Source organism: Perca flavescens, chromosome 13 (genome assembly GCF_004354835.1).
Source record: "Perca flavescens isolate YP-PL-M2 chromosome 13, PFLA_1.0, whole genome shotgun sequence".
Classification (NCBI taxonomy): Eukaryota; Metazoa; Chordata; class Actinopteri; order Perciformes; family Percidae; genus Perca; species Perca flavescens.
This window is the reverse complement of record NC_041343.1, coordinates 301,629-373,717: the sequence shown is the minus strand read 5'-3', so window position 1 is coordinate 373,717 and position 72,089 is coordinate 301,629. Positions and strand designations below refer to the sequence as shown.

At 41.7% G+C, this 72,089-nt stretch overlaps 1 protein-coding gene across 1 annotated transcript; it reads left to right on the top strand.

The window, feature by feature from the left end:
• Positions 1-11,935: 11,935 nt before the first annotated feature.
• On the top strand, positions 11,936-58,645 carry LOC114567133 (dapper homolog 3). Its single transcript, XM_028596077.1, has 3 exons — positions 11,936-12,353; positions 42,818-42,947; positions 54,614-58,645. The coding sequence occupies exons 1-3, from the start codon at positions 12,063-12,065 to the stop codon at positions 56,248-56,250; spliced, it is 2,058 nt and encodes a 685-aa protein (XP_028451878.1). The 5' UTR covers positions 11,936-12,062; the 3' UTR covers positions 56,251-58,645.
• The last annotated feature ends 13,444 nt before the right edge of the window (positions 58,646-72,089 follow it).

Here is a 72,089-nt window from a genome sequence, read left to right as displayed (position 1 = left end):
ATTGAAGTGAATGAGAGCAGGCTTCAAAGCCTTCAAATCCTCTTCTGCTTCAAAATGTATCTCCTCCTACATTCTTCCACCTACAGACGTGATTCAAACTTTAAACTGTTCACAAAATATTCAGCTATCCGGGGTCTGCTTTTCAGGTTGATATATTTTACAGTTTTTGAGAAAAAGCTGTTTAAGTTTAGTGATCTTTTCAGGAAATTTTATCGATTAAACAGAATGTGTATTGCGCTGCTTAGAGTGGTGATGTCATCGCTCAGAGGGTGAAGCTTCAAAAAAATAATCTTTGTCTCTTCTCTAAAACCTGCTCTCACGCCCACAATATCTACTTGTCATACACACTTTATACATCAAAACGTAGGTATTTTTGTCTAGTTTCAGGAAAGGGTTAGGGTTTTTTGACACATCTTATACCTTTGGCTCAGCAAGCTTCCAAATGACCAGAGTTTGAAATCTTTCTGCATTGGCTCCCATATTAAAAATTCACCTCAATTCCCAGCGAAACGCACAGCGAACCACTTTTTTAGATCGCTGATATGCCCACATTTTTAAGTTTATCAACATAAATTTTATACCAATACGTTCACAAAGGCCTTGTGGTGCTCAGGATAACATCATTTGAGTGATATCTGTTATAGTTTGGGCAGCCTGAGCCTCTGTTTGAGAGCTCACTCTCAGGGACTCTGAATAGCTGAAGCACAGCACAGCTGACAGATTCAGCAGGTGACAGGCTCGTTAACTTGATTACAGACATCAAAGCATGTTTGTAAACATGGCCATTCGTTACCATGACAACACTTTCACAGACACACCCAGATACTACAGGCAGTAATATGAACAGTAGTCTAGATCTGTTGCCTTCCACTTCTGTCTTCCTCCCTCAGTCTCCCTTCCTCCCTCTGTCTCCTTTCCTCCCTCTGTATGTATCCCTCCCTCACTCCTTCTTTTTCTTTTCTGTCTCCCTCACTCCCTCTCTATCTCCTTCCCTCCCTCTCTGTCTCTCTCCCTCCCTCCATCTCTCTCTTTCCCTCTCTCTCTCTCTTTTTTCTTTATCTCTGCCTCTCTCTCTCTCTCTCTCTTTCTCTCTCCCTGTCTCTCTCTCTTTTTCTCTCTCTCTCCTTCTCTCTTCATCCCTCCTTCTCCTTCCCTCTCTTCCCCACTCTCTTCCTTTCTCTCTCCATCACTTTCTTTCTCTCTCTCTCTCTCTCTCTCTCTCTCTCTCTCTCTCTCCCATCTCTCTCTCTCCCTCTCTCTTTCCTTCTCTTTCTCTCTCTTTGTCTCTCCCTCTCAGACCTCACAATGTTCTACATATTTTGTCATTTTTCAACTTTTGAAGCCAACAGTTCAGTTTAGCATCAACTTTTAGCTTTTTAATGAAATTCATACTTCTTAAAACGATTTCCACTTTTCTACTACTCTCACTACTTCAACTACTACAAACATTCACTGGCCAGTCGTTACCATGACAACAGATACACACCCAGATACTACAGGCAGGAATATGAACTTTAGTCTGCCTTCTCTCTTCTATTCTCTTGTTCTGGTCTGTCTGTCTGTCTTCTCTCGCTCCCCCTCTCTATCTCTCTTTTTCCATCTGCCTCTCTCTCCATCTCTATCCGTCTCTCTCTCTTTCTCTCTCTATCCCTCTCTCTCTCTTTTTCTTTCACTCTCTCCATCCCTCCTTCTCCCTCCCTGTCTCTACCTCCCCCTCTCTTCCTTTCTCTCTCTCTATCACTCTCTTTCCCTCTCTCTCTCTTTCTTTCCCTTTGCCTCTCTCTCTCCCTCTCTATCCTCTTTCTCTCTCTATCCCTCTCTCTCTTTCCCTCTATCTCTCTCCTCTTTCTCTCTCTTTGTCTCTCCCTCTCTCTCCTTCTCTTTCTCTCTCTTTGTCTTTCCCTCTCTCTCTCTCATCCCCCTCTCTCTCCCCCTTTCTCTCTTCCTCTCTCTCTCCTTCTCTCTCCATCCCTCCTTCTCCCCCCCTCTCTCCCTCCCTCCCCTCTCTCTATTTCTCTATCTTTCTTTCCCTCTCTCTCTCCTTTCCTCTCTATCCCTCTCTTTCTCTCGTTTGTTCTATGCAATGGATATGGCTGATAATAAGTCTTTTTAGTCAATTTATTGAAACTTCCACTTTTGACTACAGTTTAGCTTACCGCTTTTCTACAAATGTATTTCAAGAAATTATTTTATTATTATATATTATATTATATTTTATTAGTGGTGTTCTTCAACTTTTCAATGAAATTCATATTTATTGAACCAATTTCCACTTTTTCAACTATTCTTCAGCTTCAGCTAAAGACCTCAGAATGTTCTACATATTTTGTCATTTTTCAACTTTTATAGCCAACAATTCAGTTTAGCGTCAACTTTGAACTTTTTAACGACTTTTTCAACTATTCTCACTACTTCAACTTCTTCTTACGGATTTGAGCTATTCATCCAGTTTAGCTTTAGCAATTCAGCTATTCAGCATTCCCACGCATTTTCTGCAGGAAATGCATTTTCTAGTTTAATACATGTTAATTAATTTGAATTGCATTGGTTTAGTTTGTACATCAGCAAGCCTGAAATACAATGTGATGTAAGAGCCAGTCCCCTGAGTTTATACAAGATGTTTCCACATTAAAATGCAAAATAGTAAATTATTATTTTTAATCAACTCTAATATCTGATCGTTTGTCTCCTTCCTTAGAGCATTTATGTACATATTAAAGTTAGTTTTGTTTGTGATTTAAAAGTGTAGCTTTATCATCATGTGCAGTAACAAACAAAACAAAGAGACTAATTAATGTGTTAATACAAAGAATATTTATTATAATCAGTTCACAGATCTGAGTCCAAACAGAAATTTCACCCTTCTGAACTAAGAGGTTCTGCTTCAAAGTGAAGTTTAAGCAGATGGACTCTGCTGCCGCTTTAGCTTCTCTCCGTCCGCCGGCCGCCGGCAAACGCAGTGGAACTTCCAGCCGAAATCTATGTGGTGATCGATCCTGCCGATCACCACTCTGTCTTTGGCCGGTCCAATCTGGATCGGCGGGGACCGGCGCAGCAGCGAGGCGAAGCGGTGTTCCTGCCCGGGGAAAGACGCTGCCGCCGGGCCACGGAACCACCTCCCGCTGTCGCCGGAGCTCAGATTGCTGGTCCAAGGTGGCATATATATCATAAAACATATTCTCACCTGTGAACTGTTATCCCTTGCTGTTTGTTTTTTTCATTTCTTTCATTCCAACATCCATAAACAGCACAACAGTCTGGCATCTTTAGTACTAATCCTGCGCCACTGAACTCTATCTATCGATCTGCGCTTGATTGCTCTTCCGTCATCCTCCAACTACCCGGATGTCTGTCACAGTAACTTGAAATTGAATTTTGAGAACTGAATCTGAATTGTGATAACTGAATGTGAAGATATATAGAGAGTTGAATTTTCAGTGAGGATCAAATTTTATTGGACTTCAGTTACAAATGAATAAATTCAATTTCAAATTATACTATTCAGATTCAGTTTTTCAATGCAATGATTCAAATTAAACAATACAATTTCAAATTATATGATTAAAATTCAGTTTTTCAATGCAATAATTCAAGTTTAGCAATTCAAATTCAGTTTCTGGTGTCACATATTTCAGCCCATAATTTTCCCCTTCCTTCTGGTTGGTAGTGTTAAATGTGTGCCTGTCCATTATTACGTTTTTCAATGGTAAACATATGGCGTTTTATTATCAATACCTCCGGATCTTCTTTGTCCTCCCCCTCTTCAAATGTGAGTGAGTCATATTTATCCACAGTGTCAGGGCCGGCCAGGTTGAGAAAAGTATACGCCTGGATCTTCTTCGTGCTGGACGAGAGGCACGCCATGCAGTAAACTTGCCATTCTTTTTTAAACTTGATCCAGTTTTCCGCTACGTTTTCATCAAAGATTAAGGGGTCAATGCGTCTGAGTCCTTGCGCCATTCTGACACCATGTAAATGTGCGCATATTAACTCAACAGACCACAGGCTAGGTTGAAATCAAGAAGCCATTCTTTACTTCCACGTGTTCACTGTACAGCCTGCTGGTACACACTTGTGGTCTGCTATTCCTACACCCACCACCAGGAACGCCCGCAAAACAGTTGCTACGCAACCATGACAACACACTCTACAGCACTGTTCTCTTTTGCACTACCACCATTGCACACAGTCTACCTTATTAGCACCTTTAACTCTTTACATTTCTGTGACTGATTTTTATGTATGGAGATATATGTGTATATGTGTTTGTTGTGTTATGGTTGTCTATGCCTAAAATTTCCCTCCGGATGAATAAAGTATCTATCTATCTATAACGTCTGTTGCAGACTGCAGCAACGGATGCATTTCTTACGTTGTTTACGAGTTCATGGTGTCGATAAAAAATGTATGTTCTGGAGAGCCTGGTCAGGTATTACAGCTTGGTTTGGCAGCTGAAAACTAAAATGTTCCGATTGAGTCATACTGCATGCAAAACCCTCGGTGTTAAAGAGCACTTATCCATGCAGAGTATTTACGAACAGGCTTCTTTGAGACAAGCCAATAGAATTGTTAGTGACACGTCTCATGTTATGCACCCAGGGTGTGAGCCACTGCCCTCCGGCAGGAGGTTTGGAGTTCCCTGCTGAAGACTAAACCGATTTAATAACTAATTTATTCCCTTGTGGGACAAGAAAGTTGATCTTCATAAATCCTTTGCCTCAGGTAAGTGGGCTATGTACTGTGTATGAATGTAAAGTATGTACGTATAGAATATCTACAGTATGTTCTGTATCCCATTAAACATACAGATACCAGCCTGTGCCTCTGATGTGTCCTCGTTAGTCTATAGAGCCAGTGGCGGAAACTGACACCTCACCAAAAAAATATATTTTTTATACTTAAATTAACTTAATTACTCAGAATGAATCACAGTGAAGAAAATAAAATTAATTAAAATCTCAGTAATACTGGTTATACTGGTAACTCACCACAAACATGCCACTGCGTATGCCAGTACTACATATTATGTCCTAAGATATATCTATATCATGGGGGTAGGTTACGTTTTTAAGTTTTTGTTATATTTATTCTTTTTATTTAGTTGAGCGTAGCATTCCTTTGTAGAAATTGTATGACACTAAAGTGGCCTCAGACGATTGTGGGTGTCTGACAGAGCTGATAAAAGGCTGCATGCCTTCACAGGCTCCAACAACAGCTGTTCAAGTGAGACTACAGTCTGGGACCAAGGGGAAGTTAGTTTGAAGTTGGGTATTTTACAGACAGAGCCGGAGCAGCCATTGTAAGTGGACTACACTGTTGTGAAGATGTATACGTGCACTGGTGTTTCTGAGTCCTTCTAGTGTAGATGTGTGTGTGTGTGTGTGTGTGTGTGTGTGTGTGTGTGTGTGTGTGTGTGTGTGCGCGTGTCACTCTGTTTGTCCTTCCATCGGCCTCTTTCTCTGTGTGCTGTAGACACAGCTGAGAAGTCAATGTAGCCAAAATCACCATAAAACCTTGGTGTTTTATTTTGAAATTTGGTTTATTTTGTCAAGTATCCGGCTGCAATGTGGCCTTCCTGTATGTGATTACCTGGCCGGACAGATTGAATAACATGGAAAATGGCTGGCTTTACGGCTATTTGCGGTGCTTAGGCGTTCGGTGTGTTTCTGGCGTTAGCTTCCCTTCCAGCCCTCAGTTTAACTGCTGTCAGTGTTTTACTGTTTAAATAACACAGAACCAATGTTTTTTCAATACTTAATGCTAACTTGCCAATATGTCAATAAAGTCAGCGGGAGTGAGACACAAGATTCAATATTACTTTATTTGTCATTTTTATGCAGCAGCACCATATGAAAACAAAATTGTGTTTCAAACATCCACTAGCCAATAAAGAAGTCAACAGAGGGTATTTTTATATCTTAGGGCACAGAGCTAATTTAACGGTAGAAAGATTGAGTAACGTTAGTAGTACTGTTTTAACATGAATTTAAAATTGACATCCACCAAGTCAAAATTCTTCTGTTGTCATTAATTAGCTCATTCTTGTTTCCTAACTGCGTCGAGGCTTAACGTTAACATTATCGGACCTCAGCTGGGAGCTTCATGTAACGTTAGACAGCTAACGTTAATGTTAATCCAGCTGTCAGAATCCGCATCGACTTCATATATTAACATCTGTATTCTCATTAACGGCTTTCTTTGGCCTCCTAGAGAACATTTAATCACAGCGGCGGCTCGCCCATAGAGGGCGCTGGGGCGCCGACCTCCCGCCAATCTGCCTGGCTGTTATTCATTTATTTTTTTTATTTTTTTTTATAATGTCTCATTTTGAAAAAATAATCTGTGTCAATTACATGCTAATAATGTTTTTTTTTTAAATGTTTGAAAATGTGTTTAGAATTCTCCAGAATGATATTTGCATTCACTTCCACGTAACGTGAACGTGGTGGTGTTAAACGTGAATCACATCATTTTGGTGTAGTAGCCAATAGGCTATCTTCCCTGGGCTCCAGTTCGCTCAGCACTACCAGACTGGAATTTAAGCCAATGGTTGCCCGGTTGCTACACAAAAAAAGTACATATTTCGCCAATCATCGTCGTCGAATTTTATGGTTTGGGGGCTCTGAAAATATCGGCCATAGATTATAACACGGCATGACGGGACATTTATCTCAGAGAGGAGTGCGACAAGACGACGTCGAGTAACACTGTCGTGGGAGTTCAGCTAGCCCCAAACTCCGTAAAATCATTACACGTGTATCCCTTCGAAAGAAGAACATTAGCGTAAAAACTCATCGTAAAAGGACTCGGACCAGACAAGCCAGAAGTGAATATAACCCAACAGGCAAGAGAAAAGGATAAAACCTACAAGAGAAGCTTTTCCCGAGGTTGGTTCGATAGACAGGCTTGGCTAACTAGCTGTGCGTATGCAAAATGCAATCTTTTGCTTCCCTTGCTTATTGTTTAAAACAAGTTCTTGTGATAGTTTGTGGACCCAGCCAGGGGTGACAGACCTGAAACATATGTCAGAACGCATAAAGAAAGAGTGCATATGGACAGCTCTGTGAAGCTAGCCATGCTAGGCCGAATTAGCATAGCCACACAGCTAGATGAGGGACACCGCATTGCCGTAAGAAGACACAACGAGGAAGTGGACAGGAATCGTCATATTTTGTCAAAGATCATTGATGCCGTGAAATTTTGTGGTGCCTTTGAACTTGCTTTACGTGGTCATGATGAGAGTGACCTATCAGAAAACCCTGGCATTTTCCTGGGTCTCATTGATCTCATGGCCTCAATCGACCGTGAGTCAGAGGTGCACCTGGAGAACGCCGCTGTTTTTAAAGGCACTTCAAAGACCGTGCAAAATGTAGACTGCATGTTGTCGGTTCTCAGAGGCCGCATTCTGGAAGAGGTGAAACAGTCGGACTATATTGCCATTCAGGCAGACGAGACAACCGACATCTGCACTCATTGTCAGCTTGTGCTTGTGCTACGGTACATAGATGGCCACAACCACATCCAAGAGCGCTTTTTGGAGTTTATCGCGCTTCCAAATGCGATTTAAACAATGGGTTCATTTTCTTTTAGTTGCGTGCTGTTTTATTTGCGGGTGTTTTCTTTTAGTTGCGTGCTGTGGCCTCTCAGGGCAACCGTACTAAACAATAAAAACATAAATCGACATGGCTGAACACAATATCACATCATAAATATCACAATTATGCAATCTAGGCCTAACAACAATAGCACATATTTTAATACAGTTTTGGATTTATTTTATATCACATATCTATATCTGAGGTGTACTAAAGAGTCAATTGTTGTAGTGATGTAATGTAGAGTCAATGTACAGTTAATGAAAGTTGGGGATTAGTTAGTGATGTAGATGTGTAGATAGTAATAACACAGTGAACACAAATACACAGTCTATATAAATGCTGAGTATAGTAAAGAGTCAATATACAGTTAGTGTAAAATAGTGGTGTAGGTAGTGATGTAGCTCAGAAAATAAACACAATATACATGAATAGACAGTCTACATAAATGCTGAGATTAATTAAGGAGTCAATATACAGTAAGTGCAGTGTGGTCTGGATAGTGAGGTAGGTCAGTAATAACACAATATCCATGAATAGACAGTCTATATAAATGAGCTCAGACAGACGTACTTTAAAGGCAGTTAGTGGGATAAGGGTTTTGAGTTTTTTTTGTAGTTCATTCCAGTCATTTGCAGCTGAGAACTGGGAGGAGTGGGGGCCAAAGGAGGTGTGGGCTTTTGGGTTGGCCAAGGAGATGTAACTGTAACTTAACGCAGGTTAAGGTAAAGCTATAGGGACCAGTGAGCGTAGGTACAGCGGGGCTTTGCCTAGCAAGGATTTGTAAATGAGTTGGTACCAGTGAGTTAATAGACGAGTGTGTAACGAGGGCCAGCCAACTAATGCATAGAGGTTACAGTGGTGGGTGTTATAGGGAGCTCTGATCACAAAATGTATGGCATACATACATGGGATACATGTTGTATCCCATCATCTCATACAAAGCATACATTCTATATTTGTACTACTGAAGTTTGTACTAGTGAAGGCTTTGTAAATTTAACAAGAAATTTCATATAACTGAAATATTTCTTGAATGAACATGCTGTTATTTTATTTCTTATTAACAAAAGTAAAATAATATTTTTCTGGTTTTAATGGTGGCACAAGAGATCAGATGGGAAATGTGACTTGTGCAGACTAATACAAACATAGTATAATTCTGAAAACACTTATAGACTGCCTCTTTGAATTTTTCTTTCAAGTGAAGTTTTTCTTGATGACATCACAAGAGGAGAAGTGGCCTTATAAACCAGAGGCACACTACTAAATTTGAACAATTAATTATAATTAAGATGAGGAAAATTAAGCATCCAAAGAGACAGGAGGTGAGGAAGTTAAATAGATAAGATGAACTGGTTGTTGTGGAAATATGTCTTTGAACTAGAGCTGCACGATATTAGAGAAAAGAAAAGATATAATTGCGATTATTTTTGACTGCTATTGCGATGATTTTTTCTTTAGTCTGTAGGATAGGATTTGTAGGCCGGGACGTCTCTGCAACACCACAGTACTTTATGTTGGAATGGTTCGACACATATTTTGCCTTTAAAGGGGTGATAGAATGATTATATAGAGTATTTCACACTGTTCCTTATGGTCTTCTAATGGGGTATGTAACATTAGTTGGGCTGAAAATGGCCTGGTTGATATTTTATTGGCCCTTATGCATCCCTGTGTTTTGGCCCTATTTGTAACAAGAGCTTTTCTTCCAAATATGGTATGCTCGTGAATATTTAGATGAGCTGCGCGCTGATTGGTTGAGCGAATTGCCATACGCAGACATTAGAGATGTTTCATTACCAAATTCACTTCTGAGACTTTTTTATGTGAGAAATCAACTATATAAAGCTCAAATATGGGCCGTTTTACCAAAATTGATGGCTAATTGCAAATATGGTAAGACGTATGGTAAGTGTCAGACTTCAGCTGCAGTGCTGCTGCCTCGCTGCCCGACCTGCCTTCCTTCACGCAAAATTACGAATCCCACTATGGCCACGCCAAGACCCGCCCTACGAAGCAGCTCGATTGGTTGGGGTTAGGCATTTCACATCGAGTGGTTAAGGTTAGGGTTAGGAGATTGGTCAGGGGCTAGGACCTGTACATGTAAGCATGGACGCCTGGCCAATAGTAGTGTGTGAACGCTATTGAAGGGCGGGTCTTGGCGTGGCCATAGTGGGATTCGTAATATCGCTTCCTTCACAGACCCCGGCCTGCTGTGAGCTCCGTTAGGCTGGCCGCCCTGACAGAGCTCCAGGGCCTGTAACTCCCCTCTTCCTGCTAGCTAAATGGCCCGTTGTGTGAGAGTGAGAGCGCGGTCAGCGAGCTTGTTACACCAGCAATCTCTTACCACATGTTACACACAATGTCACGCCACTTAGCTATACAACATATACCTAAATGTCTTATAAAGCTTACAACGGTGTCCGATTTCAAGTTAATGAATATTTGTGAATTCCAGAGGAGCTATAGCTCCATCCATCCGCAGGCTCTATCAATGAGACTCACGGACGAGAGGCGTGTATTTCCCCAATCGTTTGTTTAAATAACTCAACACATTATAATTACACACATTAAAAGATTAACTGAAACCAACACAGGCAGCACCGGCGCTGAACTCCAACACATTTTGCAATTAGCCATACATTTTCGTAAAACGGCCCATATTTGAGCTTTACATAGTTGATTTCTCGCATAAAAAAGTTTCAGAAGTGAATTTTGTAATGGGATAGCAGAGATCTGCGCGACCTAGATTCGGAAGACTACCTGATCTCAGGTCAGTTGTGTAGCCTATGTAAATGTTGGGGCGTGACCGTTCTCTTAATACACCCATGGGCTGACAAAGGTTCCGGTTTTTGGGAGGTTGACGTCAACTTCCAGCTTTGTTGAGATTCGCCTGTTTTCAGCGTCAGTTTCAAAATATGAGATTTTCATAGTAAAGGGGTGTCAGTGGGACTTTGAGCTTCTATGTATGTAACTGTCGTTATTCAACTATGACAGGATAAAAATCGGTTTTGCATTCTATCACCCCTTTAACAAATATTGCGCCCCCCTGCGATTTGGATATTGCACTAGTTCATATTGCGATTTTAATAAAATTGCTATTAATTTTTCAGCCCTACTGTGAACATGTATTTGAGTGACTTTTAGAAGGCTTGGCAGTTGTTGATTTGACATATGTGCCTCATTCACTCAACAGTTACCTCTAAATCATGTGTCTCACATTTTAAACAGGTATCTGAACAGACTTCTTCTGGCTTTTAAATTTCAGACTAAATGAAGTCTTTACACTCACTCAGAAGAACAAGGTTAATTTCTGACTCACTCTTGAACTTTTGTCTTTAACGTTAAGCCCAAAGTCAAGTCTGATTGTATTGCAGTTTGTGTTGTGTGCTTTCCGGATGTGAACTTGTTTCTTTGGTATTCATACTCACTAAACCTGTTTAGTTTGATCTGTCTGGAGGCTGCTCCATATTTCAATGCTTTTAATCAGCACCAGCCCCAATTAACTCCTAGCTAAATCTGGTATTATTGAAGAGATACACAGCACACTACATTTAGGATTAGACTCTATTTGCTCAGAGTATCTCAGCAGGCTCTGGTATCAAAAAAAACAATTTTTGTAGAAACAGATGGCATAGGTGAATGCTTGCTAATGTATCTGCCACCTGCTATCTCAATTCAATAAGCTTTATTGGCTGTCTCAGTCACTCACTCATACACTCACTCACTCAGTCACTCACTCATACACTCACACACACACACACACACACACACACAAACACACACACACACACCATGTTCCACACACATTTGCCATAAAAATGGTGATCTCAATAGGAACATAACTGTATGTAACTGTATGTTTGCCTTGCTTTTTTGTTGTTTCTAAGTTCTGAGCTGGATTACTGTGTTTCATACTAGTTAAAATGTTCAAATCATCTTTCTTCTCATACTTGGTGTTCACTTCAAGAATGTTTTCTTTGAGAGTCTTCTCTCTCTCTAGTATCAACACAGACTGTTATCCATTATCCAATTGTCAATTTGTCTACAGTGAACTGTAAAGATATGTAGTCTACAGCATGGGATTGATTAAAGAACTAGATTGTTGTATTCCCTATTATAATTTATTGTTATGCTTTTGCACTTTGTATCTGGACACAGAGCATAATAAACATGCAACCTGTTCATTATCATTACCTGTGAAACTGTTGATTTTCTACATGGCAGGTACATACAGGGAGTGCGTGAGAAGAGCCCGCTGGGCCGGAGGGAAGGTCTGTCCAACTTCAAACTGACTTCACCGCAGTACAGAGGCGCTCAGGCGAGAGGAGGGGAACGGGTCTGGGTCCGACAGCGGTGAGTCCAGCAGTTGAAACCACTGGGGCTAACAGTGAATCAAGACTTCAGTGTTTTTTTTAGCCTCCCTTTGTTGGGAAACAGTACAGAGGAAAACGGGAAGCTAGGATGTCTTTACAAAAGCTCCCAGGCTCTTTTGGAGCCATGTTCCCAGCGTTCTCTCTGCCCATTAAAGCGGAGCGCAGTCGGAATAAGGAGCGGCTGGAGGCCAGCCTGGCCGGCCTGTGTGAGCTGGAGCTGCTCAAACAGAGGCAGGAATGCCGGGTGCTGAGCGCTCTCTGCCTGGGGGACTCTCCGGCTCCCCGCCGTCCGCCGTGGGGAGCTCTACGCTCGGCACGCTGCGCCCTGGACGCATCAAACGGCGACGCGTCGGATGTCTACAGCCTCAGGCTCCAAACTGTAAGTTACCGGATGATGTTTTTCTTTTGGATTGATTGAGAGCAGTATAATGGATTGATGTAAAGAACAGGCAGTAGTGCAGCCTTATAAATGTGATGTTGACTAAAGTGTAGTGGGATCCGTTTCGAATACTTAGCAGATGAAGTAAGTGTGTGTGCAGTGGGATCCTTCAGTGATTTCAGAGCAACAACTTGATAAGGTCCGGTCTTATCAGACTGCTTTTTGTTGTCAGAGGTGACTGGCCCATGAGTCTGCTGCAGATGAGTGCACAGTGGGGGGTCATTTTATACATTTATGCTGACTTTGAAGGATGAAATGTGCCATGGGTTTGAATCATTTTCCTGTTCTGAATCTCTTCTTGGAACTCTGAAGGTCCCTGGACCCTTCCTGGAAACTGGGTCAGATTACTGAGCACTGAGTGTGAAAATGAAAAGAACCTCAGTGTGCAGATATGGAAACGTAATGTCAGGAGGGCCCCTGAAGTCACACGTTACCATTTAAGGGCACATTTTGGGGAGCTTCATTACTTTAACCATTTCATGCTAAAGTCAATTGTTTACCCAGACATTAATTCATGACTCATTTCTCAAATAAGATAAATAATCACATTCATGAAGACTGTTCTTACTCTTCCAGATTGGGTCTGGATTGCATCAAACTTTTTGGAACTCTGTGAAATAGCCTACATTCCCAAACCAACCAGCATTCTCAGCTACGCTGGATAGGGCCTGTTCCGCTTAAAATACAAGACAGCAGTTTGGATTATCAGGCAAATGCCAAATATATAGCTTTAACAACGCACTGTTTCCAAAATTGCAACATAATATCGTATATAGTATAATTCACACTGTACCGGTTTGAGACAGACATAAAGCATGGATGCACTGCAGCGGATAAGAAGATGCACTGAGGAATGTAAGACTGTCCACAAGAATCTTTTTGGGGGCTTTTCCCTTTATTATGTAGTGACAGTGGACAGACAGGAAAGGGGGAGAGAGATGGGGGATGACACGCAGCAAAGGGCAGCAGGTCGGATTCGAACCCGGGCTGCTGCAAAGGCCTCAGCCTACATGGGGCACATGGTCCTACTGGGTGAGCTAGAGGACACCCTGAGACAAGATAGATTTTGTCTGACTCTTGACAAAGAAACATTTTAGGTATCATATTTTAGGTGTTTATTTTTTTGTTTTTATTACTTAATGAGATTTGGATGTGACCCAGCTCTCTGATTGGTCAGTAGACGCCAAAGACTTCCAAAAACACAGACACTATAGAAACAACAAGATAGAAGAAAAAACAAGGAGGCTGACTCAGTTTAGGACTTTTTATCTGTCTACAGAATTTAGAAACATTCCCAAGCATAAAGTGCAGAGGAGCGATATATAATATAATAATATATATAATATAATGTTGCTCCCTGGATGCTGTACGTATAGCTGTCCAGTACATTTTACTGTGTGTATGTTACAAATTATGAATAAAAGTTTAGTTAAAAAAAAAAGAAAAAAGTTTAGTTATAAAGAACTATAGCAGTAACGGTGAGCAGCTGGAACAATGACAGGACGTCATTACTTGCGACGTCATGGCAACCAAATAAACAACAGAGCGGGTCTCAGAGGGACAAACGGAGACGAAAGCCTTGACAGCTAACTTACCATGAAAACAGCGCTCACGCCGTTCCCGTGAAATATGACGAGTTATGGACACTGGATTTGATGAATGTACTGTTTATCAGACCCGAGGTGGGACAAGAAGCTAACGTTAGCGGATCCTGCGGTTGCTCTGACTCTCCGCTGCAGGAGATATTGTATCCCCCCGACGCTTCATCTTCCACGACCGCAGAAACTGGCATATTAGGAAAGTGTGGTGATCTTATTGTTTTAAATTTGGATTGAATAATTTCCATGCAATTGCGCAAGTCAGGACCCACGAACAGGGTGGTAGGAGAAGACTCATGAATATGCCTGCTCTGGTTGGGTTGGTTAGGTTTAGGCAAGAGGAGTGGGATTGGTTATGGTTAGGGTAAAAATGTCAGGGCGATAATATTCCAAAAAGGTGTAATACATGAGTAGTATGGATAACTGTGTATACATATATGCCAAGGTACTGTAAATGCACAGGTGTGCAAATAGCATACATTGATATTTGTACCAGATAGGGTATTAATAGAACACATTGCTGTGTGCACCGGCGGGGTACTAATAGGATTCATTTCTAATTGTACCAGGGTACGAATAGCACTTCTAATTGCACCAGGGTACAAATAGCATGCACTGCTAATTGTACCAGGGGTGAAAATAGCATACACTGCTAATTGCACCAGGGTATAAATAGCATACACTGCTAATTGTACCAGGGGTGCAAATAGCCTCACCCTTAACTTTACTGTTCAAAAAAACCTTTTCCAGGTTAGTGCGAATGCATGCAACCAACATGAAAAAAATGTTTCCTCAGCATTTGTTTTTGCTAAACTGTGTGTAAAATGAGTGGTGACATTAAATCACCCATTTCACTAATCCTAAGGTGTCGTGTATTTGCTGGATTTTCCCTTAGCGGTTGAGAACTTGAAAGCCCACTGACGAAACGTTATTGATCGTATTTTGGCACAATTATGTTATGTTAGTGATGACAGCAGTGGTCATAGGAAGTGAAAAAAGGATCTGAGATGCACATTGCAAAATGTGTTATGTAACGTTATCTGGAATTGTTCATTAGCTGTGTGTGATATCAAAAACTGAATAGACTCAAACTGATTTTATTCTTATTCAAAGACTATCTGTGGACACTAGGGCTGGGCGATATGGAGAAATTCAGATATTGCGATATTTTTGACCAAATACCTCGATATCGATACCACAACGATATTGTAGCGTTGACTGTTGGTGCTTTCACAAAATATTTACACAATGAGATTTTTGATAAATAATCATCATAAATAATCTGTAATGTGGATTTAATAACTAAGTGGGTAAAGGCAAATAATAGAACAGTTACAACAGTCTGGTAAGTTCAGAAAATGACATCACTTTACTGTAATGCACCCTGTAAAACCAGGAAAAAACAACACTTATGTCATATCACGATATTACGATATCCAAAATTTAAGATGATATCTAGTCTCGTATCACAATATCAATATACTATCGATATATTGCCCAGCTCTAGTGGACACTATATACTATAAGACATTATATGGACACCATATCCTGGAATGTAATTATGAGACATTATGCTTTTAAGAAATGACTGCAAATAAAGCCTGCTGCTGGAAAAAATCCTAACGGAAACACTGTGAACGTGCTGTGATATTGTTCGAGGAAAACGGTGCTAGTGAGTAATCTACCCGCTCAATTTTTCCCTCCCTTATATGTAGACTATTGTTTAATCCCTTAACCATGACACAAAATCTCTGGTGTGCACAGCTGCAGGCTTGTTAACTGACGACTGATGCATACTTGAAATGGCAGGAATTCCTTCTGTGAGGACTTGACTCCGCCAGTGTTTGGACCATAAATGAACTCTAATCTGATTAAGAAAATTTCATTGGCCGCACATTTCTTGGACATTCTGAAAAACAACTAACTAATCTAAAAGGCATAAGCATATAACAACTGAAGCACAGGACTGCCCTCTAATCATCACCAGCTGAACATTTGTTTAGAGAGAATGATTTAAAACCAAGGTTACAATATTGTAACCCTACAGATGACATGCTATTAACGTTATTAACGTTTGACTTTTCCTGAACCCTTCAGTAATGAAACCCTAGATTGTGAAGTCAGTAACAACGCTACCTACCAACTGAATGCTCTTCCTTCTTTCCTCAATTATTTATCAATGAATAAATCAAAGATGTAATATGTTTACTAGCAATCACGTGCAGTGAATGGTTAATATGCTTATACGTCTGTTTTGGTGAGCCCAGAGGGAAGATATGGCATTTTAAAAGTAGCCTACATTTACGGTAGCTAGCTAACGGTAGACTACAGAGAAAGGGTGATATTTTTACGTCCGTTTCGGAGAGACAGAGGGAAAATATTTCAGTCGACACATTAAATGGAACCGAAATGAAAATCTGAAATTTGCGTTCTAATCCAGTCCGATTCCTACCGGTTGCATAGGAACCTGTTCCATAGTGGAACCGGGTTTCGGTACCCAACCCTATACACGATGGCCCACCACATCATTTAAATATACCACTATACCCGTACTGAAGATGGTTAGGCTTAGGGCTGGGACGATTCTTCGACGTAGTCAACGTCATGGATTATGGAAATGCGTTGACACAAATAATTTTGCATCGCCGTGTCTTTAACTGTCTATGCGCGTCACACTTAGAAATCTATAAATACTAAATAACTGGGCTGTGTCTCCCCCATCTGTAGCACTGTCTTCCATAACTGCGCAACCAGGCCAGATTGTTTCAGATATCTCACGAGTCTTTTTATAAGGTCGGTTATAACGGCCCACGTATTAAAAAAATTGTCAGGTTTAAATCGGGCTCGGGCTCATAATTCCCTTAGAAAGGAGAGAGAAAAATTGCACTTTTTATTTTTAAGTTTTTTATTTGTCTATTCCTCCTGAAAGTGACTTGAAATGTGAATGTGTTTTATTTTTGGATTTATTTGATACATCCAATTTCATCTGTTGCTAAAATTGCACCTTTTTCTTTAGTTTAATATTAAAGGGACAAGAGCTTATTCATTATTTTACCTACTACTGTTAAAAAAAGCAAATACTGGCTACTCTTATTGCACTTGCTCTGTTTACTATAAGTTTTTATTTTTGTATTCCTCCTGAAAGTGACTGTATTTTGTGTTTGGATTGATAGCCTACATCTGGCTTCAGGTTGCACTACAAATTTATTTTACTTGAACAGTGCAGTGTTAAACTATTTTAACAAATAGAGACTTGAACCTTATTGAAATTTGTTTTGTGTAAATTAATCGTTAGAAAATAGGGTCCAAGTTGAAAAAAACGGTAGTTACCCTTTAAAACTGCTCCAGGCTACAGTGTACAGTACTACAGTACTTCACCTTTTACCAGGCAACAACAAGTAATCCCTTGTGTATACATCTACTGTATGAATACCATAAAGGCTTATAGACTCCCAAATTTAATTTGTAAACTTATACAAATACTAACATAATAGGAACAGTTTGGTGCGTATGGAACTAATGCCAGGCGGTGCTAGTTTAGCAAGACAAATGTAATGTAAACTGAAATGTAAAAGGACCGTTGGCTGGGCCCAATAACTTTCACCGGTGGAGACTGCAGGAAGTCACTGCACTCTGATAGAATCATTCTACATCTAGTAATAAAGGCTCTGAGTGTCCACAGTCAGACTGTGTGAAAAAGATGTGGTTTTCTCCCTCTGAGGCCATCTGTGGCCTCCAAGGCCATGGCTGCACGTCCTAAATCATTTCATTTCCGAGGCCAGTTGGTGTTTTAGATGCTTATGCTCTCTGTTTCTCAGCTCATGCTAATCTCACAGCGTCTTCACCATATTCTCCCTCTGCCATTGTTGCAGGTCACCAGTGGACCTGTTTGAATGTTGGGTTTCCAGTAGTGACACACTTTCATCCCCTCTTGTTCATTGTTTGTTTCTGAGGAAAGTAGCTAAATTACAAAGCACTGTCAATTCCTAATTTTATTTTATTTTCAGGAGCACCATATTTTATAATCTCTTCTGTCAGAGTTGCTTTCTCCCTCTATCAACATACTTAATGTCAGCCCAATGTCAACAATTCCCTTCCCATAATCCTGAAGGACCACAATTAGTTTTCATCACTGTTGTACTAAGGCTTCCATAAGATCTCCATCATCATAGGATTATGCTCAAGTGTAAATAACCTGATTCTTTTAAAGCAGATTTTGGTCTGTGTGTGTATATATACAGTGTATGAGCTGTATACAAAGCTGGTTTTGTCCCCTTGTTGATAATGCTGCAAATGGCATATGCTTCCAATTGCCTGTCTGAGGGTTTCATGTGACTTATTACTCAGGAACCTTGGAGACCAGTTGAAATGTGTAACTTCTAAAGGTTCATTACAATAAAGTACTATATTCTTTATTGAGGGCCAGTTCATCTCAGCCTGTGTATGTTCATTCCTGTGTGTGGATGAGTCCTGAGTGTGTAATGCAGCAGACATAGAGTCCTGCAGAGAAGGAATGCATGTTTGTTTGAGTCTATGAGAGAGAGTGTGTTTATGTATTCCTCAGCTGACCGCCATGTGACAGCTGATAGCAGCTGGGGAGGCGTGGGGGGAAGGGGGGGTGGGGTTCTGCATGGTCAACTAACAACATCATCAAAAACTCAGACCATGGAGTAATGTTGATGAGGAATGTTATTCAGCCCCAGGTAAAAACTGAAATCTTAAAGGCATAATACGCAGTATTTTACAAAAAAGCAACTGTAGACTAATTCAAAAGTAATCTCTCAATCATCAGGGTGCTGGTGTCTGTATCTGCAGAGACCCTGTCCTCTACCTGCATTTTTTCTTTTCTTCTAATATTTCTTAATGTGGGACGTTTATGGGTGTCAGCTAAGCCCCACGTGGGTGTGTAACTCCCAGCCAATAACATCGTGCAGGGTGTGTAGCCCGTTATCATTACCAGTTGCTGCTGCTTTGGTGGCAGCAAGGTTAGCACTTCTGCCTCACAGCAAGAAGGTTCTGGGTTCAAACCCACGTCATCCCGGGCCTTTCTGTGTGGAGTTTGCATGTCCTCCCTGTGCTCCGGTTTCTTCCCACCATAAAGACATGCATGCTAGGCAACTAGGACTACAGTTGAAAATTAGCCGACTGGCTAACACTGGCGCATTTACAGAAATGTTGATTAATGTGCATTGTCCTAATCAAACAAATAAGCTTTGTCCCACCCCAAGCGTCTACAGACAAACAAGTTTAACCAACACAGACAGAATGAAGCTCTGCTTTCACTCAGAATCCAAAAATACTGCACCTTCCATACAAGGTGTGTGTTTCTTTGTGCTTTAAAACATAACCACTGTGAAACACTCTCTAGCTTGCTCGACCACCACGTTCTAACTCTCTCTTTCTGGCTGTTGAGGAGGGGCCAATTTTAAACGCAGTGGCCCTCATTTATCAACCTAACGTAGAAACCAGCGCAGATATGAGCGCAGAAATCATCTTATGACAGGCTTCACGTGGGATTCATGAAACGTTTGTATCACACCAATCCGAGCGTAAGAATGGTCGTACATTGATAAATGCGGCGGCTGGAAACGATCGTCATTTAAATATCACGCCCCAATATATTCTCGGTTTTGAGGCCTCGCCCCTACAATTTACGACATGGCGAGACGTAATCCGGCTGAGAAGCGGAACTTTTCAGAGGTGGAGATTGAAACCCTGATATCTCCGGTTCATTTGCACTAACGTGTGTACTATTTGGCAGCCTGAAAACTGGTATTAAAGGCTGTAGAAAGAATGCGGGATGAAAAGAGATCACTGATGCGGTCAACAATGTTGCCGTAGTAAATCGGACTCCAGCTGAAGTTTATTTAATTTATACATGCTTGACATATGTATTCTATAGTCCTAATAGTAATATACAGGCTTCTATTGCAATCTCTTAGGCCTACATGTAGGTGTACCTATATTTAAATAAACACACCGTAGCGGTCCGGAGTTTATGCAGTGTCTTTTATTTTACTCAAGTTTTTTTTCATGAGTCGGAACGAGGCAACAGCTGAGGGAGAGCGCGTGTCCTCCGCCCCCCCGTGCTGGACCACCACCACGACCCTGTCTCCTGACAGCAGAGGGGCTGGAAAAACAAGCCGAAATAACTCGGTCAGTGGCAGAAATTCATTCGCTTCAAATCACTCACTTGAAAGAAAAATAACAACCTGAAGAATAAATAAAATTGTTGTGCATCGTCTTGTTTCCTATATTGAATATCATTGCCAAACTAAACACTATAGGCTACCTTTTAAAAGCAAGGAATAATAATATCCTGTCTCCTTGGTATAGCCCCCAGTTGGGGCTGTGCTGGACACTGCTCTCTGGGCATCGGGTCATCTGGCTCCATCGCTACATTTATGGCACCGTGTTTTCCTGTGCCATGTTGGGCCGAACCCCCCAGGCTAAAACAATGTTGCAGACCGGCGCATAGAGGTCTTCTAAAAGAGCCAGATCTGCCATTGCTGATAAGAGATCAACTGATGACTTCTCCTTCTCCTGTTAAACTGATTATATGCTGCACCGCAAGTCCACACTGACTCCAAAACTTGCGTACACGAGTTCAGACCAGACGTGAGATGTTTTTCGCAGCCTACGCTCATGTTCACATTGATAAATGCCGAGCTTTGTGTAGGAATCGGCGTACGCCCGTCCTACGCCTGTTTTAGTGGCGTAGGACGGTGTGTGTACATACACTTAGCGATACTCGCTACATATTCTACCTTTAAAGGAATTCCAATGAATGATGCGTTTGCTGATAGTGATGTGATAACTAGGGTTGGATACCGAAACTCGGTGCCAATAGGGCACCGGTGCCGACGTAAACGGTAGTAACGAGACAGAATAAGAACGGTGCCTCATTTCGGTGCCTGACTTTACACTACACCTGACAGCAGATATACCTTTAGCTAGCAGCTGGATTAAACAGGGTTAAAATGCTGACAGCTAACGTTAAACAGTGTAAAGTGTGACTATATTTCATTGTAGAGGATTCCAACAGCGGGACGCAACAGTCTGCTCTGCAGCGAGCAGCTGCCATTGTCAGAATTAAACAATACAGACGTTCACTTGAAACAGGTAGCCTCGTGGTGCATTCAAAGTTGTTGTAAAATACCCTTTTCCCATCTGGTGGTCGTTTTTGTCATTCAACAGCAATTTACTGGTGAAATACGTTATTGTTATGTTATAGTTATTACATTATTAAATCTTTAATTTTGACCATATGGCCTTAGCAATAAACAAGCCGTTCTTCAATGTCGCCGACTGTCTTTTTTTACTTTATTAAAAAGTAACGGTTTAGGTACTGGTACTGTTTCGCTTTAGAATCGGTATTGGAAAAAACCCAAACGATACCCAACCCTAGTGATAACGGAGGCAGGATTAGTGCAGCAGAGTTTCTTCATTAAACAGCAGAGCAGCTGACAAAACATAAGAGTAAGCAGGAACCCTCTCCCTTAAACAACAGCTGCTGGTGAATTGCCCTTGAGCAAGGCACCAATCCATCAACTGCTCCAATAGCCAACAGTTGTGTGAACACTGTGGCTTTCCTAAAATTAGTGCATATATACATTTAGTTTGGTGGTGGTGTGTGTGTGTGTGTGTGTGTGTGTCCAGTGGAGACCTTTGCAGCTGTGTGACCAACTTGTCACTAAGGACAACACAAACATCATCCACTGTAATGGATATGTTTTGCTTCAGTTTGACACCTCCCTGTGTTGGCAAACACAGAAGCATGGCTGTAGCTGTTTGAGGTCCTGGTGGGGTACAGAAATGGGACTAAGGGGTCTTCATTGAAGGGGCTGCTCACTTGTGAGGTCTCCAAAAGAAAAAAACTACCATTTGGTTAGTCACAGCTGTGCAGCTTCAGTTGTGTCATGGAAAAGAGCACGAGTGCAAACCAGGACACAATCGCCACAGTGCCTATCCTATGTGTCACAATTACCACCTAAACAGTTCTTTAATAAAACAGAAATGTTGCAAGCTTTCATGACGAACCATTCTCATATTACTGTTGGAGGTTAAGATGGTAATCATGCAGTCACACAATATACAATTCAAACCGTTAAGATTAAAAATGTAACACCCCAACCCCCATATAATGCCCAAGTTGCAATAATTGACTTTAGACTGGAATGATGAGGTGTTTGGGTTTGTTTCCTTAAGGTAGCTACCACGAAGGTTTACCTATTTTGGGTTAGTATATACCACACTACTGTTACCCTGCAGTCTATTGTACTGTATTAAAATAACTGACCCCAGACAACTCTTTAACAAACAAAAACTGTATTCTTTACTGGACGATAACTTAAAAGTACAAACAATATTCTGCAGTTAAATTGAATAACAAAAAAAATATAACACAAATCACATACTTACAGCTGTTTCAATGTCTAGCTAACTTAGTCAAACCCTACTAAACTAGGGTGGTACTACACACACACACACACACTGAGAGGGAGAGAAAAAAACGAACACGTGGCAGGCCTGATAGTAGCTGGCGTTGCGTCCGTCAGAACGTGATCTTCGGTGAAACAAGCACACCAGCGACCAGCGCAAGAACCACCGCTCCAACACAAGAAGGAAAAACCAGCCACCAGCAGCAGCAGAGTCCTCCTCAGCAGGAAACACACAGTCATCCTCTGAATCAGCACTCCCCACCGTTAGCTCCAGCTTCAGCCATGAACACTCGCACAAAGTTTGCTTCACAAACTGTTTCCAAAAAAGGAAAGTTTTCTTTTACTTCTCTCAATTTGCGATTCTCTCTCCCTTCTTTCCCTCGTGTGTCAGCTTTGTCCTCGTGTTACGTTCAAAAACCCCTCCCTCACTCATTCACTTCCTCACTTACCACCATTCACCACATACGACATTGACTGACAACAAAACTGACCAATCAATATAATACACTTCAAAATAAAGGCACAATACTTGTAAATATTATTCGGTTTACACCACTGTTAATCTTCAATACCATTTAGAACGTGTATATTATCATTTAACGTCTTACAATACTTACAGTAATGTTTAATTTAGAACTAAAGTGTTTTAAGCTCTCAGTTAACAACTTTTTATTTCTCTTTTAAACTAAAGTACTTTCAGTTAAATTGCATTACTAACATTTTTGTTTCCTACACATACTTTATGTAGAAACTAGCCACTTTTAATCCCTTAGATTTACACTAAGGGCTACAAAAACAATTTGCTTATTTCCACAGTGGTCCTCATCGAAAATGACAAATTTTGAAGTCAGGAGTAATGTACTGTTCTTCTCCTTGCTATGGTTGGCGGGTGGCGCTAAGAGGAATGTAAAGAAATTATAGGACAACAGATCATTCAAACTGAAACATGGCATACAGCCCAGTATTTGGGATTCCGGTTCTAAATGAGTGAAAACTGGAGAATTGATTCTTGTATCGGTACTTAAAGGACAATTCCAGCGCAAAACAAACCTAGGAGTTATTACCTGATGTGTACCTACTCTGTCACTCTCTGGGACATGTTGCTCAGTTTTGTTCCAGTAAGTTATGCACCATAATAACGTTTAAAAAAATCAGCTGAAGACTCCGGAAGTGATAGGAATAGGATAGGATACAGAATATTTGTAATATTGATGTTTTTGTCTAACGTATTTGAGGATTTAAACAATAAAGATAACAATAACAATAAAATACAGTTTCATGTATTTGTCTCATGTACTGTTTGCTCAGTTGGCCGGCGGGCGGCAGCAATCTGAAATGGAATGAAGCCCATTCACGGCAGACAGCAGGTGGTGTTTAGGGCCAAGCACTATCACTTCAGTTTTGTCTGAGTTTAACATCAGAACATTGTAGGTCATCCATGCTTTTATATCTTTGATGCATGCTTGGAGTTTAGTTAACTGACTGGTTTCGTTTGGCTTAATTGATAGGTATAATTGGGTGTCATCCGCATAACAATGAAAGTTAATTGAATGTTTCCTAATAATATTGCCATGGGGATGCATATACAAGGTGAATGTGAGTGCTCTCATCAATAAATGTATTCCACAATCGGCTATATATCATGATTCATTCAGAGAATCAAAGCAATTCTGTAAAATTGTAATTCAAAAATCAGACATTTGGCACCTGCTTCTTGTTTCATCACCACGTTTTCAACTATCCGGGCTCACTTCTATCAGCCACCTATCAGGCACCGGCACAGTTTTAAAAGTAGCGTTTTAGCATGGGTATTGTAAAAATAAAAAAATAAAAACCCTAATGATGAGTAGGCTGCAATACCAACACTTCAATGTTGTAATTCTTGTAACTATAATTAGTGGCAGCTGTTTTCTCAAAAGGGCAAAACTATAGGAAGTAAAATTAACTGGCCCTGCAGTTGCATATGTTCCCTGTGACTATTCAGCTTTGAGATTGGCAGTAGTCAGGTTCCTTAGATCAAATTAGGGTCACCCCTACGCTACAGGGGGTAAGTGTCTGGGAACAATGCTTTAGAGTCTGACCCCTGTAGAAGCGCTGAAAGCTCACAGCGTCAATAGTACGGAAGTCTGTACATGTGTGCATGCACAAGTGTGTGCATTCATGCATGACAGCGTGTCGGTCTGTGCAGAGACATGAGCATGTGTGTGTAAGCGTGCACTCACATGAGGGAAACAAGCAGCCGTTGAGCAAGCGTGGTCACCAATAAGGAGCTGGAATGTGTTGGAGTCTTGTGATGCACAGAAGTTAGTTAACAGTTTGAATCTTCAGGACAGGGGGGCATGTTTTCCGGTTTGCAGTTACTATTCTTTACGTGAAATCTGAAAGACAAAAACAGCTTTATTACATTTATTAGATTCCTATAACTTAAGGCATCTTATGATAAGTGGGTGGAATTTACGTAGATGCTGAAGATTTTGGAGTTTTTTTTTTAGCAGTTCAAGTCCAATGAATAGCTTGAAATGGTACAAAGGTAAGTGGTGAACTGCCTGAGGTTAAAAAAAAGTAAGGTTACCCAAAACTGAAAAATAATTCAAAAAAAGGCCTTTTTCAGGGAACATGAAATGGGTTAACAACATAAAGCTGTTCTGCCGCAATGGAGGTTGATCAAGCTTGGAAAAGTTGGTGCTACCAATTCCCACAGGTGTTCACACTGGTCTGGATTACTTACAACCCCCTCTGTCTGTATAAAAGTATTGTTGGAACACACTGTGGTACCATACCCTCGTGAGCATTATTTGAACAGTATTGTACTGCAGAAAGTAGTGTGTTGCTATAAAAATGGCGGGAAAAAGGCAATTAACAATGGAAGAGAGACAGACCATCATAACACTTAAGAATGTTGGTCTTTCCTACAGAGAAATAAATGAGGTGAATAAAGTCAAGGTGTCAGTGAGTACAGTATTCTTCACCATCAAAAGGCACTTAGAAACTGGGGGAAACTCTGACAGGAAGAGGTCTGGCAGACCCAAAGCCACAACAGAATCAGAAGACAAGTTTCTGAGAGTCAACAGCTTGCGTGATAGGCGGCTCACAGGACAACAGCTTAAAGCACAGCTTAATAGTGGTCGTAATAAGAAGTCTCAGTTTCAACTGGAAAGAGAAGACTTGGAGCTGCAGGTTTGATAGGTCGAGTTGCAGCAAGAAAGCCATTGGTAAGACGTCAGAATAAGAAAAAGAGGCTTGCCTGGGCCAAGAAACATCATCAATGGACTACTGAAGACTGGAAGAAGGTGTTATGGACTGATGAATCAAAATTTGAAATCTTCGGTTCATCATGCAGGATTTTTGTACGCCGTCGAGTAGGCGAAAGGATGGTTCCTCAGTGTGTGACATCAACTGTCAAACATGGAGGAGGAAGCGTGATGGTCTGGGGCTGTTTTGCTGGATCCAGGGTCGGTGATTTGTACAGAGTGAAAGGCACCCTGAACCAAAACGGCTACCACAGCATTTTGCAGCGCCATGCAGTATCCTTTGTTGCTAACTGCAACAAAGGATACTGATTTCCGCTATGCATTACGCTAAGCATGCATGCATGTGAAACAAAAGTTAAAGTTAACACTAAAGGATACTCCCAGAAAATAAAAATAAAAAATCAATGCTGAATCTATTGAATCTATAATTTAATTTTGTTTATTTTGAGTTTTTCATGGAGTGAAGGATAACACAAAATTCAAAAGTGGAGGTCGGCTAACTCTAGCTGGCAGATATGGACGTGTTAGGTGACAATGTAAGTGTATGTTTATTTGTGTTAGATACATTCACAGTTACGGATGTGTATGTGTGGTTGTTTGTCTGTGTGTGTTTTATAGTTATGTGTATAATTGTGGATTAGGGAGAGCTCCGATGCAGTCAGTATTAGATAAACAGGAAGATAACAATTACTGCTTGAAACAATGGAATTTCTGGAATATTAATGTTGTGTATTAATCAATTGCATATTTTAGATGTGTCAGAAACACATCAGAATTCTACATTTGAGGATGCCTATTTGAATATGCAGGGATAATGTATTGTAAGGAGGGATAGAAATGCATTTGGTATTTTTTATTAGAAATGTTTTAATGCCAATGGAGGTGGAAGCACTATGGCTATGAATACAACTGCCACATTTGAAGCCTATGCTGATTGGTTGTTGTTATAAACCACCAAGTGCAAATAGTGAATATTTAAATAAAATATGTGAAATGCTAGAAGATGGGTGTGATAGCAGTTATGAAATCTATTTTATGGGAGAACTGAATATAGATTGGAATGCATTAGGTTCAATGAAAAAAAGTCTTCAAAATGTTACAGATTTGTGTGGTTTGTCACAGGTAATTAACGAACCAACTAGAATATTTACTAAGAGTGATGGCACAATTACTTCCACGTGTATTGATCATATTTTTACTAAAGCAGTTGAGCTATGCTCAAAGGCATTATCTATACCTATTGGCTGTAGCGATCCCAATTTAGTTGCTGTTGTTAAAGAGCAAAAGTGCCGAAGCCTGGACCTAAAGTAATACAAAAGAGATGATGAGAGATCCTGATGAAGCACTGAAAAATGTTGTTGATATTTTTATGCCTATAGTTGAAAAGCATGCTCCAGTAAAGAAGTTTACGGACAGAAGCGCCAGTACACCAGGGTTTGATAAGGAGTTAAAGGAACATATGGTGGAACGCGATTTAGCAAAATTAACAGCAATAAGATCTGGTTAATAATCAGACTGGCAAATCTACCATAAACTAAGAAACTTTCTAACTAATTTAAATAGAAAGAAAAAGAAAATGTATTACAAAGCCAGGATTAATGATAGTAAAAAATGATGGAATACGTTTAACAGCTTAATGGGAAAAAGCACTAAACAAACTCCATCTTTTTTGGAGATTCATGTAAATTTCCTTACCAAACCAGCGGAGATTGCAAACCACTGTAATAATTATTTTATAGATAAAATAAATGATTTAATAAATAATATGACAGAAATAGAGAATGAGATATCTTATTTATTAATAAAAGAAAAAATCATGAGAGGCAAAGATTGTAATTTTAAATTTGCTAAGAGTAAATAATAAAAAAGAGTAAAATGTTGAAATCTTGTAAAGATAAACCACCAGGTGTGGACGGCCTTGATGGTAAACTTCTTAAATTGGTTGCAGACCTAATTGCCCCTGTTATCTGTCATTTCATAAACCAAAGTTTAAGTGAATGGAAAATTGCTAAAATAATTCCACTGTCTAAAAATGTACGGTTACCATTCTTGGGGTCAAATAGTCGTCCGATAAGTTTATTGCCTGTTTTGAGTAAAATTATGGAGAGTATAGTATGTGAGCAGATTATAGAATATTTTTCTTTGAATGACTTAACAACTGATTGTCAACATGCTTATAGAAAGGGACACTCAACAGCTACCACTCTAACTCATATGACTGGCTGGCTGAGAGATATTGAACAAAAGAAACTAGTAGGTGCTATTATGCGTGATTTTACAGCAGCATTTGATATCCTTGATCATAATTTATTATTGAAAAAACTTGATTGTTATGGTTTCTCTCAGTCAACAATGTTGTGGATGAAGAGTTATTTAACAAACAGGCAACAACTAGTCTTTTTTTAATGGTAGCTACTCGGATGTTGGAGCGGTTAGCTGAGGGGGTTCCCCAGGGGAGTTGTCTTGGGCCACTGTTATATACTATTTCCACAAATGATTTATCACTTGTTTTAAATAAGGTCAGTATATTGATGTATGCAGAGGATTCTACTATTTTATGGCTTCCTCTACAATTCATGAGTTAAACAGTATCCTATCACAAGAGCGCCAATTGGTGGTTGAATGGATAAAGAAAAATAAGCTAGTTCTTAAAGTGATGGTTCGGAGTAATTTACACTAGGGCATTATTAGTGGGGTCATTTAAGAGATACAAACGTGGGTCCATTAGCCCTTGCGCTAAGCTATTCAGCGGCTAACGCTACTCTACGTTAACTTGCCCAATGTTAGACCCAGGTGAAAAAAGCTTCTGGGGGGGTGTTTGGCTCGAGGTCATGGTGCAAAGGACCCTAGGGTAAATTACTCCGAACCATCACTTTAATATTTCAAAGATGAAAAGCATGATGTTCGGTTCACATTATACTCATCAAAATCAACCTGAGTTGAAGCTTTGCATAAATTATGTATCTGTTGAACAGGTCCATGAGACCAAACTTTTAGGAGTTATTTTAGAGAGCAAATTATCATGGACTAAACATATAAATAACATGGTTGTTAAGATGGGAAGTGGTGTTTTAGTTGTTAATAGGGCTGTCAAAACAAAACGATTATTTTTTAAACGATTAATCTAGCGATTATTTTTTCGATTAGCGATTATTTACCCATTACTCAATTATTAACAATTTACACAAAACAAATTTCAATAAGGTTCAAAGGTTCAAGGTTCTATTTATTAAAATAGTTTAACACTGCACTGTTCAAGTAAAATGAATTTGAAGTGCAACCTAAAGCCAGATGTAGGCTATCAATCCAACCACAAAATACAGTCACTTTCAGGAGGAATACAAAAATAAAAACTTATAATAAACAGAGCAAGTGCAATAAGAGTAGCCTGTATTTGCTTTTTTTTAACAGTAGTAGGTAACATAATGAATAAGCTCTTGTTTAACATCCAAGCTCTTCTCCCTTTAATTTAACTTTAATTATTTGTATCTAAAGGCTGGTTAGGCACTGTAGGGAGGAGAAGTTGGACAGTTTTTTTTGTCTCGTTCCAGTGATTGGCACATCTGGGTGATGCCGTCGGATAGCAGGTTAGATGTATTTCCACTCACATACCCAACAACTGCTGAACAACGCCGACACACAGTCCTCATCTTATCCACCACTCTCTCGCCTGTAGCCTACTACTGGAACTGATCTGAAGACCGAAGTTTTCACGGCGGGGACGGTATTAGACAAGAGGACGTGACACGAGAAGCAATCTTAAAGAGGCCGGTGGGGAACTCTTCCGGGTCGCAACCACTCGCCATACTCGTCTTTTCATGCTGCTATCTCTGACTCACTCACTGGACCATCATGTAGGTGGAGGAGCTCGGCTAGCTTCAGAGCTAAGGCAGAGCTACAGATTAGGTGCCCCTAGAACCTGCGTATCTAACAGTAGTTCCACATTACATTAGTTCCGCATTACATGAATTAATTTGCACGTGAGTTTTATTTATTTATTTTATTTAGTGACGCATCGACGCAAATTATTTGTGTCGACGCATTTACGTAGTCGATGACATCAACTACGTTGACGAATAGTCCCAGCCCTAGTTGTTAAAAGATGTGCACCATATTTGTCACAAAGTTCTATCAAAGTAGTAGCTAAAGATTTAATATTGTCTATTCTTGACTATTGTTCAGTAGTATGGTCTAATGCAACTCAAGAAAAAATAATTAAATTGCAAATGGTGCAAAATAGAGCCGCGCATATAGCGTTTAGGTGTGGATATTGGACAAATGTTGTTAAAATGCACAAATGTTTAGGTTGGTTATTTGTAAGAAATAGATTATTCTATTCATTATGTGTTTGTTTTTTTAGGAATATTCTTGTTACAAAGAAACAATCTATCTATTTTGTATAATAAATTACCTTTCAGTTTAGATATACACGACTATGCGACTAGACATGCCACAAGAGGTAACTTTACTTAAGACTAATACTGTTAAACGCATGGTCATGTATGGAGCAATGCAAGAATGGAATGTGTTACCTGAACAAATAACACAAGAAAGCAGTAAAAGGAGATTTAAAAGTTTAGTTAAACATATCTATTGTTTAAAGAAGTTGAATAGACAAAGAAACAACATACAGTACAGGCCAAAAGTTTGGACACACCTTCTCATTCAAATGCGTTTCCTTTTATTTTTATGACTATTTACATTGTAGATTCTCACTGAAGGCATCAAAACTATGAATGAACACATATGGAATTATGTACTTAACAAAAAAGTGTGAAATAACTGAAAACATGTCAAATTGTCTGCCCTTTCAAACTCATACCTAGGTGTGTACAGACCTCTTGTACATTATCTGAGAGAGTTTTAGAAGAAGAAAGTAGAAAGTGCTGCTTCGTTCCATTACAATCTAGCGTTAGCCTAGTGCTAAATATTAAGTAATATATAATAATATAAAACCCAAGGTTTATTTTCAGCACTGTAGCCAGGCTGACAGATAGTCACAGCTCTACCAAGCCATCTATTCTTCTAGCTCTTAGTAGTGACGACTTCATGAGCTTCTTTAATGATAAAATTATAACAATTAGAGATAAAATCCATCACCTTTTGCCCTCAACTTCTAACGGTTCACCTTTAAACGCAGGACTGCTAGAAAGAACAGTAAGACCTGACATATACTTAGACTGCTTTTTCCCTATAAACCTTCAACAATTAATGTTAAAGGGCTCTTCAGCCAAGCCATCTACCTGTCTTTTAGACCCCATCCCAACGAGGCTACTTAAAGAAGCGCTAGCCGTGGTTAACAGTTCATTACTAGATATGATCAATATGTCTTTATTAACAGGTTATGTACCACAGTCATTTAAAGTAGCTGTGATAAGAAAACCTCTTCTGAAAAAACCCACCCTCAATCCTGAGGTCTTAGCCAATATAGACCTATATCTAATCTCCCCTTCCTCTCCAAAATCTTGAAAAGGTAGTCGCCAATCAGTTATGTGATTTTCTACATAGCAATAGCTTATTTGAGCTAAAGTTAGCCATGGCGTTCCACAAGGCTCAGTGCTTGGACCAATTCTATTCACCTTGTATATGCTTCCCCTAGGCAATATTATTAGGAAACATTAAATTAACTTTCATTGTTATGCGGATGACACACAATTATATCTATCAATTAAGCCAGAGGAAACCAGTCAGTTAACTAAACTCCAAGCATGCATCAAAGATATAAAAGCATGGATGACCTACAATTTTCTGATGTTAAACTCAGACAAAACTGAAGTGATTGTGCTTGAGTTATTTTTGATCAGGATATATCCTTTAACACCCACTTAAAAAAAAAAACTCAAGAACAGCCTTTTTTCACCTTCGTAACATTGCCAAAATTAGGAACATCCTATCTTAAAACAATGCTGAAAAACTAGTCCATGCATTCGTTACTTCCAGTCTGGACTATTGTAATTCCTTACTATAAGGATGCTCAAATAAAACCCTTAAGACTCTCCAGCTGATCCAGAATGCTGCAGCGCGTGTTCTGACAATAACTAAGAAAAGAGATCATATTTCTCCTGTATTAGCTTCTCTGCATTGGCTTCCTGTAAAATCCTTCTCTCTTATTTTGTCACTTATTGGGAGCAGTAGGATTACTGGAACCATTCACCTGCATGTTCTGTGCTGGCCTGATGCCGCTGGAGCCGTCAGACAGCATTACAACACGCACGGAGATGAGAAGGGTATGTATGGACTTGTCTAACTCTGGGGGTTACGGTGAATAAGCTAAATTCCCAATAAGTCGGACTGTTCCTTTAAGAGTAAACTTTAAACTCTCCTCTTCGATAAAGCTTATGGTTAGGGAGTGAGGAGTTGCAGCGTCCGCCTAACCCGGCCCACTGCTTCTCGTCATAGTCGTCAGATTCATCTACCATATAATCAATGATATAATCAAAGTAGAGGCAGACAGGCCAGTACAGCCCGATCCGGTTGGGGAGAGTTCTAGCCCGACCAGGCTCCTCTCCTTAACCATTCTCTCTCAATTGTGCTGTTCTAGGTTTAGACTGCCTGGGGACTTCCTTTCCTGTCCTGTGACACCCTGCTATACCATGCTACATCCTGTGACACCCTGCAGTGCCTTGCTATGCCATGAACTACTACAACTACTATTCTAGTCACTGATCCATTATCTTTATTGTGACTATTATTGCCACTGTTCATTACACCCCCAACCGGCACCGTCAGACACCGCCTACCAAGAGCCTGGGTCTGTCCCAGGTTTCTTCCTGAGGGAGTTTTTCCTCGCCACTGTCGCACTAAATGCTTGCTCTTGGGGCAATTACTAGAATTGTTGGGTCTTTGTAAATTATACAGTGTGGTCTAGACCTACTCTATCTGTAAAGTGTCTTGAGATAACTCTTGTTATGAATTGATACTATAAATAAAATGTAATTGAATTGATTTGCATGCTAACGCAAGATGGCTGTAATCTTGGTGGCCAATGCCGGTCATTTCTCCCCAATTTCGGGTCACTATACTGCTGGGACAAGTATTTGGTAGAGAACGCTTGGATATGTTTTAACCTTGGTTATCTGAGGGAAGAGACTCTCTTCAGCTGTAGGCCGCTCAGAGATAGTTCCGATCAAACTATCAGTGATTCCACACCAAACAGGTGCTTTATAGATAACTATAGGGCGTGGCTGGGCAAGCCAGTGTGTCTTAAAGAAGTGTCCCCGTACATATGGAATATGTAACGGTGGAGAGATAGTCTCTTCACTCAGAGAACCAAGGTTACAACGTAACCAAGCTTTCGGTTTCTTCTGTTAAGCCTATAACTACAGATGGTTTTGCTACTTAAATGTCTGACTATATCAGCTGCAGTGACAATATCTGTGCGCCTGGAAATGTTTACAAGCCTCTCGTATCATTACAGTAAATTTTGAGAGCCCAGAAATGCGGGTAAAGGGGGAGGTTGTTGCTCTCTTTGTCTTTACTGGTGGCTGACATTTTGATGTGATTACCGCTTAGCTGTTGTTTCAGACCAACAGACAGCGCTGTTTGTTGCGTGTGTGTGTTTGCGTAGGTGTGGCAGAGCAGACTCAGCAGATATCGATACACAGACAGACAGGACTCATCACTTAGTTAGCCTCCATGATTTAGTGGTTGTAAACAGACCAATCTAATAATATTAGCAATCTGCAGAAAGAAGGGGAACAGCAGGGGAGTGAACGAACCATCAAACAGCTGTTTCTAAGGCTGCTGATTCTGACAGAGAACTGTTCATAAATTAAAAAAACCTTTAGCAACTTCCGGTTTCCTGGTTTTCCCAGGCTCCAGCCACACAGTCTCTAGTTTTAGTATTACTCCGTCGGTTTTAACCTTAACCTCGCTACCTTTTAAACAGTAGTTGGACAGTCCTAACCAGCCAATATGTCTAACGCTAAACTGAAAGCCAAGATTACTGACCTGGAGGGGAAAAGCAGACGGTGCAACGTGCGTCTCATTGGAGTACCCGAATCTGTTGAGGGAGCACGACCAACAATATTTTTTTTTATTTATTTATTTATTTTTTTTTTTTTTTTTTGTCAAGCATATTATTTATATATATTACACTGTATAATCTTAAGCCACTTTTGCCTTAATGGAAAGTAGACAAACAATGAATAACATTCGCTTCATATCATGGAATGTCAAGGGTGCAAACCAACCTACTAAAATAAATAAGATTATTTCTCACCTCCAAGATTTGAAAGGAGATATAGTATTTCTGCAGGAGACCCACTTACATAGTGGTGAGATTATGCGCATCAAAAGGAGTAGGTTTAGCCAAGTATATCACTCCAAATTTGGTGCAAGAGCCAGGGGTGCTGCCAAAATAATATTCCATTTGAAGCAGATGATGTTATTGCAGATTTAAATGGCCGCTTTATTATTGTATCAGGGACACTCTGTCACATCAAAGTCGTCCTAGCTAGCATCTATGCACCAAATTGGGACGACGAACATTTTATGTCAAAGATTTCTACTTCTATTCCTAATATTGAAACACACCATATTATCATTGGGGGAGATTTTAACTTTGTGCAAAATGCTGATTTGATTCCCTTAGACCGCACTCCCTTACGAAGTCTGCCAAGCTGCTAGCGTCTTTTGCAGAAGAGCTGGGCATGTCTGATCCATGGAGGCGTAAATTCCCTGAAAAAAAATCTTTTTCTTTCTTCTCACATGTCCACCGCACCTATTCTCGAATAGATTTTTTTCTTGTAGATGACAGACTGCTGTCGAACGTTCTATCATGCGATTATCATAGCATTGTGATCTCAGACCATGCTCCCACATCACTAGACATAAACTTCCCCAATCACAACCGTATTTTTAAACCATGGAGATTTAACTCAAATTTGCTTGCCAATGACCCTCTGGTGGACTCTTTAAGATCAAGCATTGAACTATTTCTTGAAATGAATGACAACCCAGATGTTGCGAGGGATACCTTGTGGGAGTCCCTTAAGGCATATTTAAGAGGCCAGATAATTTCCTACTCAGCCCACCTCAGAAAAACTGCCATGTCTAGAAAAACAGAGCTAGCACAAAAGACTCTGGAAATTGATGATAGCTATGCAAATAACCCAGACCCCTCACTTTATAAGAAGCGTCTACAATATCAGACAGAGTTCAACCTTTTAATCTCAAACGATGCAGAAATGCAACTGCTCAAGTCTAGACAAAGAATTTTTGAGTCAGGGGACAAGGCTGGCAAACTCCTTGCCCAGCAAGCCAGAGCTGCAGCAGCATCTAGGTTCATTCCTAGTATTATAGCTTCATCAGGCGCCATTACCACTGACCCAAAGCTCATTAATGAAACATTCTCCAAATTCTACTCTGATCTATATGCCTCCGATCACCCTAACATCAGTACAGCAAGTGGGTTAAGCACTATCGAGTTCCCTAAAGTGGATCAGGGGCTAGTAGAGAATTTAGCTAAGCCAATCTCCACAACGGAGATCATGGGGGCGATAACTACATTGCAGAGTGGGAAATCACCCGGTCCAGATGGATTCACAGTAGAATTTTACAAGAAATTCGCCCCCACTTCTCTCTACAGTTCTACGTGACATGTATAATGAGGCCCTGTCACTCGGCCAACTTCCTCCAATCCTGACAAATGCCACAATTACTCTTCTCCTAAAAAAGGACAACGATCCCTTACTTTGTAGTAGCTTCAGACCCATATCATTATTATATGTGGATTACAAGATTCTTGCTGAGGTTCTTCAAAAGGTTTTGCCAGGGATAATTTCAGCAGATCAAACAGGCTTCATGCTGGGGAGGCACTCATTTCACAACACCAGGAGACTCCTAAACATTCTGAACATGCCCAGCCCCAGCACTCCTGAGATATTGGTGTCGCTGGATGCTGAGAAAGCTTTTGATAGGGTGGAGTGGGAGTTTCTTTTTGAAATGGATAGATTTGGTTTGGGTTCAGGTTTCATATCATGGGTAAAATTGTTATATTCCTCTCCAGTAGCATCTGTACAAACAAACAATGTGCTCTCACCCTCTTTTCATCTTCACAGCGGCACAAGACAAGGGTGTCCACTGTCCCCCTTACTGTTTGCCATAGCCATTGAGCGTTTGGCTATCTGGCTAAGATCTGAAGAAAATTTTGAGGGCATTTCACGTCAGGGTACGGTACACAAGCTATTGCTGTACGCGGATGACTTGCTTCTGTATGTATCCAACCCTGCTACTTCTCTCCCCGTAATTTTAGAAATCTTAAAACAATTTGGCCAACTGTCAGGGTATAAACTGAATTTTGGGAAAAGTGAGTCATTCGCAATCAACAACCTAGTAGGTAAACTGCCAAACCATGTAGCCTCCTTTAAATGAGTGGACCAGGGCTTCAAATATTTGGGTATCTTCATCACCGGGTCCTTGGCAAACACTTTTAATAGCAATTTCGACCCTTTGCTTAAAAAAGTCAAGGAAGACTTCAACAGATGGTATACTTTGCCCCTCTCCTTAGTAGGCAGGGTCAACCTAATCAAAATGACCATCCTTCCAAAGTTTCTCTACATATTCCAACATATCCCTGTACTTATCTCAAAGAAGTTTTTTGTCAAAGTCGATAAATTAATCTCTCATTTTCTTTTTTCTTTCTACATTACTACTGGGCTGCTAACATTCAAAAACTCCTATACTGGACAGTTGAATCCGCGGCCGATCAGCCAGCCTGGGTCCAAGTAGAATTTTCCTCCTCTAAAACCTCATTACAGTCATGGTTATGCTCCCAACTCCCAATGTCAGCTACTGACATTAGCGCTAACCCTGTAGTCATTCAATCGCTTAAAATATGGATGCAGTTTAGAAAGCATTTTGGCCTGAAGCATCCCTCTATCCTTGCCCCTGTAGCCCACAATCATAGTTTCAAACCATCTATTATGGATTCTGCCTTTCAACTCTGGAGTGACAGAGGTATCAAGGTTATCAAAGACCTCTATGACAATGGTACCTTCATGTCTTTCATTGACCTGTCAACCAAATATTCAACTTCCCTCTGCTCCCCTTTTTCGCTTCTTTCAAATTAGGCATTTTGTACAAAAAGATTACCCTGACTTTCCAAATCTCCCCCCAGAGACTTTGGTGGACACGCTTCTCAAAGTAAACCCCATTCAGAGAGGGGCTATTTCTTATATCTTTAAAGCCCTTGATTCCACTCTCTCTAATTTCCCCCAAAAAAACAGAGATTTATGGGAGCAGGATTTGGGGCATATTGAGGAAGACCAATGGAACCAGATTCTGGAGTTAGTCCACAACTCTTCCATCTGCGCACGACACGGTCTGATTCAATGTAAACTGATACATAGGATTTATTATACTAACCACAGATTGTCTAAATTCTACCCCAATGTTGCAGATGTCTGTAACAGGTGCAACCAATCTCCTGCAGACTTCATTCACATGTTTTGGTGATGTTCAAAGCTAGCAGACTTTTGGTCTAAAATATTTGACACTCTTCACACAGCCTACCATTGTGTAACAAATCCAAATCCTTTGTCTGCCCTTTTTGGTAGATCACATGGCAGCACCCTAACAGCTTACGCACAACATTCTTTGGCCTTCTGTACCCTGCTTGCTAGGCGACTGATCTTACTTACCTGGAAGCAGGCCTTACCTCCATCATATGACAGATGGATTAAGGAAGTCCTACATAATCTAAAACTTGAGAGGCTAAGGTTCTCCCTTAGAGGCTCTTTGAGGAGATTTGATAAAACTTGGAACCCCTTGCTTTCCATTAGACTCCCTAGATATCGTGCCTGATGAGTGAAATGTTTATGTCCTTTGGATTTACAGTGTAACTAACTACCAATGCATTTTATATATATATATATTATTATTATTATTATTTTTTATTGTATTGTGTTTGTTATCTAAGAGCGGGGGGCATCAGGGTGTGGGATCCCATGTAGGGGTCAGGATAGTGTACTGTGGGGAGGTGACGGGGAGTGTGGGGGAAAAAAGGAAAAAAATGTGAGCACTGTTGCATGTTTATACGTACTGTTTTTCATTGTGTACACTTTGTATCTTTGGTGCTCAATAAACATATTTGAAAGAAAAAACATTTAGCTCCCTGCTCATGCTATATTCTTATGTGAGTGCTCAATTCAATTCAATTTTCAATTCAAATGTATTAGTCACATACAATTATACAGAGTACATGTAGTGAAATGCTTTTTCCACTGTCTCCATGGCTGTGCAATGTGTAAATAATAAGGAAATAAATAGAAAAAGAAGAGAAGAAGAAGAAATGTCTAAAGTGCATGAGGTGTTTCCAGCATGCTTGTGCTCCTGCTACAGTCCTCATTCAGTATCCAAATAGCTTGCGGATAAAAACGTTTCCGCATTCTCTGTGTTGGCCCTCAGGCAGCAATAACGTTTCCCAGAGCGTAGGGCAGAGAAGAGGCAGTTGTTGGGGTGACTGGGATCTCTGGTGATTTTCTTTACTCTGGACTTTACTCTCCTGATGTATATTTCCTCTAGGTGCACTCCTGGTGGTACGTTCAGCTGATCTCACTACTCTAATTCAGGGCTTTACGGTCTTGCTGAGTGCTGTTTCCATACCAAGCTGTTATATTCCCAGTAATAATAATTTCAATGGTGGCTCTGTAAAAGTTCTTAAGTAATTGCTGAGGTAGCCTGAAGTACTTAAGGCGTCTGAGGTGAAAAAGACGATGGCGTGCCTTTCTCACCAGTGAATTAACATGTTTGGTCCAAGTCAGATCTTCAGAAATATGAACACCAAGATATTTAAAACGCTCTACCCTTTCCACCTGAGAGTCGTTGATCTGGAGTGGTTTGTAAATTTTCTGCGGATCTCGCCTGAAATCTCCTTAGTCTTGGTAACATTTAAGAGTAGGTTGTTGTCTTGGCACCAGTTTGAAAGTCTGTCTACCTCATTCGAGTAAGCTTGCTCATTGTTCTTAGAAATGCTGTGTCATCAGCAAACTTGATGTTGGATGTGTGTAAAGGGAATACAACAGTGGACTTAAAAAACAGCCCTGTGGTGCTCCTGTCTTGAGGGTGAGGGATGAAGAGGTGTGGCTACCCACCCTCACCACCTGGGGTCTACCAGTCAAGAAATTGAAAACCGATTTGCACAGAGATGAATGCAGACCAAGATCTTCCAGCTTAGTGATGAGTGTAACAGGTTTGATTGTATTAAATGCCAAGCTGAAATCTATAAACAGCATTCGCACATAATTCCCTCCCCTGTTATCAAGGTGGGCTAATGCAGTGTGTAGTATAATTAATGGCATCATCAGTAGATCTATTAGATCAGTAGGCAAACTGCAGGGGATCTAGATTTTGGGGCAGTGAGGAGCAAATGTAGTTTTTGACTAACCTCTCAAAGCACTTCATAGCTATAGATGTCAGTGCAACAGGGCGGTAGTCATTCAGGCCAAACCTTTATTTTAAACAAAAATACTTAAATTGCTTTGAATAGAAAAATAGACAGTTACTGTTACAAGACCCAGAGTTAGATAGGAACATAGGAAACCAGTAATCAGCTTTCTATGAAAAACCTGAAGATTTCTAGGTATCGACCATCTCCAAAGCTACTAGGGTGTCTTGAATCAAAGTATTGCATAATCCTCAGTCTTGGCTTGAGAACCTGTTAAAAGTTTTATTTCATGGAATGGCAAGATAAGGGTTGGTTAAAGTCCCAAATATTACTTAAAACAAAATTACAGTTATAGTAAATAGTGCATTTATATATATATATATATATATATATATATATATATATATATATATATATATATATATATATATATATATATATGATGAATATAATTTTATCCAAAGTGTTTTACAAGTGATTGCCCTCATTCACCCATTATTTGAGGCTGAAACAAAAATAATCAATTAATAATTTATAATAATCAAATTCATGTTCAGCATGGCCAAAAACATTGGGAGGTAGGGGTGCATGGTAAGACCCTTCAACACACAAACCAAAATAGGGGGCAAGGAGAGGTTGGAATTGATCCAGAAAAGGTTGGGTTAGATTCTTAGACCTGAAATCTTTATGCATATCAAAAATGTTGTGATGTACGGCATAAAATGTACCAACAAAGAGGGTTCAATAATAACCTAAGTATTTCAGATTAAAAAAGCCACGGCAAAGTGGGTTTACTTACACACAATGTCCAGTGCCCAGGCTGCCAGGCAGGGAGAAGCGTCACGTCTTTGGATGCAAAGTCACACTGAGGAAAACAAAAATAGTTCAAAGAGAAAATTGAACCTGAGGTTAAATATGAGGTACAAGTTCTGTTACTTTACTACTCACAATCATTTTAGCAACAGGAGAAGCCTCATATGGAGGAAGCCAGGTGACCACCACATAGGTATCCACAGCCACGGTTGCAATGTCCTTTATTTGAAAACAGATGCATAACACACTTTGTGTAGGCAAGTCAGGAAACATGAATGCACAGATTATGTAAAATTTAATAAATGTAACTTACATGTGCACTTGCAGTCTCAACGACAATGTTGAAACAACAATTTGCAATCTAAAAGGAAACAATGATTAGACAATTAATAATCCCATACCATGAGGAAATACAGTTAAAAACACTTGGTTCAGATATACCGTTGCTTCAACATCTCGTTCTAGGCCCAGAGTCCAAAAGTCAGACCTTGTGAGGATTGAGTTGTGGGCTTGGACAATTTCCTCCTTAGGGTCCCCCTTAGTATCCAGTACATAGGCCAGCTATGGAGAAATATACAGAACAGTATGAATGCAAGCATATTTCAGCATATTTTAATTTAGAAAAACTAATCTATAATTTACTAATTCACAGAGTCTTGCGTCTGGTTCTCATTTCCAATCAGCAACCGTAAAGTTGGGATTAGTACAGTCAACAGCTGAGGAGAGCAACTCTAATCTTGAGCCTAATTCAAATTGAAGAGATGAGACAAAAATGACAGGAAATGTGTTATTGGATAAATATACACAATCACTAATACAATGGAGAAGGCGTATGACCGGGTCCCCCGGGAGATACTGTGGGAGGTGCTGCGGGAGTATGGGGTGAGGGGGTCTCTACTCAGGGCCATCCAATCTCTGTACGACCAAAGTGAGAGCTGTGTCCGGGTTCTCGGCAGTAAGTCGGACTCGTTTCAGGTGAGGGTTGGCCTCCGCCAGGGCTGCGCTTTGTCACCAATCCTGTTTGTAATATTTATGGACAGGATATCGAGGCGTAGTCGGGGTGGGGAGGGGTTGCAGTTTGGTGGGCTGGGGATCTCCTCGCTGCTCTCTGCAGATGATGTGGTCCTGATGGCATCATCGGCCTGTGACCTTCAGCACTCACTGGATCGGTTCGCAACCGAGTGTGAAGCGGTTGGGATGAGGATCAGCACCTCTAAATCGGAGGCCATGGTTCTCAGCAGGAAACCGATGGAATGCCTTCTCCAGGTATGGAATGAGTCCTTACCCCAAGTGAAGGAGTTCAAGTACCTTGGGGTTTTGTTCGCGAGTGAGGGGACAATGGAGCGGGAGATTGGTCGGAGAATCGGCGCAGCGGGTGCGGTATTACATTCAATCTATCGCACCGTTGTGACAAAAAGAGAGCTGAGCCAGAAGGCAAAGCTCTCGATCTACCGGTCAGTTTTCGTTCCTACCCTCACCTATGGTCATGAAGGCTGGGTCATGACCGAAAGAACGAGATCCAGGGTACAAGCGGCCGAAATGGGTTTCCTCAGGAGGGTGGCTGGCGTCTTCCTTAGAGAAGCTCAGTCATCCGTGAGGAGCTCGGAGTAGAGCCGCTGCTCCTTTGCGTCGAAAGGAGCCAGTTGAGGTGGTTCGGGCATCTGGTAAGGATGCCCCCTGGGCGCCTCCCTAGGGAGGTGTTCCAGGCACGTCCAGCTGGGAGGAGGCCTCGGGGAAGACCCAGGACTAGGTGGAGGGATTATATCTCCAACCTTGCCTGGGAACGCCTCGGGATCCCCCAGTCGGAGCTGGTTAATGTTGCTCGGGAAAGGGAAGTTTGGGGTCCCCTGCTGGTGCTGCTCCCCCCGCGACCCGACACCGGATAAGCGGACGAGGATGGATGGATAATACAATGCATAAACTACAGAAAATGTCCTTACGTTTAGAGGGTGGTGAAAGATCTAGCTCTGGCTAGATGTAGCTATAGATTAGAGATAACTAGAAAACATTAGTCAAGCTCCATTTACTTATCTCACCCTCCTAGCATTAGCTACTACCTGCTGCGTTGAATCCAATGAATCCTCACGTAAGAAAGCTAAAACTCCTACTCCTACTAACTACATGAAAATGAAGTTAGTAAACTGTGCATTTATAAATTCTGTACCTCTAGAAGACTATGTTACACAAAGTTACCTACCACCGAAATGAAGCAACGCGCCCACGCTAACACGTTAACATCCAACTTAACAATGTACTGTGGCAATGTCAACTACACAGTAAAATAATTGACAAAGTCTTCGATGCAAACTCTAGCTTCTAGCTACAAACAGTCTAACACATTGCTGTCTTCTGGCTAGCTGCTATGGCTATTAGCTATGGCTAAGACAAGATAGCATGACATTAGCTGCTACCGAACCATGCACTTGTCGCGATTATTAATATCAGATTCGGATACCGTATCAGATTAAGACAACACAGCTATATCAGTGATATAAATGAGAATACTTCCCAGTCAATGTTGTCGAAATAAACAATAGCCTACTTACTGACATAATCTCTCAGTGAGTGAACACTTGACTACATTTTGTTCATCTTCTTCTCCCGGTAAAATTTCCAATATGGAAAGGGAAATTACATCATATCCAGTATGCCTTGAAAAACTTTTCACAATTGGTCGATGAAATGATACCAGGAACGCCCAATGGGTGTTCTTGTGTCATGACGGGAACGCCCAAGCTGCAGCTGGACCCTCCTCGAAAATTCAGGGTCCTCAGAACACAAAAGTGTTTCTCTTTTGTGTGCATGAAAGATGTTACGATCATGCTTTTGAGAGTATTCCCATCTAAGTACCCCTCTTTTGACTGGCTCTGTGTGTGTGTGTGTGTGTGTGTGTGTGTGTGTGTGTGTTTTTCAGTGCAGTCTCCAGTGTACACCCTGCGGTATAAAGGCATCTTTAGAACAGCAGGTGGCAGAGCTCAAGGCGAACACTGAGGTCCAATCAACAGATTCCCCTACAGATCTAAAGGACAGCCAACTCATTTCAGGTAAAATATTCAACTCTGCTTCTCCCAAACAAAAAACTCAGGTGGACACCATGTGAACTTATTTTACAACATAAAAGGTTTCAGTACTGTGTGGCCAGGCTGGATCCGTGGTGGAGCAGGCGCGCATGTGCTGAGAGGTTTGTGCCTCGGCGCAGGGGTCCAGGGTTCGAGTCCGACCTGTGACGATTTTCTGCATGACTTCCCCCTCTCTCTCTTCTTTCTCACCTAGCTGTCCTATCGAATATTACCCTCCCCCAAAAGTACTGTTATATCTCAATTTTGTGCAAAGCTTAGTCTTGTTTTTCTTCTTTGCAATTTCTCTTCATGTGACCCAGGCCTCAACAGTTATTACAATTCCCATTTAATGTCTTTATGGCCTCTCCCTTTATAAGGTGTGTGACAGGGACTGGAAGACTCAGTTTTCCAGGTGACTGCTGGGGACGCTGTCTTTAATATCTCCTCTTCAGCTCCCTCTCTGACCACAGCAGCACGGGGCCTGCGATCAACCATGCCATGGGCTCCTGAGTGCATGAGACTGGTGACATATGATGCCGCTCACCTGGCGACGGGCACTGTCATGGTCTTGGGCTAGTTTGTGGGGGGGTGCTGCTCTAAAAGTTTTTGCACAATTACTGCATCCCCCCACAGCAGTAGTTTTTTTAATTTTTATTTCAGGACAATGCACATTTGATGAACATGTACAGCAGTACACGTAAAAGTGCCAGATTGTAGCCCAAGGGCTAATTTCCATCTGTAGTCCATTAGGCAAGTATAAATTACAATAAAAAAGGACAAAAGATACACAGTAGTAACATTTGCTATATAAAACCGAGTAAAACAGGACGAAAGAAAAGAAAAACAGGACAATTCATTAGTAAATGTTAAAATAGAGACACAATTCATAAATATGCTCTACTGAGCTAATACGGTACAGCATACAAGTAGAGGTGACCCACGCTTGGTTAGCTCTAAGACAAAATATATACAGTAATAACATTTGTTATATAAAACAGGGAGAAACAGAATGAAAGACGGAGACGCAATTCATTAGTACACTCTACTGGGCTAACACGGTACAGCATGCAGTCAGAGGTGATTTACTTAAAATTAAGAGATTGAATTTAATTCTTTTGGAAATCATTTTAACATGATTTTTGAAAGAGAGTTTGGAGTCTATAATCACGCCCAAGTATTTAAACTCATTAACAACTTCCAACTCCTCTGTGCCCAAAAACACCCCAGATTGAGAAGGCGTAAAAGTAGAAGGTTTCTTCGACAAATATAAACCTTTTTTTTTTTTTTTTTTTGCATTTCAAATAAAACATTATCTATTGAGCCATGTTTGTATATGTGTAAGAGCTGTTGAAAACAAATGTTCTGCCTCCTCAGGATTTTTTGCTTCAGTAAAAATGATAGCGTCATCGGCATAAAGCTGGATATCAACATGTAAACAGTATTCAGGTAAATCATTAATATATAATGAAAATAAAATGGGCACCAGTATGGTCCCTTGAGGGACTCCCACTGGACAATCCATGTAAACAGAACTAACCTCGCCCACCACGGTGCATTGTTCTCTGTGAGACATTTACAAATTAAATCAATCAATAGCTTGAACCAAAAAATCTAAATGGGACAATTTAGATAGCAGCACGTTGTGATTGACGGTGTCAAAAGCTTTTTTTAAATCTAAGAACACTGCACCAACACATCCATTTCTGTCTAGCTCACATTTGATCTTTTCCATGAAAAGAGCCAATTCAGTCTCAGTTGAGTGGCGTGGCCGAAACCCAAACTGCACGGGATGTAAAGATGTTTGGCTATTGCCAAGGAATTCAATGATTTCTTTAATAACCCATTTTTCAATTATTTTAGAAATTATAGGTAAAATACTAATTGGTCTATAGTTATTTATGTCAGATTTATCCCCAGCTTTAAATACTGGGGTAACTGAGTCCAATTTCCGAGCCTTAGGGACAATTGAGTTTTTTTATAGATAAATTAACCAGGTGCATGAATGGGGGCGCTAAAGCCTCCTTGTGTGATTTTGTAAATCACATAGTGAAAACTTCAACTCAATTTCTATGTTGTTTAGCAACAGTCCTGTCACTGTAAGCTACTGACACTCTTTCATAAATGTCATCCCTCAAAACATGGAGAGCCTCACCCGGTTTACGGACATGCTGTCTCAGTTCAAAGGCCAGCGCAGCTGCATGCTCTGTTTCCATCCGTGGATTTCTGTTGATGATGGCTCCAGCTGCACCGACCAGGCAGAACTTTAACTGGACAGCCGTTGTCTTTGTGGACCAGTAGTTAGCTTTAGCACAGCTCTCAAACCTGTACAGGAACTCTTTCCAGGGAGTGGTACCATCATACTGACCAGGTCTCAAGGTAGGGACTGTCTCTCGATGATCATAGTCATCCTCACTCTCAGTCGAAGGACGGTATTGTGCAGAGTGACGCTGGGCTGCATGTGATGTAGGCTGCTCACTTTTGCGTAAAGAGCCCTTTACTTGTACACTCTGTTCATGGCCAACCTCTAGTAAATGACAATAGTTAGTGCCTTTGGTGGAAGAAAAGAAGGACATGAGCATGTACGGGCTGGGGGGCAACATAACATGGTAGTGCTGTGGATGTAACTCTCCTGGTGGGCCGAGGAAAACAGGTTTGCATGGGGCGTTGCCATGGGAGCAGTTTGCGGCATAATGTTGTTTAATGGTTGTGTGTGAGGTTGGTGATTATGCACGTGGAAACATGGGTTACTTTGTCAGCCACACTTTGCTAAATGCAGTCACTCTCTTCAGAGGTAGCAAAGGGTTTTGTTCTTGAAAGCTCGGTAATGGGACCACATATATTCATCCTAACAGGCTAATCTTCATATAGGAACGGGTTATAATGTCCATCATTTTTATTATTTTACATGACCATCGTTTATTGTCACCAACGGGTTGTGTGTGGAGTAGCCAACATTGTCTGTGCTATAGTTAGCGGCTGCCATCTTAGCTTAGTCTAGCAACACAGCAATTCCTTCTGACCAACTCTCCGGTTTAATTCACCATTCTTTTCTCACCACTGCTGTTTTGTTTGTGTGAGAGAGTCCCTTCGTGGTCGCCAGTGTTACGCCTTTCCTGTTTCGGGCTCCCAGACTGTAGTCGGGAAAGCACAGGGGAGAAGTTCCCTCCAGGGCCGATGCTTTCGGGGGTAACACTTTACCGGCAGAATAAAGAGCAGATGAAGCCACCATCTTGAGAAGTTGTTGTTTATTTTTAACTGTAGGCTCACTTCACAATGTCTATGCTAAGTTACTCTCACCAACCCCGCTGACGCTCGCTCTAGCTTTTCTCACTCAACCACTCACTCATTGATGTCACTCATATAACGCACCTGGCATTCTCGCTCTAACTTATGCTACTCTCTTAACACCATGCTGCATGAAGGGAGCAGTAGCTATTGTGTGCTCTTGTTGTACCCTGTGACACACAATGATTATCAAGAGCAAGGATTCTTTCTCCCTACTCTAGACACTGAAGTTATTAAGGATGTAGTTTGTCTAGCAAACAAATCTATTACACATCCTCAGTGGCTTAGCATACTCCATTGCACAAGTCTCACCACATCTAAGCCCTTACTTCATGTTTGTAAAGCAGCTGAGACACAAATCTGAGCCCATTGGGATATAAAATAAACTAGAACTGCAAGCAGTTATGACGGGGTCCAAGCCGCCGGGGTGCAAGTCAGCGAAAGCGGAACCCAAACTACAACGGCAGCAAGGTAAACATCAGGGAATACGTGTGAGCTGCAAGCTCTGTAGTAATTTGCATATTTCCCATTTACATGTATTGAGTTACAGATCACAATGCGTCTATCTTCATTATAGCACCCCCTAATGGCCGACATGCTAAATTTGGTACAGTGCCTTAGAGTGACATGTCACACAATAATCACAAGTTTATGAGATATTCTAAAGTTTGTGTTTGGTATCTAGCTTTAAAATTTTGTTTGTTGGTAATTTGCGCATCTTTTAACGTAAAAACATTCTTATGATAACCTTTCGGTCAGCTCCCTCCTGAGATGCTAGGTGCCACATTTCGTGCAGATTGGACGCAGGGACTAGGAGGAGTTTGAAAAAGTAGGTTTACGATAAATTGCGATTTTACTGCGATAAAAGTCTAGATGGAAATGGGGCGTGGCCTAAAGAGAGATTCAGCTGAATTCATTCATTTTTTTTGCTATATAAGTGTGTAATTTTTTTGTATGAGGTCCCAGCAGGGCATCGTCTCACCATGCACAGTTTAGGCTGTAGCAACACTTTTAGTGGTGGAAGAATAAAAATATGGAAGAAGAATAATCTTTACGATGACAATAGGGTTCCCAGCACAACACTTTTTATCTATGAGCAATAGTGTATAGTAATATTCACAGCTTAATTAAATTGAGAGTAACAGCATGTTATATATCAAAAGACATACGTTAAGGTTCCATAATACTTTCGGTTTCCTACGAGCACCTGTGACGGATGCCTAAAGGAGGAGGTTTAAGTTCTGATTGAGTTTATGTTTTCTTATAGCCGTTACACACCGAGTTGGTCCAAAAAGTGCCACAAAACACACCAAAGAGACAAGACATAATACGTCTCTATAACAGCAGGTGGCGCTACTCTGTATTGTTTCCCAAAAAATTTAAACCGGCAGCTAATTGGACGAACGCGTCACATGGGTTTGTTTTCTCCGGAAATTCAAAGCCAGACTATCATGCCGGCTCGTTCAGAATATGATCTCATATTGTACTAAAATAGTTCACCGAAACATGTTTCTGAAAACATTTTAAGAGAGAAATAGGCCGTGCAGTTGCTGAATCTGTCTTCATTTCAGATCAAGCAGATTCTGAACAGACCAGTATTAGATCTATTCTGGAGAATCTTGCCAAAGATCTGACGGTGTGAGAATCAGCATAGATGTGCTAAATGAGACGATTAATAATAAGTGCTCCAAAATCAACGAGGTCCAGACCAGGATTTCACTGTTGGAAGATGTAGAGGCAGAAAGAGGCCCAGCGGTGGAGGAACGGTCTCATGTGTGACCGGGTGACTCCTCGATAAGGATTTTGTAATTGTCAAAATTTCTGCATGTTAGGGATCAAAGAAGGCACAGAAGGGCAAGTCTAGATGACATTCTTAACCCTTGTGTTGTCAAAAAAAACAAGGGTTAATACAGCACCTTAGTGCTCGTTTGTACAGCAGTTTGGTCACTTACTTACTTTACAAGAGACAGGGTTTAGAGAGTAATTCTCAACAAAGTAAACGGAAGTACATAACCCTTGTTTTGTCCTTCGGGTCACCGGGTCATTGCTCAGTGGAGCTTTGGATATACAGTAACTATGGCTATATAACTATGACTATATAAAGATGGTGGCGCGGCTACACACAGCCAGTGTGCAATTGTGTTTTCTTACTGAGATAGCTCAGGATTGCGGACAATTTAGACTATATATACTCTAAGGACTACATTCCTCTAGAGATCCAACGCTTTCCCGAGCCCTGCGGAATAGCCATCCTCCCACCGCTACTACCAGCAATAGAGAAGCTTGCCTGTCTGGAGAGTCTGAAGGAAGTTTGCCGCTCCTTTGTTTCGATGGAGTCAAAGCTCTCCACCGTAATCACCAGAATGGATGCAGTTGAGAGTCGCATGGAAAGTCTTGAGACAGCCGAGAAGGAAAGACAAGATAATCCGGGATATCCACCTCTCAAAAAATGTTTTAAAAAAGATTTTGAAAATCAATCCCGACGCAATAATGTTCATTTTGTGGGCCTTTCCGAGGGCAAAGGAGGAAGAGATGCCATGATGCTTTTAGGGGATGTGATTCGGGAACTGCTGGGGATTGAGGGAGAATGTGATATCCAACATGCACATAGAACCACAGGCCGGCAGCCCCAGGCAGGTGAATGAATACATCTCTCATGCTCTCAGCCACAGACTTTTCCTTGGTAGTAGTTTGCCTCCTCTTTAGGTTTTCTTTTGAAAATTTGAAACGTTTATTCTTTGGATGGGCTTCAAGAACCTTTTCTTGTCTGCCACACATTCCTCTTGGAACTTTACACAGTTCATGGCCAGTACAAAAGGCTTCCAGTCTGGGTCTCCTGTGATGCTGCTCTTCCCGTAGCTATATTCAGGAGGTATGGAGATGTTGTTGCTAGAGAGGAAAAGGGATGTGATCCCTTTTCTTCATCCATCCATCCATCCATCCATCTTCGTCCGCTTATCCGGTGTCGGGTCGCGGGGGGAGCAGCTCCAGCAGGGGACCCCAAACTTCCCTTTCCCGAGCAACATTAACCAGCTCCGACTGGGGGATCCCGAGGCGTTCCCAGGCCAGGTTGGAGATATAATCCCTCCACCTAGTCCTGGGTCTTCCCCGAGGCCTCCTCCCAGCTGGACGTGCCTGGAACACCTCCCTAGGGAGGCGCCCAGGGGGCATCCTTACCAGATGCCCGAACCACCTCAACTGGCTCCTTTCAACGCAAAGGAGCAGCGGCTCTACCTCACGGATGACTGAGCTTCTCACCCTATCTCCAAGGGAGACGCCAGCCACCCTCCTGAGGAAACCCATTTCGGCCGCTTGTACCCTGGATCTCGTTCTTTCGGTCATGAACCAGCCTTCATGACCATAGGTGAGGGTAGAAATGAAAACTGACCGGCTTTGCCACAACGGTGCGATAGATTGAATGTAATACCGCACCCGCTGCGCCGATTCTCCGACCAATCTCCCGCTCCATTGTCCCCTCACTCGCGAACAAAACCCCAAGGTACTTGAACTCCTTCACTTGGGGTAAGGACTCATTCCCTACCTGGAGAAGGCATTCCATCGGTTTCCTGCTGAGAACCATGGCCTCCGATTTTTCATCCCAACCGCTTCACACTCGGATGCGAACCGATCCAGTGAGTGCTGAAGGTCACAGGCCGATGATGCCATCAGGACCACATCATCTGCAAAGAGCAGCGATGAGATCCCCAGCCCACCTAACTGCAACCCCTCCCCACCCCGACTACGCCTCGATATCCTGTCCATAAACAGGATTGGTGACAAAGCGCAGCCCTGGCGGAGGCCAACCCTCACCTGAAACGAGTCCGACTTACTGCCGAGAATCCGGACACAGCTCTCACTTTGGTCGTACAGAGATTGGATGGCCCTGAGTAGAGACCCCCTCACCCCATACTCCCGCAGCACCTCCCACAGTATCTCCCGGGGGACCCGGTCATATGCCTTCTCCAAATCCACAAAACACATGTAGACCGGTTGGGCATACTCCCAGGCTCCCTCCAGGATCCTTGCGAGAGTGAAGAGCTGGTCCGTTGTTCCACGACCAGGACGGAATCCACATTGTTCCTCCTCAACCCGAGGTTCGACTATTGGCCGAACCCTCCTTTCCAGCAGCTTGGAGTAGACTTTACCAGGGAGGCTGAGAAGTGTGATACCCCTGTAATTGGCACACACCCTCTGGTCCCCCTTTTTAAAAAGGGGAACCACCACCCCAGTCTGCCACTCCTTTGGCACCGTCCCAGACTTCCACGCAATGTTGAAGAGGCGTGTCAACCAGGACAGCCCCTCCACACCCAGAGCCTTGAGCATTTCTGGACGGATCTCATCAATCCCCGGGGCTTTGCCACCGTGGAGTTGTTTGACTACATCAGTGACTTCCGCCCGGGAAATCGACAACAATCCCCCGTTATCCTCCAGCTCTGCCTCTAACATAGAGGGCGTATTAGTCGGATTCAGGAGTTCCTCAAAGTGCTCCTTCCACCGACCTATTACCTCCTCAGTTGAGGTCAACAGTGTCCCATTCTTACTGTACACAGCTTGGATGGTTCCCCGCTTCCCCCTCCTGAGGTGGCGAACAGTTTTCCAGGAGCACTTTGGTGCCGACCAAAAGTCCTTCTCCATGTCTTCTCCAAACTTCTCCCACACCCGCTGCTTTGCCTCTTTCACGGCAGAGGCTGCAGCCCTTCGGTACCCTGCAACTGCCTCCGGAGTCCTCTGGGATAACATATCCCGGAAAGACTCCTTCTTCAGTCGGACGGCTTCCCTGACCACTGGTGTCCACCATGGTGTTCGTGGGTTACCGCCCCTTGAGGCACCTAAGACCCTAAGACCACAGCTCCTCGCCGCAGCTTCAGCAAGGGAAATTTTGAACATTGTCCACTCGGGTTCAATGCCCCCAGCCTCCACGGGGATGCACAAAAAGCTCCGCCGGAGGTGTGAGTTGAAAGTCTGTCGGACAGGGGCCTCCTCCAGACGTTCCCAATTTACCCGCACTACACGTTTGGGCTTACCAGGTCTGTCCAGAGTCCTCCCCCACCCCCTGACCCAACTCACCACCAACTTCACCCGAGTGTCCAAAACATACTCAGATCAGATGAAACGATTATGAAATCGATCATTGACCTTCGGCCTAGGGTGCTCTGGTACCAGGTACACTTATGAGCATCCCTATGTTCGAACATGGTGTTTGTTATAGACAATCCCTGACTAGCACAGACGTCCAACAACAAACAACCACTCTGGTTTAGATCAGGGAGGCCGTTCCTCCCAATCACGCCTCTCCAGGTGTCTCCATCATTGCCCACGTGCGCGTTGAAGTCCCCCAGCAGAACAATGGAGTCCCCCACTGGCGCCCCATGCAGGACTCCACTCAAGGTCTCCAAGAAGGCCGAATACTCCGAACTCCTGTTTGGTGCATATGCACAAACAACAGTCAGAGTTTTCCCCCCCACAACCCGCAGGCGTAGGGAGGCGACCCTCTCGTCCACTGGGGTAAACTCCAACGTAGCAGTGCTCAGCCGGGGGCTTGTGAGTATCCCCACACCCGCCCGACGCCTCACACCCTGGGCAACTCCGGAGAAGAAAAGAGTCCAACCCCTATCCAGGAGTACGGTTCCAGAACCGAGACTGTGTGTAGAGGTAAGCCCCACCAGATCTAACCGGTAGCACTCCACCTCCCGCACCAGTTCCGGCTCCTTCCCCCACAGAGAGGTGACGTTCCACGTCCCCAGAGCCAGCGTCTGCTGCCCGGGTCTGGTCCGTCGAGGCCCCTGACCTTCACTGCCACCCATGTGGCAGCGCACCCAACCCCAGCGGTTCCTCCCACAGGTGGTGGGCCCATGGGCTGGAGAGATGGGAGCCACGTAGCTTGTTCGGGCTGTGCCCGGCCGGGCTCCGTGGCAAACCCGGAAACCAGGCGCTCACCGACGAGCCCGCCGTCTGGGCCTGGCTCCAGACGGGCTTCCTCCGGGCAGGGTCACTCCATCTCTACCTTGTTTTTCCATAGGGTTTTTGAACCATTCTTTGTCTGGCCCCTCACCTGAGATCACTTTGCCTGAGACCCTACCAGGAGCACAAAGCTCCAGACAACACAGCCCTCAGGTTCACAGAGACACACAAACCTCTCCACCACGATAAGGTGATGGTTCACGGAGAAGTTTTCTTCATCAGTCTGTAATTGCATCGATCAAGGCATCCCTATGGTGACTTTCTTTCGGTATTCTGCTGGCCTTAAGCTCTGCCTGCAATCCTGTCAGACTCCGTAACTCTGTCAGACATTCCTTGCTGACCTGAAGTAATACACCATCTTCTTATTGCATTGTGTGAATGAGTGAACCTCACAATGCCCCTCATAGGTGATGCTGCATCTCTATTTACAGTCTGCTCCAAAGTTAAGTATGTGGGGACTGTATTTCAAGGGTGTCTGGTGGACCTAACCTGCAGAAAATATGTCTGGCTTGCTGATGGTTGTACTTTGTAGATGTGCACAATTGGTTCAGAAACTGTTTGAAGTGGTACTCTCAACATTTAATCTAGGTCACAATTGTATGATAGTGTATATTGGGGCCTGGCAGTAATTTGTCTGGCATGGTGATTTTCGGGTTCGGTGGGATGTGCTTTTTCATTTGAAGGTGGTTTCATCTGGGCCATATCTGAGGGGCCCTTTTTTGGTGTCTGCCGGGCCCTTCGCAGCAGATAATTTGTCTGGCAGGGGCCACTCAGTACTCTGTATGACCTTCCTGTTCATATCAGATTGGTTTGAGATGGTGCTTTTGAATGTTTGATTGAACACATTTTTTCATCCCTCTTTGAGGCCCCTCAGGGGCCAAACGCAGCAGTGGGGCTCCGGCAGACATCCATATCTGCATTTGAGAGGTCATCCCCTGGATGCCCCTGTGGTCAAATGTTGGTACTCTTTTCGTTTGATCCAAAGGCTCTGGGCTGCTGGACTAAGGGGACGGTGTTGAGCTTCCTCACAGCCAGGTAAATGAAGCTGTTGGCCAGTCTGGTGGAACAGGCTTGCATGCTCCGGTACCTTCTCCCAGATGGCAAGAGGTTGAAGAGGCTGAGGTCACCGACAATGCTGGTTGCTTTGCGGGTGAGGTGGGTTTGGTAAATGTCCAGGAGTGAGGGGAATGGGATATCAATGAGCAGTGTTTGTTGTCCAGGGTAGGCACCCCAAGGAATTTGGTGCTGCTCACTCTCTCCACAGCAGCACCGTTATCTTATGTTTTAATATCTTCTTATCTCATGTCATGTATGACCCTATGTTTTAAGTACATTGATATATAAATAAACTTGATTTGACTAATGTTAACCTCTCTTTGTCTTCTCCCTCTATAATATAATTTTAACTTCACTCCTAAATAACTATATGAGATTGTGTTTCAATGTATTTATATGTGATTTTGTTACAGGAGGTATATTAACTATCACGCTTACCACAAATCTCTGGTATGACGTCATGTGACTGGAATACAGGACCTATGTAGTAATAATGTAGCTCTTTTTGGAAGACAGGAAACATCCCCTGACTAGGTTTTCATATATTTAGTAGCAATGTTAGTGTAAGTAAAGTGTGTTTTTGAAAGATGTGGGTCTTTTAGCAACATTGTTTTTTTGTTTGTTAATGGGAATGAGTGTTTGTCAGCACATACACCTTTTTGTTAAAGGTCCCATGACATGGTGCTCTTTGGATGCTTTTATATAGACCTTAGTGGTCCCCTAATACTGTATCTGAAGTCTCTTTCCCGAAATTCAGCTTTGGTGCAGAACTACAGCCACTAGAGCCAGTCCCACAATGAGCTTTCCTTAGTATGTGCCATTTCTGTGTCTGAAGCTATTGAGGAGGAGAGAGGGAGGGGCAAGGTGGAGGGTGGGGGTGTGGCCTTGACCAACTGCCACTTTTCTCGTTTGAAAGCCATGATGTCTCTCTCCGATGGGTTGGCCAAATTCTCTGGGCGGTCAAAGCAGAGAAAGGGGAGGTAACCTTGCTCCTTATGACCTCATAAGGAGAAGATTCCTGATTGGTCCATCTGAGCTTTCCTTTTCTCAAAGGCAGAGCAGGATACCCAGGGCTTGGTTTACACCTATCGCCATTTCTAGCCACTGGGGGACCATAGACAGGCTGGGGGAACTCATATTAATGCTAAAAAAAAACTTCATAAAGGGAAATTTTCATGCCATGGGACCTTTAACCTAAAGATATGTGACTTTCTTGTTTATGAACCCACACCGTAGTGTATAATATACAGTGCAATAAGAAGGATTTGTAGGCTTAGATTGTGTTTTGTACATTCATTTTACTGAAGTCTAATTCTGATCACTTTCTTTGTCTTTTTTCTGTTCATCAGGAGAGGTCCTTGTAGCCAGGAAAAATGGATCTCTTGAATCAAATGACCACCTTTTGGTCCCTTGTTCCCTCTCAGCACCTGAAGAGACAGGGGAGACAGAGACGGGAGATACATGGCTGTCAGACCCAACAAGATGGGCTACAGTTACTGATGCTTTGGGTGAGATGCGGGATGTTGACCCCAGTCAGGAAGAAGATCAACATGCCCAAAAGCTTGAAACTTATATATTTGGATTGATCCAACGTCGAGCTCTACCTACACGTTCCTCAAAGCCCCGCACCAGCCTGGCACATGATGCCCGAGCTGTCAATGTGGTGAGGCAGAGTAGTTTATGCCGCAAGGAGGAGCAGCGTTCTCCTAAGCAGGTGTATGTTCAAGAGATCTCTACTCCATCCCAGTGTTCAGAGGGAACTGCTCCACAGGTTTGCCATAACCTCAATCAGGAGCCTTACCTGGGGTCAGGTTTTACTGAAGATGTCCCACGCCAGTACCACCACAATCTCCAGCAAGGTATCCAGCATCAACCAGGGCTTTATTGCAGGCCCAGGCAGGCTCCCATAATTAACACCTCCTGCTCAACATTGCTGGACTATCCATCTTGCAGAGTACTGCAAGCCCAACCAGACTCTAGCAATAGTGAGTCTGATTCACCCCAACATTTCCACAACTACCCTTCACTTCCAGCTATGTCAAAACCTCATCAACCACTTACAATTGATGAGCAGCTGGTCAACGCAGAGTATATTCCAGCCCAGCCTTGCAGAGTCTCCGCCAGAGCTTATGGCCATCACCAGTCCAACCCCCACAAGGGCTCTGGGGTGCCCAAACCCAACCGAAGCACCTATTCTCCAGAAAGAAGCCATCATCAAGAGCAGCAGCCCACAGCATCTCAGATCCAACCCTCCAGATCCCGGGGGGGCCCAAAGAAATGTCGCTCAAATGAAGACAAAAATGGGGCCAGCAGGAAGCCAGGGAAGAAGGCATGTAGGTCTCAGTCAGAGAACAGCTTGCAAAGGCTTCCAGAACGCAAGTACAATACAGTAGAGAGGGATGGTGGAGGAAGTGGAAGCGGTGGAAGGGGAAGCCGCAGTAGTCAGTCCAGGAGCAAGAAACAACAGCAAGGGGGTAGCTGTCGCCGCTGGCAGTCCACCCTGGAGCTCAGTCAAGACGAGGCCGACCAGCCACCTATGCAGGTACCCATGCAAGGCTCTTCAGCTTCAAATCAAAGGGACAGTTGTGCAAGGCGCACACGCAAATCTCGCCCTACACATGCATCATATGCCTATCAACACCAGTCCCACCATCATCAGCACATGGAGTACCAGTTAGAGAGAGACCAAGTACCACTGCGTCAGTCTAGTGAGGACTACCCTCACCCACGTCTGGGTGAGTCTGAGTCCAGCATGAGCGAGGCTGACTCTCCAGATTCCAGCTCTTTGTCCAGTGATTCAGATGAGAGTGGTGGTCTGGTTTGGCCCCAACAACTACCCCCTCAACTTTCCCTTCCATCACCTTCTGCCCCACCTGGGGCACCTCTGCAGCCCAAGGCTTTCATCAAAATTAAGGCCTCACATGCCCTCAAGAAGAAGATCCTACGCTTTCGCACTGGTTCACTGAAAGTAATGACCACTGTATAAAGTGGAACACTGGCCAAACTGAAAGAACATGAACTGCAGAGCTTTGGTATATGATGGACCACGAACTATAGAGAATATAAAAATCACTGTGTACATTAAAGTTCTACGATCTTGGTCGTCTGAATGGATTGGATGGTTTTAGAATAGCCTTAACAAGCAATGAAGGGGCCTGTTTGGTAGTATCTCCGGCTATAAAGTAAATGATTCAAAATCATCACTAATGCTGTTTAACGGAAATGAAAGACAATATATAAACCAATACTTATTTTGTTTCAAACTCTCATCTAATTTTACATAATTGGGCATCAAAATATCACCTCATTTAGAAACTATAGCACCAACAAACTATGAAGTAATAATAAACTCAGTGGAAGGTGAATACGTTACCTATATCCATGATAGGGAGAATAAATATATATATATATATAATTAACATATTGTCTAAATTCATGTATTTATTGCAAAACATCCCTTTCGCGCCACCTGCAGGAATGTTTAATAAACTCACAGCGCTCTTCAGGAAATTTGTATTAAAAAAGAAATGTCCTTGAATCTGCTTATCTCTGCTGTATCTTCCATTTGATACTGGGGGGCTGACATTTTCAAATCTTTATTGGTACTATTTAGCAACACATTTGAGAACTATAATCTATTTTTCTTCTGGAGATGCTCTGTCATGGATGTGCACAGAGTCATGCTCCTTTAAGGTACCATTGCATTTGTATCTGTATTCAGCTAAGGTAAAGTACATAAAAACACATACTGCTCACCCTATAGTTCTTAATATGATTCATGTATGGTACAGTATGAGGTAGAGGTATATATGAACATGTAAACAATGGAAAATTGTATGACAAATTAATAAAAACATTGTTATAAAAGCAGGCAATGAAGGAAATGACCATCACCATATTAGCAGTTGTTTCAAAACTGGGATGTAAAATTATTTGTGTTACATTTTACTAAAAGCTTTATATGGATGACTCATGTTTTGTCAATGGGTACCATTTATGGCTACATTGGCCCCTAAATATTCCCACCCATCTACATGCACACACCTACTGATAGAGTATGTCAGTCCATACTGGCATTGTCTTTAAGGTCACGGTAAACTGTATTTCATGGTTTAAATTTCCGACCGGGCACAGATTAATCCCCAATGTACCTACCATTGTAAGGTACTAAGGGGCCTCATGCAAGACTATTTTCGTATTCTTATCGTAAACTCTTCTTACTTTTGTGTGGCCTGTTCATAGGGGTTTTCAAAGTCAGATTCACCAAACTGTCTTAACCGCACAAATTCTTTGTTTTAACCTGACAAATGCCACCTGTTCATGACTAGCTGTGTATTTGTTGGATTTTATCATGAGCATAACCAACACTGCTATGTAGAGAGACCTGTTCTTTAAAAAGTATGTTTTGAATGAAGCCTCCATTTAAAATGTTTTTCATACCTTTCTTTATCCTATTTTAAGCCAATTCTCCAACAGTTACACGTGCACATTGGAAACTTATGTTGAAAAATATTGTAGGCTACCATGCTAAGGCAGGCCACAGTTTCCTTATATTTGGAATGTGAAATCCTCTTTTGTTGCTGAATTGATGCATACCAGTTATTTTTTGATTTTTATGAAAGAGATAATTTGCTGTTTTTAATCCAGCTCTGTGTCACAGTAGTGTGGGCAGTGTGTGTCAGTGAACAGTGTTTGGCTTTCCTCTGTGGTGCCAGTGTTTTAAACACACTGCCCACACAAAGATGACAGAGCTAGTTAAAAATCAACAAAGTATCCCTTACGTCATGCTTTAATAAATAGTAAGATAACTTAAGGCAAACCACGAAAAGCAAATGTTTTCTACATATTTTCTTCATAAACATACAGCAAATGTGTTGTGGGTGGAAGTAAATGTATCTGTTGGACATGGGGAAATGTGACCAAAGTATATAAAAGGAATAGTTGTGAAGGAGTAGATAGTTTTTACAGTACAACATGCTTGCGAGACATTTTGTCTGGAACAGTGAGATAGTAAATCTCACTGTAAAAATAATTGACTTTCAGCTGAAAAGAAGTATGTGAATCTTTGACAAATTACTGTTCTAGCAAAGAACCGCAGTAGCAAGATATGAATCGCCTTTAAAATATATTGGAGAGATCAAATGTCTCACACCCAGTCAGATATTCTTAAAAGACCTTGTTTAAACTGTTAAGTAGCAAATTACAGTTCCCAGTGTTTTAATGTTAACAGTGGGCTACTGGCAGACTAATATAAAAGTGCCTGCCCAAAGAATTTAACAATACAATGTCACTTTAAGTATATGACAGTATTATCATTTAAAGTGCACTAGCCAACTATATGCTTTTTGTATGAAATGTATATGAGAAAATGTATTAATGAAATAAAATGTCTGTGTTGAATATACAAAAACATCCCATGTGTTGTTTTTTTCTAACTTATCCATCTTCATCCGCTTATCCGGAGTTGGGTCGTGGGGGCAGCAGTTCCAGCACCCCAAACTTCTCTTTCCTGAGCCACATTAAAGGACAGTTCCGGCGCAAAACGAACCTAGGGGTTATTACCTGATGTGTACCTACTCTGTCGCTCTCTGGGACATGTTTTCATGCTAATCGAATGAGTTTGGAGCTTTGACGAGGCTACCGCGGACCGCTGGTTAGCTTACAATGCTAGTATTTGGGGCAGGGGGACACTCAAATTAAATCGTTATTTAATACCACTAAAAAGGCTTGAAAAATCACCACACCATAACGTTAGCATAATGAGGGTCCCTAAATGTGAACCGAAGCATTGACAACATTGTAAGTGTACAGATAGTTTATTAAAAAGATAGATTATAAAGATAGTCGCGTTCATGTTTACTTGCGGGAGCCATCTTGGAAACCAGTCATGACTAGTAGTCGAACGCCATGCAACGTGGAATCTCCATAGACAGTATGGGAATCTCAGACTCATTTGCACGGTGCTCATTTTTCGACTAGTCATGACTGGTTTCCAAGATGGCTTACCCGGTTAATCAGAAACAGCAAAAGAAACTCTGTCACAATGTTCTCTATGCTACTGGTTTCAAGTTTATGGCATTTAACAAACACAAGCTTACCTCAAGCTGCTGTTAAAAGTGACGTAAATTAAACATGATGTGCAGTACATCTGCATCAGTTGTTTGGCAGCGGAACGGAAGCGGGTCTTACAGGTCTTATAATACATACATGAACGGTAGAGGATAGTGGGCAGAAACAAAACTGTATTCGCATAAATGTATAAAGGGTCTTTTGAATGGCAAGTTGAGTTCCAAAGCCCTTCCAGATTAGTCTGGCCATCAGCAGACCAAGCTCAATCTTTTAAGATTAAACATTAGTCTGGGGAGTCTGCTCTGTATTTTCTACTGCACAAGAAGGCGGGATCATCGGGCATAGTTCAAATGACTCTGCACGCAATTGGATAGTCCTTCAACCAATCAGACCAACGATCCGGGTGACGTAGCAGCGACAGCGGCATCAACAGGTTGCTGCGCTTCGGTGGCCACCATGTTGAATGTAAACAAGAAGCTGCTTGGTCGCTTCTCTATCGTCATCGTGTTAAACCCGCCAATAGCGCGCCAGGTGGATTAGCCAGTTTGTGATTGGTCCCCGCTAAATTGTAACAGAAGCAGGATAGATAAACGTACAGGTTTCCAGCCTGAGCTGATGGGTTTACCCAGTCTACTTCCAGACGGTTCTTCCACCAGACTAAAGTTATTTACAGCTAGTAACAGGATTGTATTCATTATCACTGTCCCATTACTGTCGGTTGGCCTCGCACTCTCTGGACCACCTCAAATCAAAATGGGAGGAGGATTTTGGTAGAAGGGAGAAGGTTATCAGCGGAAAGCTGGAGGCCGGCTGTGGCTGGGATTCACTCAGCCTCTATATGTCTTTGACACAAAGTTAATCAATTTTAAATTTTGCACAGACTTCACCTGTCTAGGAGCAGACTTACTCTTGTTCTGAAGAAACCAACAAAAATAATTGAATAATAATAAAGTAATCTGCATGTACTGTCGATGTGAACTGAGTAGTATAACCACCATGATTACTTCTTCTAGTGCTACTCTTAATTATAAACCTACCAGTAGGGTTATAGTACCAACTAGAAAATGCATTTCCTGCAGAAAATGCGTGGGAATGCTGAATAGCTGAATTGCTAAAGCTAACTGGATAAATAGCTTAAATCCGTAAGAAGAAGTAGTGAGAGTAGTAGAAAAAGTGGAAATTGTTTTAATAAGTATGAATTTCATTAAAAAGTAAAAAGTTGATGCTAAACTGAACTGTTGGCTTTAAAAGTTGAAAAATGACAAAATATGTAGAACATTGTGAGGTCTGAGTATATTTTCTAACTGATAATGATATGCAGAAATATGAAACAAATTGTATGAAAAATCTTAAAGCCCAAATGCATTGCACCGCGCTGCTGAAATATCTGGAAAATTATCAGAGAAAGAAGCTAAACTGCATTACCTTAAAAAGGTAAGAGCTGAAATACATTTCTAGAAAAGCTGGAAGCTAAACTGTAATACTGTCAAAAGTGGAAATTCAAATAAATTGACTAGAAAAGGCTGAAAGAAGAACTACTTTATCAGACATATACACTGCATCAATCTAGCTGAGATGAGATGTGATATATATTGCCTGAAAAGAAAGGGGCTGAACAACTTTGCATTGAAAACGAAAAATGAAATGCAATCATGACAAGGATGTTGAACAAAAAATAGTTTGATTTGTATTAAGGCATCGGAGAGAGGGAGAGACAAATAGAGAGAAAGAGAGAGAGAGAGAGGGAGAGAGAGAGGCAGAGGGAAAGAGAGAGATGGAGAGAGAAAGGAAGAGAGGGGGGAAAGAGAGGGAGGGAGGAGGGAGAGATAAGGAGAGAGAGAGAGAAAAAGAGAGAGAGACTGGAAGGGAGAGAGAAGGAGATAGAGAGAGAAAAAAGAGACAGGGAGAGAGAGAGTGACAGAGAGATAGAGAGGGGGAGAGAGACAGACTGAGAGACTGACAGACAATATATTGTAAATAGAACCAATTGTAACATGTTGTTGTTCTATTCCTATCTGTGATTGTAATGAAAAAGTGCTGTGTCATGCTAGAAGGAGGAGCAGCAGGTGTTCCTCCAGCTGTAATCAAGACTTGGCCTTCCTTTTATCTATAACTAGCACACCTGGTAAAGGAGAAACATTGGTATACAGTGAGATCCAGTCTGAGAAAGCTGATAAAGATCTCTTCAAACAAGCCTTAATAACTCCAAAACAGTATACGCTATCCATACAGTGACTTCACCGTGGGAAACAGGAAGCGTCTCCATCTAAAATTAATGTTGATAAACTTAAAAATGTGGGCATATCAGCAATTTAAAAAAGTGGTTCGTTCAGAGTTTTGCTGGAAAATATGCAGGACGTTTACCATTGCTGCGGATGGAGGAAAATGTGTTACTCTCATCATTTGGAAGCTTGCTGAGCCCAAAGTATAAGACATATCGCTTCACTGAGCAGAATGTCTGAAACTAGACAAAAATACCTACATTCTGATGTATAAATTGTTTATGACAGGTAATAATTGTGGGTGTACGAGCAATTTTTAGAGAAGGGACAAAGATAATTTTTTTAAGGCTCTGTGCTCTGGCTATGACATCATCTACTCTAGCTCATGCAATATACACTCTGTTTAAACACAAAAAAATCCTGAAATTATCACTAAACTTAAACAGCTTTTTCACAAAAACTGTAAAAGATATCAAACTGAAAAGATACGTTTGGATAGCTGAATATTTTGTGAACATTTTAAAGTTTGTTTGGCGTCTGTAGGTGAAAGTATGAAGGAGCTGAAACTTTTGGGAGCGGAAGAAGATTTTAAGGAGTTGAAGCCTGTTCTCATTCACTTCAATGTTAAAAAAAGTGTTAAAAAGCTTAACATTTTAAAAAGTATAAATAGTAGAAAAAAAGTTGAAGAAGTCCCATCATTAGCTGAAAGAGCTGAACATTTGAAAAGTTGAATGGTTTAAATAGGTAAAAGTATGTAGAAGTTACAGAGAGCCAAAAAACGTACGGAAGACGGAATAATAACTAGAAAATGCATTTCCTGCAGAAAATGCGTGGGAATGCTGAAAAGCTGAATTGCTAAAGCTAACTGGATGAATAGCTCAAATCCGTAAGAAGAAGTTGAAGTAGTGAGAATAGTTGAAAAAGTGGAAATCATTAAAAAAGTTCAAAGTTGACGCTAAACTGAATTGTTGGCTATAAAAGTTGAAAAATGACAAAATGTGTAGAAAATTGTGAGGTCTTTAGCTGAAGCTGAAGAATAGTTGAAAAAGTGGGAATTGGTTCAATAAATATGAATTTCATTGAAAAGTTGAAGAACACCACTAATAAAATATAATATAATATATAATAATAAAATAATTTCTTGAAATACATTTGTAGAAAAGCGGTAAGCTAAACTGTAAAACTGTCAAAAGTGGAAGTTTCAATAAATTGACTAAAAAGACTTATTATCAGCCATATCCATTGTATAGAACAAACAAGAGAGAAAGAGAGGGATAGAGAGGAAAGGAGAGAGAGAGGGAAAGAAAGATCGAGAGATAGAGAGAGAGAGGGGGGGAGGGGGGGGAGAGAGGGAGGGAGAAGGAGGGATGGAGAGAGAAGGAAATAGAGAGAGAGAGGGACAGGAAGAGAGAGAGACAAAGAGAGAGAAAGAGGAGAGAGAGAGAGGGAAAGAGAGAGAGGGATAGAGAGAGAAAGAGAGAGAGAGGATAGAGAGGGAGAGAGAGAGGCAAAGGGAAAGAAAGAGACAGAGAGGGAAAGAGAGTGATAGAGAGAGAAAGGAAGAGAGGGGGAGGTAGAGACAGGGAGGGAGAAGGAGGGATGGAGAGAGTGAAAGAAAAAGAGAGAGAGAGGGATAGAGAGAGAAAGAGAGAGACAGATAGAGAGGGAGAGAGAGGCAGATGGAAAAAGAGAGATAGAGAGGGGGAGCGAGAGAAGACAGACTGACAGACCAGAACAAGAGAATAGAAGAGAGAAGACAGACTAAAGTTCATATTCCTGCCTGTAGTATCTGGGTGTGTATCTGTTGTCATGGTAACGACTGGCCAGTGAATGTTTGTAGTAGTTGAAGTAGTGAGAGTAGTAGAAAAAGTGGAAATCATTTTAAGAAGTATGAATTTCATTAAAAAGCTAAACGTTGACGCTAAACTGAACTGTTGGCTTCAAAAGTTGAAAAATGACAAAATATGTAGAACATTGTGAGGTCTGAGAGGGAGTGACAAAGAGAGAGAAAGAGAGAGAGAGGGGGATAGAGAGAGAGAGAGAGAGAGAGATGGAAAGAGAGAGGAAGAGAGAGAGAGGGAGAGAGAGGGAAAGAAAGAGATGGAGAGAGAAAGGAAGAGGGGGGAAGAGAGGGAGGGAGAAGGAGGGATGAAGAGAGGAGAGAGAGAGGGAAAGAGAGAGATGGAGGGAGGGAGAGAGACAGAGAGGGAGGGAAGGAGATAGAGAGGGAGTGAGGGAGACAGAAAAGAAAAAGGAGGGAGGGAGGGATACAGACAGAGGGAGGAAAGAAGATAGAGGGAGGAAGGGAGACAGGGGAGGAAGACAGAAGTAGGGTAGGAGACAGCAAGAGACGGAGAATGAGGGAGGAGGAGGGAGACAAAAACAAAAAAACAGAGGAGACACAGACAGATTAGGAGACAGACAGAAGTGGAAGGCAACAGATCTAGACTACTGTTCATATTACTGCCTGTAGTATCTGTATAGACTACTGTTCATATTACTGCCTGTAGTATCTGGGTGTGTCTGTGAAAGTGTTGTCATGGTAACGAATGGCCAGTGGATATGTTTATAAACATGCTTTGATGTCTGTAATCAAGTTAACGAGCCTGTCACCTGCTGAATCTGTCAGCTGTGCTGTGCTTCAGCTATTCAGAGTCCCTGAGAGCGAGCTCTCAAACAAAAAAACACGATAACTGCTATCAGTCAAATGACGCCATCCTGAGCACCACAAGGCCTTTGTGGTGCTTTCGGTATAAAATTTATATGGATAAACGTAAAAATGTGGTCATATCAGCGTTTTCAAAAAGTGGTTCGTTCAGTGTTTCGCTGGGAAATATCCAGGAGTTTTAACATTGGACCCAATGGAGAAAGATATGGACCTCATGTCATTTGGAAGCTCAACCAGCCAAAAGTAAAAGGCGTATCACAAAACTAGTAGATGTTAGTAGATATTGTGGGCATGAGAACAATTTATTGAGAAGGGACAAAGATATTTTTTTCAAAGCTTCACCCTCTAGCTATGACATCATCCACTCTAGCTCACGCAATACACACTCTGTTTAATCGATAAAATTTCCTGAAATGATCACTAAACTTAAACAGCTTTTTAACAAAAACTGTAAAGGGTATCAAACTGAAAAGCCAAAGCCTGATAGCTGAATATTTTGTGAACATTTTAAAGTTTGTTTGACGTCTGTAGGTAAAAGTATGAAGGAGCTGAAAATTTGGGAGCGGAAGAAGATTTTAAGGAGTTGAATCCTGCTCTCATTGACTTCAATGTTAAAAAAAAGTGTTAAAAAGCTTAAAATGTTAAAAAGTATAAATAGTAGAAAAAAAGTTGAAGAAGTCCCATCATTAGCTGAAAGAGGTGAACATTTGAAAAGTCGAATAGTTTAAATAGGTGAAAGTATGTAGAAGTTACAGAGCCAAAAAACGTACGGAAAAGGGAATAAGCAGAAAAAATAAATAAAATGGCCGACACGAATAACAATAGTTGGAATGCTGTAGAACAGCATTCCCACTAATAAGAAGAAAAAATAAAGAAAATGGCCGACAGGTACAACAATAGTTGGAATGCTGTAGAACAGCATTCCCACAATAAGAATAAATAAAGAACAGAATAGCAATAGTTGGAATGCTGTAGAACAACCCATTCCCACTAATTAACTATGTATACATTATCAAACTTTTACTGTCTGTAAAAGTAATTGAGCTCCTACACTGTGTGTGCGTGTGTGTAAGGGGATTTCAATGGGCTGGGCTGTTTTACGACATTATGATTGAGTTCCAGCTGCCTTAGTTCATTTAGGTGGAAAAGAGGGATCGAGAGAAAGGAGAGAAAAAGAAGATGGAAAAAAGAGGAGGAACGGCTCATATAACCTCTGCTTTGATGGGAAATAACAAAACCTCCTCTCCCTTCTGCAACATTTGAAGCTCTTAATAATCTCACTATCTATGTCAGTATTTCCAACATTTTCGCTCTCATATCCATTCCTTCCCTCTTCATCCCTCCATCTGTTAGTGGTTAGAAGAAACATTCTCCCTTCAGGGCCAGGAACCTGTAGTATTTCCTGCTTTGCCAGAGAGCAAGGGGGAGAGAGGCAAGGGAGGAGGAGACAAAGGGGAGAACAGAGAGGCACTGAGTCTGAGGAGGAAACCCACACAGAGAAAATGAAACAGAGACGTTGAGAGGGAGAGGGAGGGGAAAAAAAGGAGGAGGTTGAATGAAGGCCTCATGCGCATACATCTGGCTTCGATTTGCCAGACAGAGAGGGTGATGGTGAGAGAGAGGAGACAGAGGGGCTTTTATTTTTGGCACTTTGGGGGATACAGAGTGATTGACCTATTTTTTTTCTCCTTCATCCTCTTAGATTTTTCCTTCTACACAGTTCATTCACATTTCAAATCTCTGGAAGCAACTTTTTTAGTCTGCTGTCTCCGTAGACAAAGGCAATCTAGGCGCGGCCCATTTTATTCTCTATCTTTCTTCTCGCTCCACTCACCTCTGTTAGCCTCAAGAGTCAATGAATATCCAGTACCTCCCTGTCACTGTCTTCCTCCTTCGAAAAATACAACTGATAAGTGAGCATGGACATCCAGGCTGATACACCAGCGCTGGTTACTCCTCCTTTTTCTGGATAAACATGTTGGGATGTTGCTTTTAGGTTTCTATTCATTACAACTGTATACATTTGAGGCCCAAAGTTTGAAAAAAAAAGATCTAATCCTGGTGCTTGTGGGCATGTATCCTGTAAATGAAGATCATTTACCATTATAGCTCTTAAACTACTGACTTTTCTCCAATTGCCTTGCATTGTATAGACCGCAGCAGTTGATGTTTAGTCTAGGATTAATATAAAAACCGGTCTTGAGGACATCAGAGTAGACAACGTTCAAAAAAAGAGAAAATGAGTGTTGCTCAGTGTTATTGTGGTTTCTCCAAACCCTGGGAAATGTGAAGCAACTAGTGACGGCCAAATGAAGCTTCGTGAACCATTTTCTTTATTTCCTGAGGCCACCTGATGGCACTCTCTGTTCAACAAAGGGCTGAAAGTTAACTGAATTGCTATTCCCTGAGCCTCTAGCTCACCCAGTCGAGCTGAGTCCTTTGCAGTGGCCTGGGTTTGAATCATAATCTTAAAGTGTAACTTTGACTTTTTTCAACCTGGACCCTATTTTCCCATGCATTGTTGTCTAACTGACTAATGTGAACAAAATCTTTGAAATTAGTCCAGTATTAAGCAAGAATGTTGTAACCAGCAGCCGCAAACCGGGATGCAATTAGCATCCACTGAAAGTTCTGCTTTTGCTGCTGACAGGCTCAGAAACCTACCAGACCCCATTTAAATAATCAGTACTTTTAGCATTTTGTAAATGGATGAATTAAGGAAGCCACTGTAAAGTGATTTGCTGAATTAAAAACAACTGGTTCAGGCGGTGTATTGAGATCTGTTTTTGATTGACAGAGGATTGTATGCCTCTGATGGCCATCACTAGTATACATGAAGCACTGAACATTATACTGGTATGTGTGGCTCTGCTTCCCTCTAGAGGCTATGTACTGTAATCACATGGTCACTTGGCCCTAGTTAACACTGGAGTGAAATGAGCAGCTACAGACATGTTTGACTTGTGAAGTTGTCAATCAGTGGAAACATCCAGAGTGAGTCATGAGAGTAAAAAGGTTTTAGTGGTGTGCTGCTGCAGTGTGCTGTCAAGCGATTAAAAAAATGAATAATTAATTACAGGCTTTGCAATTAATCAAAATGAATCATAAATACCCATATTTGCTTTGGGAAGCATTTAAAAAAATTTGAATGCAAATGGATTTTGTTAGATGAGTGAATGAATGAAAAGATAAACATTATTAACTTGAAAAGATCAACATCTTTATTTTCCAGACATTCAAATATCTTGGTCACTTTATAACATGTATAAGACATATACAGACAGTGCTGTAAACTGGATGCTCAGGCCAACATATTGCTTCATAAAGTTTAGTATGTGTTCTCCAACTGTAAAATGTAACTTATTTAGAGCTTTCTGTACTCCGATGTATACAGCTCATCTCTGGTGGAGCTACAGGAAAAGTAGTCTGCACAGACTCACTGTGGTATTTAATGATGCAATGAGGCTGCTGCTTCGAGTCCCCAGACGGCATAGTGCCAGCCAGTTGTTTGTAAATGCTGCTGTTTCTACATGTGAGGCACTATTGAGGCAATTAATGTATAAATGTATGTGTTGTTTGGATGAGTCAGAAAATAGCATCATAGAGGCTCTAATAAGTCCTAGGAAGAGCTGCTTTTGATTCTCATTTGAACTCAGAAAACATTAGCATGAGAGCTTGCACACAAATTCTTAAAATGATAGATGTATTGTATTTTCTATGTATATATATTTGTATAGACTTTATGATGTCAGCTGACTCTGGGGAACACACATTTTTGGTCCTATCAGACCTTTCATCTGCCTTTGACTCCATTGAGCATACTATTATGATCAACAGACTTCACAATTTTAAAAAAGTTTTTAAATGGTTTACTTCTTACCTTTCTGGCAGAACTTTCAGTGTTTTTGTAAACCAGATCATGTATGAAACTACACGGTTGTCATGTGGGGTACCTCAGGGTTCTGTTCTGGGACAGATTCTGTTCCTTTTGTATATATTATCTCTAGGAGAGATAATAAGCCAGTTTAGTGACATATCTTACCATTTTAATGCTGATGATATCCAGCTGTACTGGGGAGACACCCCAGGTGAATAGGAAAAAAATTAACAGATATCAGCATGAAACTTCCCCAGGTTATTACTGACATTAAGACAAATATTTAAAGTTTTTAGAATATTTATGTTTAAATGTTGCAAATTAGGTATTATCTCATTAAATATGTGCTAATTTGCATATTTTTCCAGAAGATAAATCTGAACATTGGATAAAGCCAGATTCAAAATTCTTGTTTCATTTTGTTGACATATTAGAGTCAAATGTTTTTACAGAGGGGATTTTGGATATCTCTTTTTATCACTCCATTAATCAGAAAAAACTGTCAACAGCCATAAAATTTTCGCCCCGTGTTTAGATATAAAATGTTGTAGAAATCAGACTCTGAGTGATATATAAACAAACCCCTCTGTAAAAACCTTAGGAATATACATAGGAATACGACTGGAAAGTTTGGTGTGTGTAAGTGCTGCTGAAGAGGAGATTTCTGGCTCAGAGTATGAGAAAAAAACATTTTGAGAAAACGGCCTTTAAAATATGAGTGTCTATTTGCACCCACGGTACGAATAGCCATGGCCACACAGCTGAGCTATTTACACCCTGTGACGTAACAACAAAAACACGTTGCTCGCGTGCACCGAAATCATGGCGGACGTTCATCTTCCATGACCAATTTCATGAATATGCCTGCTCTGGTTGGGTTGGTTAGGTTTAGGCAAGAGGAGTGGGATTGGTTATGGTTGGTTAGGGTAAGAATGTCAGGCTGATAATATTCCAAAAAGGTGTAATACATGAGTAGTATGGATAACTGTGTATAAATATATGCCAAGGTACTGTAAATGCACAGGGGTGCAAATAGCATACATTGATATTTGTACCACATAGGGTATTAATAGAACACATTGCTGTGTGCACTGGCGGGGTACTAATAGCATTCATTTCTAATTGCACCAGGGTACGAATAGCATACACTGCTAATTGTACCAGTGGTGCAAATAGCCTCACCCTTAAAGATATGTATTGTAAAAATTCCAGTGGTGGAGGAAGTACTGAATCTCAGTACTTAAGTAAAAATACAAATAACCAGAGACATATTTACTTTAGTAAAAGTAGAAGTACCACAATGACAACCCTACTTAAGTAAAAAGTACTTAAGTTTAAATGTACTTTAAGTATTAAAAGTAAAAGTACTTGTATAATGATTTATTCTCTTAATCTTATTTGAACATTAGTTAGTTAGTTGGTTAGTTTGCACCTTGGTCAGTGAGAGCACTGTGTCTAGTGACCCGTGATGGCATGAAAATGTCACTTTATGAGGTTTTTAAACATTAATATGAGTTCCCCCAGCCTGCCTATGGTCCCCCAGTGGCTAGAAATGGTGATAGGTGTAAACTGAGTCCTGGCTATCCTGCTCTGCCTTTGAGAAAATAGGCTTTGTTTGAGATGAACTGCGCCTCGTCTGTAAAGTAGACGAGAGCAGGCGGCAGCTGGGGGGGGCGGTGACAAAAATCCGCTCTCAAGTCGGACAGTTTCCAGCTGATTCCAGCAGCCTTCAGGCTGAACAGGAAGTGACAGAAACACTATGGTCCGATTCCGATTTAATAAAATGTTATCAGACCCATAAATCTGCTTGTACACAGTCTCCAGTTGATTTTATTATCACAGAGTAGCTCTTGAAATGCTCTACATGAGATGCTGGTGCTGATTTTAATTACCAACAGACTGTAGATGATCATAATCTGACCAGATTTAGTCTCTCTGACCTCTAAACATAACTATCAGTCACATGTGTGTTCTGTACAGAATAAGACTTTAAATCAGACAAATCACAGTTAAAATCCCTCCAATTCAAAATCAATAAAAAGTGTATATAAAACGTCATCATGTTGAGTCGATTCTGAACCAATCAGCTGTTAGATCAGCTGAGAGGCCGGCGTTTCCCAGCATGCCCTGGTTCCGCCTGGCTCTTGCAGTTGGTGGAGAGCAACTGCGGCGCCTGGCTCTAAAAACTGCGGCCGCCTTCATCTCGTGAGGTTATCGTTGCCCACGTGCGCATGACGTCAGAGCAAGTCGGGATCAAGTCGGACGCAAATCTAACCAGCGTGCATTGGGCGGCAATCGCCGGGGATGGATTCTGCGCAGACCTGGCTCATCTCCAACGAGCCTAATGAAAACTCAGATGGGCCGATCTGGAATCTTCTCCTTATGAGGTCATAAGGAGCAAGGTTACCTCCCCTTTCTCTGCTTTGCCCACCCAGAGAATTTGAGAGAGAGACATCATGGCTTTCAAATGAGCAAATGGCAGTTGGTCAAGACCACACCCCCACCCTCCACCTTGCCCCCCCTCTCTACGCTACAGACACAGAAATGGCACATACTAATGGTCAAAAAGGGCTTTAGTTTTTGAGATACCCCTACTGGAGGTAGAACTAAACCCAACAATGTTTTTCCTCATCTCTAAGGTCTCCCATATATGAAATGGATTCTTGGCTAAACTTATTTTACTGCTAAGATTGTTAAATTAACAGATATTTTAATACACCCCAAAACCAAAAAAGGACTAAAATATAGCCTGTTTGTATGGGAGTTAAGGCATAGAAACTAATGCAGATCAATCACACAAGCTCTGAGAGCTTTGAAACTTGCCATGTTTATAGTCATGAAGTTGCTTGATGTGAATATCTTGATGTATGGAATAAATACATGAAGATCTATAAACACATACCTAAAATAGGCGAACATGTAAAAAAATCAATATCTATGTGGTGGTTTGGGTTTTTTTTAGTTCTTTGTTGTGTGTTTCTCTGTTGGCCCTGCCTTTCTCTGTCTCCTGTGTTTTCCCTCCTCCTGCCTCCTCCTGCCAGCTGATGATGCACACCTGTTCCTCATTCCACCATCACCTCTCTCCCACCACACACACCTGCCAGCCATCTACAATCAAGCTCAGTATTTCAACCCCTGCTCCACTCACTATCTTCGCTGGATCGCTGTCTCTGCCATATTGGTGACATGCATGCCCGTCCTGTCTCCGTTCCTGCTTCCAGCCGTCATCTCTTTGTCTCCCCTGTTCCCAGTGCCTCCTCCTCGGTTCCCTTGGCCCCGATTTCCCCACGATCCCTGAGCTCACTCGCCATCCTATCCCAGCAAGCTCCCTCGCCATCCTAGCCCCAGTAAGCTCCCTCACCATCCTAGCTTCTGCCCCTGAGTCCTTCGCCCTCGCCCTCCTAGGTTTTGCTCTCATATCCCTCGTCATCCTTCTCCAGCCCTCATGTCTTCACTCTGCTTCTGGGGGAATTTCTGGGAGTCTCAGTTGGCAAATCTACCAAATTCTGCTCTTAAGTGTGGTGTAGTTGCCGTTTGAAAAAACGTTAGTCTTTTTGTTTTGGCGGGCCAACATTTCTCGTGAACCTAAATTGATATGTGTGCCACGTCAAAACATTGCCAGGGGCCGGGTTTGGCCCGCAGGCCTTGAGTTTGACACATGTGCCGTAACAGAACGATCCAGCCAAAACATGGACCCAACAAAGTTCAAGCCTCTCCTCCACCCCATGTAGTCAGAGGTTGAGCGGATGACCTCCCTTTTTTTTGTAAGTATGATCCCACCTCAGCCTGGCGCCTCATGCTGGGAGGAGGTGGAGTGGGAGCAGTCCTCCAGAGCCTGCAGATTCACCCATCAGCCTGCCCTATCTGCAAACACCCCAGAGGCTGAGCTCCCCAGTGTCCCCAAGCTCCCCATTGTGTGTGAAAAATGGGCACCCCTGCCCAAGTCCACACAGGATGGTAGCGACAAGGACACACTGAGAAGGGGTGGC

Coding starts and splice junctions, on each gene's coding strand:
- LOC114567133 (XM_028596077.1), top strand. CDS start 12,063: ATGTCTTTACAAAAGCTCCCAGGCTCTTTTGGAGCCATGTTCCCAGCG. Junction 12,354..42,817: donor ACAGCCTCAGGCTCCAAACT/GTAAGTTACCGG, acceptor TGTGTTTTTCAG/TGCAGTCTCCAGTGTACACC. Junction 42,948..54,613: donor GGACAGCCAACTCATTTCAG/GTAAAATATTCA, acceptor TCTGTTCATCAG/GAGAGGTCCTTGTAGCCAGG.